General features: G+C 50.4%; 1 protein-coding gene across 2 annotated transcripts; it reads left to right on the forward strand.

The window, feature by feature from the left end:
- Nucleotides 1–14,371: 14,371 nt before the first annotated feature.
- Nucleotides 14,372–51,842, forward strand: JDP2 (Jun dimerization protein 2). Of its 2 annotated transcripts, none has more exons than XM_053224737.1 (4): nucleotides 14,372–14,597; nucleotides 23,486–23,709; nucleotides 44,302–44,406; nucleotides 50,683–51,842. In XM_053224737.1, exons 2-4 carry the CDS (start codon nucleotides 23,509–23,511, stop codon nucleotides 50,866–50,868), a joined length of 492 nt encoding a protein of 163 aa, XP_053080712.1. In that variant the 5' UTR covers nucleotides 14,372–14,597; nucleotides 23,486–23,508; the 3' UTR covers nucleotides 50,869–51,842. The 2 variants fall into 2 exon arrangements, with proteins under 2 accessions (XP_053080712.1, XP_026921988.1); XM_027066187.2 differs by lacking the exon at nucleotides 14,372–14,597 and adding an exon at nucleotides 14,704–14,938.
- The last annotated feature ends 18,925 nt before the right edge of the window (nucleotides 51,843–70,767 follow it).

The following is a 70,767-nucleotide window of genomic DNA, read 5'->3' on the forward strand; positions in this document are numbered from 1 at the left end:
TGCTCAGTTTTGCTGTGAACCTAAACCCATTCTAAAACATAAAGTCTGTAAGAAGTCAGAAACAAAACCAAATCGAATGCCAAATAGTGTATGGTTAAGATCACAGGTTTCAGAGCTCGATTATTGGAGTTTGAGTCCTGGCTCTGCCTAACTAGCTGTGGCCAACAGCAAGTTAGCCAAACATTCTGTGCCTCAGTTTCCTCATCTGTAAAATGGGGGTAATAGTGGGGCCTGCTTCATGGGTTTTTACGAGGATTACCTGAATTAATAAATCGAAAGCATTTAGCATGATGCTTGACATGGGGTAAGTTCTCAATCACTATTAGCTACTGTTAGAAAAGTGAACCAATCAATTGGTTAAAGAGCTGATTCCAATCAATTGATTGACGCTCACTACCTTTTGACTGTAGCAATCCCTTGCACTTAGGATAAACAATCAGATGCCTGGTGGGATGACTTCTCTCTGCTGTATATTGGGGTGGAAGATCTATTTCAGAGCCAGAACTTTCAAGCCCACACATGTTCTGAGGCCCAGAGAAAATGCCTCTTGATGGGACCATGCCACTGAATCCATCAGAAAAAGCAGTGATACATCTATGTCTCATTTGCCTAAGTGACCTGGCAGATCCTCCAGTCCCCATTCTTTCCTTCACCAGCCAGGCATTGTCGTTTCTGGTGTCACTCTGGGGAAGAAAGCTTCTGCTGGATTAAACTAAGATTGATGTTCAAGCTTCGGGTGATCTTACCCTTTTGCCTGTAGCACCCAGCCTTGAGCGCCATGGGCTGTGAGAAATGAGTTCCTCAACCAAAGATGAACTTGGACATTTTGTGGCATACTTAAAATGCATTCAATACTTATTGGACATTCTCCCAAATAGTTCTAATGGCATTATTGTGTTTTGAATTTATGCATATACACATCAATACGAGTAGTTTCCATTTCGATTTACGATTGTTTTTTAAAAAAGGACATATTCTTTTTAGGCCCTAACAGTCTTAAATGATATGAATTGCTTACAGATCTAGAATGACCCAGGTATTAATATAATTAAGAACAGTCATTATAGTTGACCTTGGCCAAAAAGGGTCACTTGGTCATGGCCTGTAGAGACCATGGAGTGGGGGTGCCTGGGTGGCTCAGTCGGTTGAGCGTCCGACTTCGGCTCAGGTCATGATCTCACAGTTCGTGAGTTCAAGCCCCGCGTCGGGCTCTGTGCTGACAGCTCAGAGCCTGGAACCTACTTTGGATTCTGTGTCTCCCTCTCTCTCTGCCCCTCCCCCACTCATGCTCTGTCTCTCTTTCTTAAAAATAAACGTTAAAAAAAAAAAGACCAAGGAGCTCACTCCCCCAATAGGCAACTACACTCTCCCCTCCCTAGAAGATTTATTCGTGTTACCCCACTTTCACTAACAATGATACCCATGATACAGGACATTCTACAGTGTTGGATGTTAAAGTCTACCAAGCGCTTACATGAACATTAAACTACCTTATTTGAGCTTCACAGCAGCCTCGTTAGGGGAATCTGAGGCTCTCAGAGGCTGAGTCCCACTTAAGGTTTTTCACTTGGTAAGAGGCTTAATTTGAGGCCCAGCTCTTCGGCTTCAAAGCCATATCCAGTCCTCTAAGTTTTAACATTTTCTCCCTTTGATGGATGTGAACAGGTGGCTGGAGTAGGAATCACCAGTTCCACCTCTAACAACCCACTTCCCTCATCCCCGGTGCGGGGCAGAGCCCCAATTTATTTTGTTGAGGTAATGAAGCCTTCTCCGAAGGACTAAGCCAATTGTGATCATCCCAGCACCCTGGCCGGAGATTGGTCTAGAAGTAGGCATGTGACTCAGTTTGGCCAATGGGATGTGAGGGGAGGTCTAAGAAACTGACTTGAGTAAACCTTACAAATTGAGTAGGGAAGAAACTATCTTCTTTCTCTGATGGGCAGAGCTCTATATTTCCACTGGACTCATTTTCTTTTGAGTCCTACTTTACTTGCTCATAGTCTCTTTTTAAAGAGCGCCTGGCTAACGTCTTTTGGGTCTGGGTCTGTGGGCCTTGGCTCTTCTCTGGATGGCACCAAGGCCGGGGCTGTCCTTTGATAGCCCTCAGCAGCAGTTGCACACTGGCCAGAGGCCGGGAGCCTCTCCACCCTGGGGGAGAAGGTGCAGGTCCGGGCTGGCTGTGCCTGAGTGGCTGGCCCGAGGGGAGCATTGTGGTCACCGCTGCTCTCAGAGGAGGCCGAGAGCCAAGCCCCCCGACCAAGCAGGCACATTACCCTGATGCTTCAGCAACAGCGGGGAAAAGGGGTGACAGGTAACGATGCCCGTTTTAAGCGAGCTTTCTCTGTGAGACCATGATTACTAAGCATCGTGGCTTGGAAAAACCCTTTCTTCTTTGAGAGGCCCCATCCCAAATAAGAAACTTCCAATAATCAGAAATTAAGTTTTTCCCCGTGGACATTAACCTCTTAGTTCCTGGTACCCTGGCCAGCTTCCCAAATGGGGCCGGGAATCTTAATTGGAGGGTAACATTGACAGCACAGAACGATCACACAGAATTTCGATTTCCAGAGTGAGTCATTTTGCTGTGCTTTATTCTTTTGTCCACCCAGGAAAGAAGGTAAGGAAAGAATTGCCAACAAGCCATGTGACCCTGGGAAATGCCCTTATGAGCACCTACCCAACCATAAGCAGACCACGGGTTGGGTGCCCCATTCGTGGCCTCCTTTAGCTCTTCCTCATGGTGACCCTACGCAGTAGAAATTCCTACCTCCACTTTACCTAAGAGTTTAATGAATCTCAGAAAACAGAGTAAATCTTGGGGCCGGGATTCAAATCTAGTCCCTGTTGCCCATGTCACATGATGTTTCTGGGTCTCAATTTCTTTAGATGGAAAATAAGGGGCTTAATAATATGGACTCTCTAAGGTCAGCTTTCCTTTCTTTCTTTCTTTCTTTCTTTCTTTCTTTCTTTCTTTCTTTCTTTCTTTCTTAATGTTTATTTATTTTTGAGGGGAGGAAGGGCCGAGAGAGAGGGAGACACAGAATCCAAAGCAGGCTCCAGGCTCTGAGCTGTCGGCACAGAGCCAACCACAGGGCTCGAACCCACAAACTATGAGATCATGACCTGAGCCGCCCAGGTGCCCCAGGTCAACTTTACTTCAAACTCCATGATTCTACAAATATTGTCCTCTGCCATAAAAAATGGAATGGAAGCATAGAAATTATCTTTGTCTAGGGCCATGTAAGAAGCTAGTAGGGTACGTGAGCCTTCCTCAAAACCAGATCTCTGGGTTTCCTTCTCCTGGCTCCCGCAATGAATGGTTGGAGTGGCTCCTGGTATTAGGGAATCGAGGTGAATGTATTGCACATCCAGTTGGCGTTAGCGCCCTTGTCTATTTAACTTCTGGGCAGTCTTCATTGCTGCCAATATCTTTTCTCTTTAAAAAAGTTCCAGCCTCTCCTCCCAGGCAAGCAGCAGCCTGAGACTCTGATCCAGGCTGGGTTCCAGGAGTCAAGACTGCATACCTTGTCAGGGGAGATCCAAACTCTAGCATTCAAGTGCTCTCTTCCTGAGTCCTTCCTTGTTTTAAGCACTGTTCCAAGAGCTTTCCCGGCAGTAACTCTTTGTATATTTATATATTTAAACCTTTATAATATCTTTATGAACTAGTCATTATTACATCCACCCTATCTTATTTATTTTATTTTATTTTTTATGTTTTATTTATTCTTGAGAGAGAGACAGAGCATGAGCGAAGGAGGGGCAGAGAGAGAGAGCGACACAGAATCCGAAGCAGGCTCCAGGCTCTGAGCTGTCAGCACAGAGCCCGACGCGGGGCTCGAACCCACAAGCAGCGAGATCATGACCGGAGCCAAAGTCAGACGCTCAAACGACTGAGCCACCCAGGCGCCCCACATCCACCCTATTTTAATGATGATGAAATTGAACACAGAGAGGTTAAGTAACTTGCCCAAGGCTCCACAGCTAGTATGCTTCAAAGACAGGATGCAAACAGGGAGAGTCCGGTTCTGGAGTCCACACTCTTTACCACTATGCTTTATTGCCTCGCACGATGCATTCAACTTTTTTTTTTTTTAAGTTTATTTTACTTATTTTGAGACAGAGAGAGAGAGAGAGAGAGAGAATGAGAGTGCACAGGAGGGGCAGAGAGAGTGGGAAAGAGAAAGAATCCCAAGCAGGCTCCAAGTTGTCAGCACAGAGCCTGACGTGGGGCTTGAACTCAGGAACCATGAGACCATGACCTGAGCCAAAATCAAGAGTAGAACGCTTAACCAACTAAGGCACCCAGGCACTCCGCATGATGCATTAACCTTCAAAGACAAGGTAAGTAGCTGAAAACCACACCTATGGCCATGGATGACAAATTGAGACAGTAAGACAGTGAACGCGTCTGAGAGAGTTGGGGCTGGGCAGTGGAGTCTGAGGACATCCCCTGGAGTACTGAATCTTTGGCCTACGGGAAGAAGTAACAAGTCTCCAGGAAGGCTTTTTAAAGGACACTTGCCCCTGTGCCAGTGAGTGGGGTAGGCTGGGGCCACCAACCTGATTGGGATGAATTGCTGACAAGTTGAGGAAAGTTGATTCTGATGTTTCTCTGTCTGTCTCATAACGCCCCTTAATTCCCCCTTGCATACTTGCAATCATTTAGTTAATTATCTAATTATTCATTCACCAAAGAATTGGGCCAGTCTTGTGCATAATTGTATTGCTACGGTCCTGGAGGTATCGATAACCCAGTATTTGTTGAATGAATGAATGAACGAATGAATGAATGGGTGAGTGAAAGTCGGGCCGTGTGGTCTGAAGTGTACTTTCAGCCAGAGCTCTTGGGGAAGGCTCTTGGAGGGGAGGGCACGAAACCAGCAAGCTGGCATTTTGAGGAAGTATTTGAAAGGAAAGGCAGGCTTTAAAAAAGAGGAAGGAGAAGATTAGGGAGGTGTATTTAAGAGATAGAGAAACACTGGTGGAGGCGAGGGGAGGGAAATGTGGGCATAAAACCTGAAAGGGAGCCTGTGAGCCTGGTCAGGGCTACCAAAGAAGCCCTTGTCCAGAGGCTTCCCTCTGCGGGGACACAGCTTGGCCTCCCTCAGAGCCTTGTCCTGAGGCCAGCCCAGAGATTTCTCCCGGTGCAGAAGTAAGTTCTCATTGGAAATGTTTTATCCTGGATGGCCCAAGGCCGGCAGATTCCCCCCTAGGTTCTCGGTGTGGGAAACTTTTTTGGTCCCTGGTGAGTTTCTGTGATTCTGGCCTGGGGACCCCCCCAGCTCAGTACCTGGGCTGGGGGCTTGCTGCTCTCTGGAAAGCACTTTTGGGCTAACTCAGGGCCCTGTGCTTCGAAAGCAGGCATCAAAACGTGGCCCGGATTACCTGGAGCTGGAAGAGCTTTCCTAGAAGTGAAAATCCCACCCCTCCCCCACTCGCTGGGCCCACACAGCAGCCCAGTCATTGGGCCCCCTTGGCTCCTTCCCACACCTCTCTCCACCACACCACCAAATTGTTGAGTGTAAGAGGAAACACCACCTCCTACAGAAAACCTAGGGGACTTTTTTTTTTTTTTGACTTTAATAAACATTTGCTAAAATAACTTTTTCTCGGTGGTTGTTTTAAAACACGTAGCATAAAAAGCGTCCTGAGAATTATTCCCACCATAACTTTTGTTCAGCTAGATCTGTGTCTTCGATGTGGGCCTCAGTTTCCTCACCCATAAAATATGGCTCCTCTGTCACTTTACTATTCTACTAGTGTGGGATGCACCAGGAGGGACTGGTCATTGAATTCTGCTCGGCAGGCACCTGTTCAATGACTTTTCTTTAAGGGCCAAGAGCCCTGACAACTTTTGACATTATTGGAGATACAAAAGAAATGATTTCCCAGCCCCTGCCCATCACTGAATGGAGTGCCAACCCATAAGCTCGGTATATGGTAGGTGCTACTGAAGTTTTAAAAATGTAAGGGGCACCTGGGTGACTCAGTCAGTTGAGAGTCCGACTTTGGCTCAGGTCATGATCTCACTGTTCCTGAGTTCAAGCCTCGTTTCGAGCCCCACATCGAGCCCCACATCGGGTTCCATGCTGACGGTGCAGAGCCTGCTTGAAATTCTCTCTCTCCCTCTCTCTCTGCCCCTCCCCTGTTCATGTTCTCTCTCTCTCTCTCTCAAAAATAAATAAACATTTAAAAATGTTAGGTGTTGTCGCTAGCTGTAAGGTGACTTCGAGCCCATTGGAATGACAATACATGTATGAAATAGAGAGAATAACTTAAAATAGCATATGATTAACGTTAGATGGGCAGCGAAGTGCTACTTAAGTTTCAAAGGCAGGGCTTGGGTTGGCTAAAATGTGATGGTGATGGTGATAATGGTGATGATGATGAATACAGGCACATTTATTAAACTCTTAGCATGTGGCCGGTATTGATATGGTGTTTTATAAGTATCACATTTCAAAAAAAATTTTTTTAATGTTTGTTTACTTTTGAGACAGAGAGTGAAGAGGGGAGGGGCAGAGAGAGAGAGAGGGAGACACAGAATCCGAAACAGGCTCCAGGATCTGAGCTGTCAGCACAGAGCCCGACGCCACAGGGCTCGAACTCACAAACCGCGAGATCATGACCTGAGCCAAAGTCGGCCGCTTAACCGACTGAGCCACCCAGGCGCCCCTGTAAGTATCACATTTAATCTCACACCAACCCTCTGATGTAGGCACCATTATGATCCCCACTTAACAGAGGAGGGAACTGAGGTCCAAATATTTTACTGAGGGTCTGACCAATCCATAGTAACACCTTCTGGGAGCAAAGGGGGCAGGGATTAAGAAGGAAGGAAAGAATGGAGAAGGGTCTTCAATCCTTCTCAAAGCAGTATTATGTGGGTGCTATGTGGAAACATCTTTGTAGCATGTTTACATTTTCAGGTTAAACTCCCTCTTCTATTTTTTTTAAATTTATTTATTTATTTTGAGAGAGATAGAGAGGCAGAGAGAGAATCCCAAGCAGTCTCCTCACTGTCCGTGCAGAGCCCGACGCGGGGCTCAAACCCACAAACCGTAAGATCATGATTTGAGCTGAAATCAAGAGTCAGATGCTTAGCCACCGAGTCACTGAGGTGCCCCGAAACTCCCCCTTTTATCTTATTTAAAAAAAAATTTTTTAATGTTTATTTATTATTGAGAGACAGAAAGAGATACAGAGCATGAGCAGGGAAGGGGCCGAGAGACGGAGAGACACAGAATCCGAAGCAGGCTCCAGGCTCCGAGCTGTCAGCACAGAGTCCAACGTGGGGCTCGAACTCACAAACTGTGAGATCATCACCTGAGCCGAAGCTGAATGCTTAACCGACTGAGCCACCCAGGCACCCTGAAACTCCCCCTTTTAAAAATGGCTTGAAGCTTCTTGAATATACATCTCTAAGGTTATAACGTACCTTTCAGATCTGAACAAATGCAACAGACTCATCTCAGATCTGATTTTTCTTTAAAAAAAAGAATTTTTAAAAAATTCTTTTAAAAATTTGACCATACTGACAACCCATTTTGGCTTCCCTGGCAGTGGGAAGCCCACCCCTGTTGTTAATGGAGAGGGAATTTGAGGAACCTTGAGGTTTTGTGACTCTATGTCTGTGCCTTCCTTTCTTCTATCTTCCGCAGCACTGTTTGCTAACTTTTTTGCTTCCTCTTATTTCTCTAGTGTGTTCATTATTAGCATCTCCTAAGATGGAGTCATCGGCCAGCTTGTGTTTACTCATTCATTGACTCAAAATTTGTTAATCACCCGCTATTTGAAATTTAATATTTCTAACAGTCATCTTTGATCTAAAGAAGTTTGGTGATTCCACCTACAGTCGTGGTGTTAATTTCAGGGAGCACCTAGGTATGAATGACTTTCACGTGACATCCCCCAGTTTGATCTTCCTGGGCCTCTAGCCTGTCATCCCTCTAGGCAGGGATGATACCTTCTTTTTGCTTTGCCTCCTCAAACAGAATGGCAAATGGTGTGTGGCTCATAGCAAACATTCAAACAAGGTTGTCTGACTAAATTATTTAAATGACTAACGGAATCCTGAGCTGTCAGAAGGCAGCTCAGTGCAGTTCTGTATTTAGTCTCAGACAGTTGAGTGGCATTTGATGGATGAGGCAGGAATAGTAAGCAGATAAAATTCCACAGTGTCAGTTCAGCTGTCCTTTACAAGCTTGACTTTGGCCTATTTTATTCACGTATTTTTCAGGTTTTTTTTGTTTGTTTTGTTTTGTTTTGTTTTGTTTTGTTTTGTTTTTAGTGGCAAGTGTCAGAAAATCCAACTTAAACTATCTTAGCAAGCAAGAGAAAGGAGATGTATTGATTCCATCACTGCACGGTCCAAAGACTAATTCAGCATGTTCTCATGGCATGTTAGGTTCAGGGACTCAAATGCTGATCTCATAGCTGTTTCTCTCTTTATATGTATTGGCTGTCTTTTCTTCTGTGTTGATTCTATTCTCAGTCAGGTTCTTCTCCCATGACAGGAAAAATGGCCACCAAGAGCCACAAACTACCTTCTCACACTGGTGTTTTAAAGGAAGGGAGTGCCCCTTTTCCTTAACGTTTGATATCAAATCTCAGGGAAGACTCTGATTGGCCCTGTTTGGATCATGTGCCCATCTCTGAACCAATCACCATAGCTTTGAAAATGGACTACTCTAATTGGCCAGCTCTGGTCACATACCCACACTTGGTGGGAGGGATGATAGGGCACCAGGATTGAGACCTTTCAAAGGGCCACAGGGAGAAGGACAGTAGTGGGTCTCATAAAATAAGAATGCTGAAGAGAACAGCATACATCCACTACACTTTTCTCCCTAATTCTACCTGGCCCAGCATTTTAACCAGAGAACTTACTATCTCTCCATCTTCCAAAGACTTATTGTGTTAGATTCAAGAGAAAGTTTCCCCGGAGATGGCTGCATTTCTGTGGGTGCCAATTTATTATTAAACCTTTAGACATACCTTTTGTTTTGTAAAATTCTCATTGGTAGTTATTGGAAGGAAAGCCTTCTCATTCTCAACTCAAGTTTTCTTCTCAAGTATTTCAGCCTTAAAAAAAAAAAAAAGGCAGGGGCACCTGGTTTAGTTGATTAAGCCTCCAGCTCTTGACTTTGGCTCAGGTCATGATCTCACGGGTTCATGATTTTGAGCCCCACATCAGGCTCTGCGCTGACAGCATGGAGCCTGCTTGGGATTCTCTCTCTCTCCCTCTCTCTCTTCCCCTTCCCTGCTCATGTGCTCTCTCTCTCTCTCTCAAAATAAGTAAATAAATTTAAAAAAAATTTTAAATACCTGAAAAAATATATATCACATTAAAAATGTCATATATATGATAATATATATTTTAATAATATATAGAAAATGTATATTTTCTATTTTATCATATGTCATATATTTTAATATATCATATGTATCTTTTAAAACTTTATTTTTTATTGTCTTAAATTCATTTATTTATTTTGAGAGAGACAGAGACAGTGCGAGTAGGGGAGGGGCAGAGAGACAGGAAGACAGAGAATCCTAAGCAGGCCCCATACTGTCAACACAGAGCCTGATGCGGGGCTCGAACTCACAAAACCGTAGGATCACAACCTGAGCTGAAATCAAGTCGCTTGACCAGGCTGAGCCACCCAGGTGCCCTTCTTTTAAAACTTTAAACCAAATCACTCCCCCAAATCACTACCATGTAATTTCTTCTCCAACCCTAGGAAGGAGAGTAAGAAGCTCATTCTTCCTGGTCTCTCCTGGTAGGTGTTTGATTAGACAAGGCAAGAGCAGTAGGAAAGAACCATCATAAATAGGTCTCTGTAATTTTCAGAATATACGAATTGTTTGATTTTATAATACCATCCTGCCCTTCACCTAAGAATTTTTGGTGGCATTTCTTTAAGATTAGCAAATTAAAAAAAAAAAAAAAACTTTTTGAAAAAATTGTGACAATTCCATGGATCACCAGGGACAAAGGAAGATTAATATTGAAATTGGCTTTGTCTATATCAGGAACTGCAAAATCAAATGCCCCTAGGAGCCCAGCAGGTCTTGTAAATGATCTGGCAGGCTGATTGGAGACTATGTCAAAGGAGGGTGTTTAAGTCCCATCTCAAAGGGGCAGCTTCCAGTGGGCTGCAACCCACCGTTGCCATTAAGGAGTGCACGTTGTGGCAGATGACAGATATTCACCAATTCATGGTTCCCTTCTCCATGGTACCTGGGAGGACTGAGCTTCCTTACCTCTTTGAAATTAAAAATGGTCATGTGACTTGCTTTGACCAATGTAAGCTACAGTGACCTATTTCACTCCAGGAGGAAAGGTTTAACCGCTGGTACATGGCTGGCCCTCTCTATCTCTCTCTCTCTTTCCCTGCCACTGTGGCCACGGATACACTTGTTGACATGGCGGTGTAATACTGAGCCATTACCTATGGGACTTCTGCCCTGGACAGTCACCTTGATCCACAGGTGTCTTGGGTGGGTAAAAAAGAAGCCTTTCTTGTGTGAAGCCACTGAGTTTTGGGGGATGTTTGTTACTGCCGCCTAACCTATTTCATCTTTACTATTAAATGATACGTCACTGGGGCACCTGGGTGGCTCAGTCGGTTAAGCCTCCGACTTCGGCTCAGGTCACGATCTCGCGGTTCATGAGTTCGAGCCCCGCGTCGGGCTCTGTGCTGACAGCTCAGAGCCTGGATCCTACTTCGGACTCTGGGTCTCCTTCTCTCTCTGCCCCTCCCCCACTTGTGCTCTGTCTCTGTCTATCAACAATAAGAAAATGTAAAAATAAATAAATGATGCCTAATTTTTTTCAAGAGAAGTTAAAAAATCTAGATTTTTGTGTGAAATCTTTGATAGGTTTAAAAAAAAAAAAGAATGTATGGTTGAGGCAGCAAAACCAAATTCAGCCTGCCAGGTACTAGTTTGCAATTTTTGGCATGCACAGTTTGAATGGAACAATTAGCGGATGATTTTTCTGTGGAGCAGCGATCCTGTGGGAACTCCTACAGCGCTTACGGCCCTTGTCACATACTGGTCCTTTGTTACTCTCAGTCTTGCTGTTTGTTAGTGTTGAAGACCTTTCTCCTAACTAGGTAGGAGGTGGGGACAAATGAGGAATCACGTCTTAAACTCACTAGTATAAGGAGGCTAGTTGATCGGTTGATTATTCAGAACTATCACATCCTTCTTTAATATTGGAGAAACCGGTCTGGGGAAATTCATGATTTTACCTTGCCAATTCACTTTTTCATGTTGGCAAAGAGCTTGGGAGTCATCGATGTCCATTAAGCTTTGAAATGTGGTTAGCTAAATAAGTCAGAGATGCAAAACTCAGGGTGTTAATCAGGATTTTTCTAGTTGCAACTACAGATCTTCGTTGACTTACAGTGGGCTTGCATCCCGAGAACGCCATCATAATTTGACAATTATCAAAAGTTGAAAATGCATTTGACACCCCTAACTCACTGAACAGCATGGCTTAGCCTAGCCTAGCTTAAACGTGTTCAGATCACCTACAGTTGGGCAAAGTTATCTAACACAAAGCCTACTTAATAATGAAGTATCGGATAGCTCAGGTAATCTGTTGAACCCTGTACTGAGAGTGAAAACCAGAATGGTCGTGTGGGTACAACAATGGCTGTCGGTGTATTGGCTGCTTACCCTCGTGATCGCGTCGCTGACTTGGAGCTGTTGTCACCTGTCACTGCCCAGCATCACCAAAGGGTACCGCATGCATATCCCTAGCCCCAGAAAAGATCAAAATTCAAACTACGGATTCTACTGAATACATATATTTGCGCCATTGTAACGCTGAAAAATCCTAAGTTGAACCACTGAAAGTTAAGGACCGTGGTAACAGGAAATGTAAATTCAAACTGCTTTAGGTAGGATGTAATTCACGGATTGCTACAGCTAAAAACTCCAGAGGGAGGGAAGGGATGGCATCAGGCATGGCTGGGAATGCCGTCTGAGCTTGATAGGTCTCTCCCTCTCTTGCTTGGCTATACTCTACTCTTCTTTGCATTAGCTTCACTCTCAGTAGACCCCCCCCCCCCCGGGCAGTTTCAAGTCAAGCTTCTGGCAACTTTTCTTCCCAGAAGGTCCTCAAAATTCCTAGCCTCATCAGACTCACTTTAAGATATGTGGCAATCTCAGTCAGCCTGTGTGCCAGGGCTGGGTGTATCAATCAGGCCTTTCTTAGTTGCAAGGGATAGGAAAGCTAAATTCAAACTCAAAATTCTGAGGCTGGGTCTCTTGTCTGTCCCTAAGAGCCAATGGCAGGGCAGGGAGAAGCAGGCCAACGTCTCCATAAATGAGCCAGTCTGTGGCCTCTGCCTCTAGCTCCTTCCAGAGGCAATGACTACGTAGACAGACCGGGGAGGGGGCAATGTGCTGGAAGGGAGGGCTTGAAGCTGTGCTTACATGGCATTCTATATACAGTTGAAAAAATCCAGATAATAATGGAGAGAACCTAATGGATATTAACGGGAGTTGGAGAGGGGCGAAAGACCCCCCTCAGTGCCACCCCTGTAGTATATTTAATTTGTGGGGGGAAGCAAAAGCCCAGCAGGACTGCCGGTGGCCTAGCCATGTCCAAAGCAGGCCCTGGAGAGGACTTGCTCTTACCACACACACTAATTATTAGTCCCCACTCATAGATCAGTTTAGGATTTTCCAAGTCCCAGGCGAAGACGCGTAAAGTAACATTGCCCCTGTTCAATGTTTTCTTCCATATAAACGTCCAGACCTCAGTCTCATGGGGGAAACATCATAAGGCAGTTTCATAGTACCCAGCTTTGATCTTTATGCCCTAGTAAAGGTGTAGTTGGCCTTACTGGGGCTCAGAGTCATGTTCTTCCACAAGACTATCAGATTACTACTCGTTTTCCGTTGTGTGTTCTTTTAGGACCTTACTTTGTTTTTTCTTGTTAACTTCAACGTTTTGAGGGAGGGAGCCGATGGTGGAGGTGAAAACTGAAAACGGTCAGTCAATGTCCTGGGCGCTTGATCCGTCTTTCCCTCTCACCCAGAAAGATTTTGCTGCACTGGGAAGTAAGGAGAATAAAATCTGACTGTACTCCTACTGAAGAGACTCGCTCATTGGGTTTTGCTCCTCTGCTCCCATCTGTCTCGAGTCTTGTTGTTTCTTTCACTCTGAGCATCTCCGCTCCAAGAAGGCATGAACTTTTTCTTTCACTTCCTTTCTTCTCTGGGTGATGGCCTGACATCACTCTGGGAAGGAGGCTGAAGGTTACTGAATATAAACACTGTCACTCCTATCTGGCTTAGGCAGAAAGGTAGGCTGGGCACCCAGGGGGTCTGGAGGTAGGAGACGCCAACCATGGTGCCAAGGCCTCAGGAGCCACACGTGCGCACGAGGGCTCTGTGTCTCTGTGCCTTTACATACTGGAGGGCACCGTGGAGGACGCATTTCCTCTGGAGTCGCCATTAACCATCTACCACTCTAGGAGGATGAAAGATGGGAGTAAGTTGGTAGTGGAAGTCGTTATGGGGGAGAGGCCATCTGGGGTCGGCAGAAGGCTGGGTCTGCTCACGGGAGTGGCCCTGAGCCGAAAGAAGCCCGCTGGAGTGGGCCGGAAAGCCCAGGGGTCAGCCGGTGCAGCCCCAGAGAAAGCGGTGGGCTCTCAGCCCCAGAGGAGGGCAGCCTCCCGCAGCGAGCCACGGGGGGGGGGGGGGGGGGGCCCGAAGGGCGCCTGCGGTGGTGGCCCGGTGGGCTAGTAGGTGGGGACGATCCTCTGCCCATCCTTCACCGCAAAATAAAAGCGGCTCGCGAGATCCTTCCCTCACGCCCCCAGTCGTGCAGTGTCCAAGGATGAAAACGTGCTGAAACCCCCCGTGGGTCTGGGGAAAAGCGCTGAGGACCGAGGAAGATGGTTCCACGCAGGCTGCGGGTGCCTCCAGGAGCTTGGGGGCCGGTCCCGCCGCGGCGCCTTCTCGCTTCCCTCTCCCGAGCGGCGGCGTGGGTCGCGGGGTGGAAGCGGCTGTGCACGGGGATGCTCTTACATAACCGCCCGCCGCGTCCTGCTTCCCCGCGGGGTGGGCGCCGGGGGACGCGCGGGAGCCCGGGCCGCCGCTGCCCCCGCGGGGAGAGGAGCGCGAGGAGCGGCGGGAGGAGGGCGCCCGGGGCGGCGGGGGAGGTGAAGGTCAGTGGGTGTGAGGCGCCGGATCCACACCCCCTCCTCCCTGTCCCCTCCTTCCCTTCCTCTCCGTCCCCCTCTGACGTCTGGAGCTGGCAGCTCGGCGGGTTCCGCATTCCCGACCCCTCCCCGCCGCCCAGGGGCCGCTATATAGCCGGGGCTGATGCAACCCGTCCCGCCGCCCGCCACAGCCTGCGGGAGGGACGCTCGGCGGCCGCGACGGGGGGCGCTGGCGGCGGCGGACGCTGCAGCGGCGGCGGGGCTGGCGCCGCGGCGGCTCCCGGGCCGGGACGGGCCTGGGCACCGGGCGGAGCTCGGCGGCCGGGCGGCAGCGGCGCTGCGTGGGCACGGCGCCTGCAGCCGGGCCCCGGCCCCGGGGGCGCCGCCTCCGCCCGCGGCTAGTGCACGGTGGGTGCGAGGGCGCGCGCCGGGGGCGCCGGGCCGGGCGGGGCGGGGCGGGAGGGGCGCGCCGGCCGCGGGCACCTGGGACGGCCGCCCCCACGCGCGGGCCGGGGCGGGGAGGCTCCCGCGGCCCCGGGCCCGCCAGCGGTCCCGGCGGGGGGTGCTGCAGCACGGGCCCCTCCCGCCCGGCGCCGGGGAGCCGGCGGCCGCCTTGTTGGTTCCCGCCCTGGGACGGGAGGCTCCGTCCGCTCCCGGGGCAGCCTGGGCGCTGCCTCCGCCTCCCTCCCGCGCGCTCCTTCCCGGTGCGTTTGCCGGGAGGTGCTCCCCTCGGGCGGCGGGGAACGCGGGTGAGTGGGGAGAGAAGTGCCCGGGGGAGACGGGAGGTGGGGGTGCAGATGGAGGCCGAAAGGCCAGGGAGGTGCAGGGTGCTGGTGGTGGAGGGATGACAGGGACCTGCTGGCAAGTCGTGCCGGCCCCCACCCCGCTCCCTGGGGGGAAGCGCGGCTCTCTGAGGGCCTGGACAGGGGCTGGGGCTCTCGATCCAATGAAGAGGGTTCTCTCGGGGCCACTGCTCCCGGGTTCTGGGTGGGGAGCGAGCCTGGGGGCGGCCCGGGGCCCCTTTGGGCTGCCCCTGGCTCCCAAGCCAGGTTACATAAGGAGGCAAGTCTGCTAGGTAACCTGCCCCTCCTCTCCTGCCCAGCCCAGAAGACTCTCTTCTGCCCCGCCCCTCAAAGGAGGTTGAGGGATTGGGCCACAGGGCCTGGATCCCCGGACCCCGGGGTGGAGAGACCCAGGCTTAGTGGGAGGGGCTGGGAAGGTGGGAGTCCTTGGCTTTTCTGCAGGGATGGATGGGCCATCCTAGCGATTGGAGATAGAGGTTGGTGGAAGAGGAACTCAACTGACCCCTTGGGTCAGCTCCCGTTACAAAGTTGCCTGACCCTTGCTCAGTGTAAGGCTCTCCCGACTGGCGTCCGGGGCCTGGTTCTATGACCTGAGCACATGTGCTCAGGGCAGATGTGCTCAGGTCTCTCCAAAAAGGGCTTGCAGACCGTGTGGGTGTGTGTACTCAGGTCTAAATCTTGGTGGTCTGTCCTCAGGGTCTTAGGTTGAGGAGCATCCGACCTGGAGCGTTAAAGCATGATTCGATGCCTGCTTGTCCTTTAAGCCCTTGCTCTGAACTGTGTTCCCAAATCATCTCCCTCCCTGCCCCCCCACCTCCCTCCCCTGAGGGTTTTTAAAAACACCTCCCATTGCTTTCATCTTTCCAGCAAATCTGGCTGCAGCTTGGATGGATGCCTTATCTTCCTTTGCAGGTTTCTAGGGGAGAGTTTAACCAGGTATCAGGTGTGAGTGAGCATGGCTCTGGCTTTATATAAACCTGAGGACCGGGGAGGAGAAGCAAGATCTATTCTCGTGCCTCTGGCTGGTGAAGGTTTTGCCTTGTTTAAAACAGGGGGGACAGATTTCTGAAAGACTCTTCTGTTCCTCTTCTTCTTTGGCCTTGGTTCAGAGCTACCAGCAGCTCCAGAATCTTCCTGAAGAGCTGGGTGCTGTGAGATTTGAAGGGCTGTTGGAAGGCACGGGCGTTGGGGCCTCTGACTTTCCTCCTAGGTTGGTGGCAGCCACCTCCAAGGAGATGTGTTGATAGGTGCCAACAGGGTCCACTAAGGCAGGATTTGGACAAGGATCTCTCTACTCACTCAATGCCTCGCAGCCCAGGGTCTGTTTTCTGCCCCACCTGTTTGCAAGACCTGTGGGCATCTTTTCCAACCTGCAGAATCCTTGCCAGGGTTCGAAGGGCTGGGCTCTCTGGGGCTCGTTTGTTTGTCGTGGGGCTGCTGGTGTTGCAGTGGGCTGCCTCTCTCCCCCGTGTCTCCGTTTCCAGCTCGGCCCTGGAAGAGAGGGGCCGGTGCCATTCCAGGTTGGCCTGCTCAGTATTCATTCTGCCCCAGCTCAACTTGAGCAGCCAGAGCCAGGGCTGAGGGCAAGCTACATTCTTTTCTGCTTTTCTGCTGCAGGATGCAGTTTGCTTTTTTCCATGTGAATGAATTATGTTTGAAACCGAAAGGAGAGGAAGAGAAAAATAGAGTGAGTGTGTACGGGTGTGTGTGTGTGCATACCTATATAGGCAGGGGGAGAGCAGCAGGCACATTATTTTTCCATTTTCCTTTAATTAAGGCTCTGTGGAGGTGTGTTTGAAAACAGAGGGTCTCCTATGCCTTTGAGGAGGGTGAGAACACTGTTTTGGCTGCGTCCCGGGCCATATGCAGCGTATGGTGGCCAATGAAACTGGGCCTGGCTCGTTCTGTTGCTTGTCTTGGCAGTCGGTTCCGTGGCTTGTGTTACCAGCTCTGGAACTTACGGGCTGCCAAGCTCTGTGTGCCTGTGTGTGTGTGTGTGTGTGTGTGTGTGTGTATGTGCGTGTGTGCACTCGTGTGTGTGTGTGTGTGTGTGTGTGTGTGTGTGTGTGTGGTTTGGCCTCTCGAAGCTCCGCAGAGACAAATGCCTTAGCGACCCAAGGTTGGAATTTTCAGTCTGTGTTTCTTTACACTCATTTGCCAGCTGTGGGAGGCCCAGCGAGAGCCCCCCATTCTGGGTTTTTGTTGTTGTTGGTTTTTTTTGTTTTTGTCTGTTTTCTTGCTGCAGCCCATAGGATTCCATTTGTGGAGCTCCATTTCCAAAACTTTAGTTGGCCAGTGGCATTTTTTTTAAGGGCCAAGAATTTGTCACCCGCCATGTGCGTGTCTGTGTTACGTATCATACTATGAACTACCGACACCAATGAACGCACATGGGGTGAGGCGGGAAGAGAGGATAGAAGGCTTGTCCAGTGGTAGTACCTTCCCAGCTCTTTGCTGTTTGGGATAAGGATCTTGGCAGAAATGCCTTACCGTGTATTTATTGAGCACCTACATTAGGCAGGGGAGAAAGCTGTGTTTACAGGCGGGGCCTCGTCGGAAGCATTTCTGTGGTCTCCAGGGAAGAACCTTTCCTGCGGGGAGAGGTTCCGGTTTCCTCTATGGGCCCGGGTGGCCTTGCGAGGATCGCTCATGCTAGTGTGTGCCATGCCGCTGGCTTCCTCTGATCGCTGCCTCCCCTCATTCTCTTCTTGTGAGGATCTAAGGTCTGTCCCTTTCTAAGCAGCGTAGGGATACCATAGATTGAAGGACACAGAAGATGCTGGCCCTCTGCTTCTGGGGGGAACACACTGGTCGTGCTTTGCCAGTGATCTAGGCAGCTGTGTTCTGGCCTCCGGAGGAAACTTTAGGAGAAGCCAAGGCAGAGAGCCATGTATTCTGCCTCATCTCTACCCCTCTGTACCCAGCATTGATCTGCCCTCCTCTGTTTCTCTGTTGCAGTAACGGCCTGGATGCAGGATGGTCTTGCCCCTTGGAGTTTACAGCTGGAAAGTGGGACAGCAGAGAATCCTCTGGGGAAGAATCTTTTTCACAGCCCTAGGAAAGGGAGATCAGCGCTAGGTGGGAAATGTGCGGAAGGGATGTCGACGGGTCACCCAACACTAGGGTTCCTCCAGGAAGGAAGGCCTTCATGGCTACGCTGACTTCACGCTCACTAGGTGCAGGCGTTGTTCCAGGTACTTTCCAAGTATTAACTAATTTAATCCTCTCCTCCGCCTTACAGGCGAAATAGCGTTATTTGTTATTCCCACTTTACAGCTGAGGAAAGCAAGATGTGGGTTAGGGAACTCTCCCAGAGTCACACAGCTAGTAAGGGGCAGACCTGGGATTCGCTCTCACATGTGCTCCCAAGTTCCTCTTCCGAACGTGCCTCGCTCTCCTGCCTGCAGAGCTGAGACAGTTGTGCGGAGACACTTGTGCGGCCACCCCATTCTTAGTCTTAGAGATTTCTCCATCCTTTCGTTCCTTGCCTTCTGGATCGGCTTATCTTTTGGAAGCTGATTTACCCACCTCGTTTCAGATTCCAGGAGACAGATCATTCCAGATGATTCCTTAGCTCCCAGCACAGGTCTAGTATTTAACTCTCCGAGATTCACGATAGTCAGTACTACGTTTTGTGACCACTGGCCTGGAACCTTTCCATCTGCAACCTCCCTCCCCTTCCTGGCCGTGAACTTCTGTCCTCCACATTTTCCTCCTGGGAATCTTCCCAGGCTCTGGCTCCCAAGACCTCTCACCCCCTCTTGCTGATTCTCAGGTGCTGGCTACCTGCTCTTGACTTCTAACCCCACTGGGGTTCCTGGGGCCTGACCCCTGAGCTCCCTTGCTCCTTGGCCTGCCCCCACTCATCTCCACTTTCTCTCGGTGCTGAGCCTTGCAGCCTCGGGTCCTCTGCACTCATTGTGTGCCCATCCCAGGCTCCCGATGCCAGCCCAGGCCAGCTGTTTGCCTGGAGGGGGGCTGCCCTTCTCAAAGAGGCCCAGGGACTTTAGAGCCTCCCTTAAACTTTTATTTCTGTGGACAGAGAGTCCACGGTGCAGATCCTAACTTTTTCTTAACTTACCCCCTACCGCCTTTCATCTGTCTTTGCCATTCTGGACAAAGATGAGGATGATTGGACACTTTTTAACAAGAATAGCCCATTATGAGCATGACCCTTCAAAGCAAGACTATTATTTACTTGTAGATGTTTCCATTAAATCAATGATATCTTACACATTTACATATAGGAAACAAGAGAAGAAGACAAGAGAGGAAAACTTAGGTTACCTCTGCTTTTCGTTCTTTTGGCTGAAATGACCCTCCATGTTAGCATCTTCCAACAGGGCCCATTTTCTGGAATTGAAGTGTGTTGTGGCTTTTCTTGGGCTTGTACAAGGCAACGCCCCACCCTGTGCTCCTACAAGACCCTGAGTAAGTCAGAACAGGGGGGTACAGCCGTCAGATCTTTGCTTTAGGTTCTTGCCTCTTGGACCCATCGGGTCCCTATTTCTTCCAAGCCCACTTTTAAGGGAGCTGCCTCACACCTCCCCAGATCTTAGGCTCCGTAGCAGCTTAGGGTCTACTGTGACTTCCTGGACACGTTCTGTCTTATTCATGCCTCCCTTGCCAGTCTCATCCCCGATCTGTGCATTACCCAGCTTTTCTTTATTGGCTAGTTTCCAAGTTGTTCCTGGTCAATGTCCCAAATTGCCAAAATCATTTGGGATTCTAGGCCCTGTCTTTTGAGGTCAAGCCCCATTTTCCCGTTTTGGTCTTCTGCAGACATGTAGAGCCTGCTCTTTATTTATGCATCCCAGTTACTAACAGACACTTGGAGGGTGTTTATCTTCCTTTCCGACCTCCGGGGCCCTGAAGGGAAAAAAACTCTGGGTTCTTCCCCCAAAGCTTTGAGTGCATAGTTCTCCTTTTCCTCCTAAATTGTTTCCGTATGGAACAAGCAGTTTGGGAGATGATTTCACCTCTTGTCATCTTTCCTATGTCTTCCTTGAAGTGGGTAAATTCCTCCTGGCTGTTGCTGGTTCCTTGCCACTGCCCCCCCCCCCCATTTTTATAGATCCCTAAATCACATCGAATTGTTTTATTTTTCAAATCGCCAAAGCTGCCTTTCAACCTTGGATCGTCAGCCGGCTCTTTCCAGTTAGTGAAGACTCGATTCTGAAAGGGAGCCCCTCCTGCTCCTGCGACCCCCACCCCCACCCCCAGAGCCCTGTAGGATGATTTCATGCTGGTGAATGTCAGCTGTTGTGATTGTCTCCTAGGAATGGCATGTGTTAAGGACTTTGTGGTTTGTATCTGAGCATTTAGGGGCACCCTTGTTGGGGGGGGAGAGAGAGGGGGGATGTTTGCTTCTGCAGAGGAAAGCCTGGTGTCTGAGCCTCAGAGTGAGGCTTGTCACTGGGATGGGTTCACAGGGGAGCAGGAATGGCAAGAATTTATGGGGCTGCTGCTCCCAGGGGGTGGTTGCTCCTCCGAGGGGGTTCCACAGTAGCAAAGAATCCATTATATTTTGGGATCATTTGTTAGTGTCTCATTTATACCATCTGTATGAAAATAAACAGAAGCTGCAAGCAGAGACTATCATTCCCAGAATAGAGTGGGGTCTGGCTTGCGTCTCTTCCCGAGATGGCTTAGGCAGGGAAACATACAGAAGCCTCTGGAGTATTTTTCTTGGGGTCTACTGTGGGAACAAATAATCTGGAGGTGGATAACGAACATCTCAACTCCCAGAGACAGATCCTTACCCCACTCACGGAAGTTTGCCCCGCCGTGAATTTTTTTTTTAATCATTTGTTCATTCATTCATTTTCATTTATTTATTAATTCAGTAAGTATTTGTTGATTAGCCTTTCTGTAATCAAGCATCCTTTTAGGAGCCACTGACTCCTTGTGGCATCAGTTCAGGTCTGGCAGAGGGGATTTTGTAAGGTCTGCTCCTCTCCTGAAAAGGAGATGTGAGTTTCTTTTGTCAGGCTGGCTCCAGTGGCCTGAAATCACTCCCCTCTGCCTGTGAGGTGTCCACATGGCTGGGCCCAGGCATCATTTTTGCCGCATAGGAATGAGTCCTTTCGTTGGCCGCTTTTGTATTTTCCCTGGAGGAGGCCCCGGGAGACATGCAAGCTGATCCACTCCACCCCAGAGCTGCCTCCTGGGGTAGGAAGCTGCCACCTTCTCTGCATTGCAGACCTGCCTCTGGGGGCGGGGGCGAGGGTGACTTCAGTCCGGCTCAGGTTTAGGGAAGGTCACAGTACACTGACACACCACAAGCAAGATGTCTGAGGGGCCATGTCCATGTCTGGGATCTCACCCAGGAGGGTGTTCAGGGAGCTTCCTAAACCTGGATCTGCACTGAAAACGGCAGAATAGAGGGTCTTCTATGCAAGAGAGCAATCCTCCACTAGGGGCTAGTGTCTCAAAACCCACCATTCAAATGTCATTCCTTCTGCATTAATCTCTCTTGAATGCCAGGAGGGGAAACAGAAAGGACGGGGTGAGAAAGCTTTGGTTCTAAAACCCAGGGACCAGGAGTCCAGCCCTGGCTTTTCCCCTGTGTGACCTTGGGCAAGTTGTTTAACTTCTCTGAGCCTTAATTTCCTCATCTGCAAAATGAGGATGTGGTTTAGATAAGCACAGGGCCTCTTCCAGCTCTAAGACTATAACTTGATGCGAATGAGTCTCAGATCCTTTTCTGAGATGGCCTGGGGGACCCTAGGTGCTAAGGAGGGCAGAAAGGTGTGGGATGGGAAGGCAGGGCTGAGGGCCCCCCGGTGTGGGAGGGTGTGGGAGGCAGAGCGGGTGGAACACAGATGTAGGGCCTGGGGCACCAAATGTGAACTTGGGTGCTAGGCAGGGAACTCTGTACAATCGGCCTTATAGGCAGATGTGGCTGGTGTGCCGAGGGCAAAATGGTAGGTCCCCTGTCCGCTTTAAAGAAAGTGATGTCCAGTGAAAGCCTTTGTGGTTAGAGGGTACAAATCCCTCACATGCTTTTCCCCTTCAGAGTGCAGAACCTATTGAGAAAGAGACACGGGGTTGGATAGGGAACCAAATTTCACCTTGAAAGCAAAACAGAGTTGGAGAATGTGGGGTGCACTTGTGGCCAGAAGGGGCTCCCTGGTGACCCCCTCTCCCACAGTTTAGACCCGGCAACCTGAACGGGAACAAGGGATCGTGGGTTATCCCCGAGGGCCACTCTTGCGGGAGGCAGAGAGCCCAAGGCAGCGTGGCCACGTGAGAATTGTGGCCAACAGAGAAGTGCGTGCAGTGGATGTCACATCTCCCGTCTCGAGAAATACCTCCTTCTTCATGGGAAGAGACTGATGGAGATGGAAAGATAGGTCAAAGCTCCCCCAGGATTTCCAGGACAGTCGAGGTTTTGATTTTACAGCCCTATGCAGAGGTTGGGAAGGGGGAGAGGTTCTTCCTGGAGTCTAGGAGCAGATTTGTGATTTATAAGGCTGTGCACATTTGATCTGCATATTCTCAGTGCCTCCTGGCTCCTAGGTGGTCAACAATTGGATGGGTGGATGGATGGATGGATGGATGGATGGATACGAGCCCTATGGGGGACCAGATGGGTCTGACTTTTTTGGCAGACATACTTTCTTCACTGCCATCCACACCCTGAAGTGACCGTTTCTTACTCGCAACCTTCTCCCAGCAGAGAGAAGGAAGAAATAAGAATTCCCTTGGTATTGACCTAAGTTATGTCTTTCTTTCATGCCTGAATCTTTCTTCCTGGCAGAGCCACAATATGTGTTTGCTTTGAGAACGAAGAGACCAGGGAGGACTTTTCTGGTCCCGGGTGCCACTGGGAAAGCACACGCTAATGAATTTCATCTCTTTGCCTCAGTATCTTCCTCATAGATGCCACACGCACACACTCACACACACACTTACCTTTAGCTCTGATTTGCTTCATTTCATATTCAGGGTGTCTTAACAAGTGTGCAGAATGGGATGTGTGATTTGAGGGGAGGCACCGTGCCAGACCAAAAATAGCTCCCTCTCAAACAGGTGCGAAGGTGCTTGAAATCTCACCGTTATAGTCCATTTTCCTTGGAGGCAGCATGCTGCGGTTTAAATCCCAGCTACCCCAGTTTTAACTGTGTACGGTCTTGAGCAAGTTATCTTTCTCAGCCTTGGCTTCTGCCTCTGCGTAATGGGTCTGACTGTGTCTCATGGGATTACCGCAGTGCCGAGCACATAGCATATACTGAATCAGTGTGACCTATGTCTGGGTTAAGCATTGCCTTCAGTGCCAAAAATAATGTTGCTGGGAGTTAACTGATCAGCGTTTCCCTATGTGACAGAATGAACTTAAGGGCAGGAGGAATGACTGGGTGGGGAAGGGGTTTAGAGGAACATTAGTGAAAGAAAGGAAGAGGGCCTGGCAAGGGATGGGGGCTTAAGCCCCTCATGGGACCTCTCACCTGGCTGACAGCACGTGTCCTGATCTTCTCGAACCCACTCCAGGCTGGGCTGCCGCTCCTCCTGCTATGATGCCTGGGCAGATTCCAGACCCTTCCGTGACTGCGGGCTCTCTGCCGGGGCTCGGCCCCCTGACCGGACTCCCCAGCTCGGCCCTGACAGCGGAGGAGCTGAAGTACGCCGACATCCGCAACATTGGGGCCATGATCGCCCCTTTGCACTTTCTGGAGGTGAAACTGGGCAAGAGGCCCCAACCCGTGAAAAGTGAGGTGAGCGAGCCTTGTAATCCCCCAGGCAGAATCCAAGGGTAGGGTGCCTGGGCCAGAGCCCCAGGTCTAGCCCCAACATTCGCTGAGTGACCGAAGCATTGCTGTTCGGTGTGGGCTCTGAGGACCAGTATGTCCTGTGTCCCCCTGCAGCTTGTTAGAGATGCAGCATCTCAGGCCCCACTCCAGAACTGCTACATCAGAATCTGTGTTTAAAACAAGCTTCCTGCCCCCGCCCCGGAGGATTCACGGACATGTTAAAATTTGGGAAGCTCTGGGCCAGGGCAGGATGCCGAACCTGCGTCTGTTTGTTGCAGGGGCAAAGGAAGGGCGATTGATAATAACAATAATAAATAATAATATATTGGCAATCTCTCTGGGATGTTGGGAGGGTCAGGGGAGATCGTGGAAACAGGCACATGCTTTGAAAAGGACACACGAGAATGCCAATCGTGGATTAGCTTTAAAAATTATTGTTGTCGGTCACATCATCGTCTCTACTCCTCTTGGCCCTAGGCTGGAGTTGAACATAGGCACTTGGGGAAGGGTGGTATGGTGGCCCTTCCCAAAGCAGCTGCCAGAGATGGGCATGGCCTCGGTCACTCAGCATCATGCACCTTAAATGGTGTTTGCAGAGGACCCGCGTGTGAAGCACTCCCTCCCCAGGTCCCTTGAGGCTGCAGCTCCCATGAGCCTTTCCTTGCAGAAGAGCAGCATTTCCCTGGGGACTGGTGAGAAGCAGAAGTCCCCAGCGTGGGTGAGCATCAGTGCTGTGCACGCCCCCAGCCACTTCCCCAGGGCTGGCAGTTTGTCCAAAGACCTGCCCCAGTGAGGTCCCCAGCCTGTGCCATTTCTGCAGAGAAATTGGACAGAATGGCTGCCAACCTGGAAGCGAGAAAGAGCGGGTGGCGGGAGGTGGAGAGGGGGTAGGGGCAGGGTGGGGTGGGCACGGAAGCTGCTAAGCATAGGTGCTCATTCGTAAGCAGAGGGGCCCCTGGATGTGATTCCATCCTGTAGCCTGGAGCTGAGGGCTGGCCTTTCCGGAGAGGGGGATTCTTGAGTGGGGAAAGGTGTCTGGGTACTGCCTTGGGTTTCTTATACAGCTACTGCTCTGCTCCCCCCGCCATCCCCACGAGTACCATAAAAATTGCAAAGAGGGGCTGCTGGGGGCTTGGTCAGCGGGGGCAAACTGGCCATTTGCGGGCTGTATCTGGCTCTCGGAGGTGTTTTATTTGGCCCGTGCAGTGTTTTAAAAGAAACTTGAACCAACATTTCACTTGAAAATTTGGATTTTAATCTTTGATTAAAAAATTGGGAGATCTGGTCACACTGTACCCCGTTCTGGCATGGCAACAGCTACATGGAATGGAAAGCCCTGCCTCACCCCTCCCCTCCCCTCCCCTCTCCTCCCCTCTCCTCCCCTCCGTTTGCCACAGACCCCCACACCTCCCTATTGTTCTTGATTTTGTTTACACTGTTGGTTTTGCTTTTGTTACCACCAGCTGCCTTCATTTACCTTAACTGCTTGGCCCCCCGCTGTGGACATTTGCACCGGAGACACCTGCATTTGGTGCATTGTAGGTGCCCATTAAACACTGTTAAGTACCAGATGAAAGTTGACGGTAATTATATTCTTCTGAGTCGATTTTGTAAATCAGCAGTGCTGTTAATAGCACTTCCTGGCTTATTTAGGTTCTGTTTTCTTTATGGGGGGCCCTTGTCTTTGGTCTTTTGCTATTCACTTTCCCAGTCTCATAACTTGAAAGCATCCGTTTCTGGGTCGTTCCACAGTATAAGTGCCATTTAAAACCAGCAGCTGAGCCGTTTCACTGGGGCGCTGAGGCCGGGGGACCAATGAAGAGCCAGGTGGCTTGGTTCAGGGGCTGGCCCAGCGGGGATTTGCCCCAAGGCCGTGTTACCGCCCCTTCCCTTTCTGCAAAGGGCGCTGGAGGAACTTTTCCTTTTCCTTTGGAAAAGGGCTTTATTTGGGTTGGGTATTTTTACATTTCACAGCCTCCCCCAGATTGGTGGCATATGCCCCGTACCTGACAGTGACGTGCGGTCTTCACAGGCATCACAGGCATCCACAAACGCGCACCACCCCGGCCGTGAAAATAACAAGCCGTTTTTAGGGCATATTTGCATGTCCCCTCCCCCGCTGTCAGACTGCAGCATCGTGGGGGCGAAGAGGCAGATGGAACAGAGCAGACTGAGCTGGCGCGGAGCGAGGTCAGCCCTGCACTGGGAACTGACCTCCAAACGCTTCCTAGGTCAGACCGAAGGTTGGGGGAGGGCCATTCTTAGAGCAACTAGAGAACAAAGCAGGTGGGGAGAGAAAGTCGCAGCTGGAGAACCTTTGGTCCCGCAGATTTATTTGCATATGGCAAACTGTCTTTGGTGGATTCTCACATTGGCATTTTAGACTGGTAGAAGTTTCTTGGCTAATAATAAGATACTAGCTCACCATTATTAAGCATTTAAGATGCACCAGGCCCTGTGCTAAGTGCTGAACGTACACGATCTTGTTTATTCCTCCTTACCCCATCCCGACCACCGGGTTAAAGAAGAGGAATTTGAGGTGCGGGAGGTGGGGGTGGGGGGAGGTCAAGTCATTCAGGGTCACGTGGTTACGTGGTAGTGACACTGCTGCTGACAGGGCACCGTCCCGGTTGCACTGAGACGTGCACCAGGCACAGTTCTGGGCGCTTTTTGCGAAGTATCTCATCAAACCTGCACAAGAACCCTTTGAAGTAATTACTGTTACTTTTGCGGTTTATGCCCGAAATATGGATGAGGTTGGCGAGACTCAGTGAGGTCCAAGGTCATGCATGCAGCTGGGAAATTAGCCCCAGCAGTCTGACGTTAGAGCCAGAGCCGTGTTGCCCCCCACCAGCTCTCTTCCTTACACACTTCTAATCAGCACACTGTCGGGCTGGGGAGGCCGGATGAACCTGGCCCCGGAACACTCGATCATTTTGATGACATGGCCCAATTATTGCTGAGCCCCGCACTTCTGCAGCCGCATCGTCTCCCAGCCCCCGGGGGGGAGAGGGCTGGCCTAGCTGCTCTGTGCAGATGGTTCTGTCTGAGCTGGCTCTCAGGCAATCCACCTTGCAGAGGCCACGTTCTCTTGGCCATGGCCAAACACACGACGCAGTTTGGTAAAAGAAAATTGGAGGAATTAAGTTAAAGGACAGGTTTTGTAAATGATAAAGTGCTTTGTGCCGAGGTTGTTATTATTATGTGGTTGACACTTAAAAGTTAAACTGTTTCGGTGCCAAGGGCTTGGCTGCTGCCGTCCATTTGTTGAGCAGATATTTGCTAAGCAACTACTATGTGCCAGGCACTAGGAACTGAACCATAAACAAAGCCCCTTCTCTTGGAGCTGTATAGCATAGTGGGGGGCATCCGGAAATGCACATAAGCAAAGTCATATATAATCCAAAAGGTCAGGTAGTGGTGAGTATTGTGAAGAGAAACTCAGCGGAGCAAGCAGATGGAGAGTGGCCAGAGGGCTCCTTCTGATGTCTGGCTGGGGGATCTGGGGATGTTGCCTTCTGGGTTATGGGATGTTTAGAACCGATGCTTCTTCCTCGCCTTTCCTTTCCTATGTTCCTTTTCAAGACAGTGTGCTCTCTAGCTTTCTCCAGAGTTTTCCTTCTTTTACTTTCCATTCTGTAGCCCCTCCCAGCCAAACTCTTCAACCCACCAGACCCTACTGGCCTGAAGATCTTGGCCCGTCCCAGGGCATCTCTGAGTGCGCTGCTGTGGCCACACCCTGCCTCTGCACCTGGAATGCATCTTTAGTAGGGAAGGCAGGGAGGCCAGAAACCCCACCCTTGTGCACGCGCACGTGCACACACACACACACACACACACACACACACACACACCAAGCACTCACTTAACCACCTGCCAGATGGGATCCCTTACCCTCTTTGCCTTTGTAGGGCTCTAGAGAGGACTCAAGTTCAAGGGAGGTTGGATTGGATAACCTTTTAGGAAAGAGTCTGCAAAGTGTCATTCCATGGGCAGGAGTCAGCCTACAGATGAATCTCGTTTGGCCCCTAACAGTGCGGTTTTCTTTCTGGCTTTTTTTTTTTTTTTTTTGAATTGAATGAGTTGCTATATTTAAAAGCCAGGAAATGTGGACTTTCTGGCTCCTTTAAAAAAACCAGAATATCTGGCCACTCTAGGCCCACACCCTTATATGCACCGAGAAGCTGGAGCTGAGTAGCAAGTGCTCACTGTATTTGCACATAGCCTTTAGCTTGCTGCAGTCCCCACCACTCCCTGTTGCCTCACACACAGCCTGCTTTTGCGTGCGTGTCCTGTGTTTAGGTCCCAAAGACAGAGAAGACATCTTATGTTTCCTTTTATTTCCACCAGACTGTGCAGTATGCCTTGCACAGATTGTATGGTTTTTTTTGATTTTTTTAATGTTTATTCACTATTTTTGAGAGAGAGAGAGAGAGAGAGAGAGAGCAAGTGGGGGAGGGGCACAGAGAGAGGGAGACACAGAATCCAAAGCAGGCTCCAGGCTCTGAGCTGTCAGCACAGAGCCCGACATGGGGCTCAAACTCCCAAACCGTGAGATCATGACCCAAGCCGAAGTCAGACGTTTAACCGACGGAGCCACCCAGGTGCCCCCAGACTGTATGTTTGATACATGCTTGTTGGTTTAAACACTAATCAGCTATGCCAACTTTGCAAGTCACTTAAACTTTCTGTCCCTTGATTTCTGCATCTCCTAATTCTTATCTCTGAGTGTCGTCCATTTGTTTTTCTATTTCTGAACTCAAGCAACTTCAGGCAGAAAAGAAAAAAATACAATGAACATCAAACCAACTATTCCACAAACTCGGTTAATCATCAAAACCGCATGGAAAACTTTTTATAAATACAGATTTCTAGACCCCACCCCCGGGGCCCATGCACTCAGAAACTGAGGGCGGAGTCCAGGGAATCTGTATATTTTGTAGGCTCAGAGATTCCTGGGCTGCATTTGGGAACCTGATTTTCACTGTTTAATACCTCTCCTCAAGCTCTGCCAATCCTTTTCAGGGAGCATTCCGAGGGCTTCACCTGGAGGAATCAGAGTGCATATCCCGTCACGGACTGCCTTTCCAGCACAGATTCCATGCTGACTGGGTCTGTGTCCTTGTCATCTTCAGAGCAGAAGAGGCTTAGGCATTTGTGACTTTCACACTGGTCATTTTTCAGCTTCTCCGGGGGCCCTAAAGAACATTTAGGGTTTTTCACCTTTGATGAACTGTGTTAAGAATTTTTTTTTTTTTACATTTATTTATTGTTGAGAGACAGAGTGAGACAAAGTGAGAGCAGGGGAGGGGCAGAGAAAGAGAGAGACACAGGATCGAAGCAGTCTCCAGGCTCTGAGCTGTCAGCACCTCGCCCGACACGGGGCTCGAACCCACAGACCTTGAGATCATGACCTGAGCTGAAGTCGGACGCTCAACCGACTGAGCCACCCAGGAGCCCCTTCCTTTGATGAACTGTGAGTTGGAGTCCGTGGACTGTAGGGTGGTCGTGGAAGGTGTGCTCATTCTCAGCCACGGGTGGTCGCCCCAGAGTTTGTTCACCAAAATGTTCGCCCATGTTTAGCCTGAGCATACAAAGTTGCCCCAAATCATCTGATGTGCTGGGTAAATGTTGGCGTAAGCATGCTTGTGTTTTTAGTGATTTAAAACATAAAGGCAGCCCACTGACATTTTTTAGCAAGCTTTGCATAATTGGTTTTTAATTTGTGACTCTTTGAAATAGCATTGGCCTTCTTCCCCCTGACTCAGACACTTTTTCTGTCTCATACTTGTTTGGCAGAGAGATCCAATCTGTCCCTTCTTGGAACAGAATCTCCCAGCTCATCTTTGAAAGACTGAGTTTCCACTTTAGTTCCGTCACTTTCTTAGCGCATTTTCAAAAGCTGTTAGCTTTTTTAAATTTCCTTTAATAGTTTAATTTGAGGGAGAGTGAGTGATCACTAAAGGCAGCTCTAGGTGTATTTAACCTTGGCCCCCGTGTTACTGAGTCTTACTTGATGTGGTACCCCCGAGCCTTCACAAGCCTTGTGACACTCTTATTTAACATCAGAGGCTGGTCACATCCACTCGTTCGAGGACAGGGCCCCTTAGAGACATGGTGGTGGGGACATGGCTGGATCTGTGTGTTCTTGGAAATCAGACGCCTCTACAAAGTTCAGGGAGTCCTGTGCTGCCTTCTTAGATTCTCTGTCTTAAGATGGGGATAATATTCGTACCTCTTAGGGCTGATGGGATGGTTAAATGAACTAATGCAGGCAAAAGGTCTTGCATAATGCCTGGCACTCAATGAGATACACAACAAATGTGAGACATGAATGTGGTTCACTTTTCCAACGTGACAGTTATTGAAGTTAGTTTTTACAGTTGATTCCAACACCGCTCCTTGGGCTTTCATTCCCTTGAGGGTATTTTGCCCGTGGAGGCGGTGAGTGGCCTGAATGTCTAGAGACCCCAGGTGTCAGGGGTGCAGGGCATCAACCTAGCTTCCTAACCAGAGGGGGTATGTCTGGGGCCTGGGAAGAGCTCTGGACTGGGGTTCAAGCTTCTGGGTTCAAAATCTGGGTTCTTCTTTGCTCACTCCCACCATGACCGTGGACAAGTAAGTCAGCTATCTTTCTGAGCGTCAGTTTCCTCATCTATCAAAGGAGGAAACTGACACTCATCGAGTTGCATCATGAAGATTAAGTGAGGCACTGTGTAAAAAGATGACCTTGACTCCAGCATGATATGATGGTAAATTGCCTTTTCTAGGGGCTGAGTTTGTGTGTTGTGAATCACACTGCAAATTCTGACAGCATTGGCCTTTCCAGTGTGTTGTGCCTTCGATCCGGGTTTCAGGGAAGCCAGCAGACCTGTTTCTGGTTGTGCGTGCAGCCAAATTTTAGTTACCATTGCCCTTCAACCCTCTGTTTTCCCCTAAGCTGCTTTGTGTGACCCCTTATCTTGTTTCCTGTGGTGTTAAGGTCATTGCTAGATTCCTGTGAACCATCAGTTTTTTAGCAGCCATACAAAGTGGCCTCTTCTGTCAATGCTGGCCATCTCCCTTTGGTGTCCCCAGGTCCCCGGCATGGACTCAGAGTTGGGAAACCGGGTCATCTCACTGGTGAGCTCCACTGGCTGAGCCACTCTGGCACCAGCCAAGCCTCTCTCCTTTCTGTGCCCCAAGGCAGAAGACAACTTGACCTGATGTTGGAGCTCTGAGACGTGGGGCTTACAGGCAGATTCTGGCCGGCTGTAGAGGTGCTGGGAGTCAAGTTGCGGGCCTCGTCTGGGTTTAGCAACCCCTTGAGGCTGGGGCCCGTTGTGCTTTGCTCCATGGCTGTGGCTGCAGGGTTCCCCTTTGCTAAGCACAGTGCCTGTGCATGTTCTGGGTGGGAAGCTCCTGCAGAGTTTACTTCCATGGCCTCCTTCCTGTCCCTCCCCCAGCCAATAAAAAACTTGGGCTCTTTGGAAGCATGTGGCAAAGCAGGAGTGCTCCATTGGAACACTTTGGCTCTGAAGGGTTTACTAGACATTTAAGCTTCTGTTTCCTCCCTTGTGAAAATGAGGGAAACAGACCCCCTGTCTCACACCATATACAAAAATTAACTCAAAATGGATCCAAAACTTGATATAAGAGCTAATATTATAAAACTCTTAGAAGAAAGCAGCTGATAATCTTCATGAGCAATGATTTCTTAGATAGGACACTAAAACCACAAGCCACAAAATAAAAAGTAGATAAATTTGACATCATCAAAATTAAAAACTTCTGTGCTTCAAAGGACACAAAGTCAAAATACAGCCCACAGAATGACAGCAAATTTTTGCACATTATAGATCTGATAAGGGACTCATAGAATATATAAAGAGCTATTACAAGTCAATAATAAAAATGGGCAATGCACATTTCTCCAGAGAAGATCTATGAATGGCTAAAAAGCATATGGAAAGATGCTCAACATCAGTAGCCATCAAAGAAACGCAAATCAAAACCACTGAGATACCCACTAGGATGACTGTTATAGAAAAGAAAAATAATAAGTATTGGTGACAATGTGGAGAAGTTGTAATCCTCATACACTCCTGGTGGAAATCTAAAATGGTGCAACCAGTTTAGAAAACAGTCCTCCAAAGGCTAATTCCACTCCCAGACATATACCCAATAGAAAGGAGCACATGTCCATGCAAAAACTTGTACACGAATGCTCACAGCAGTATTATTCATAATATCTCAAAAGTGGAAACAACCCAAATGTCTATCGATTGATGAATGGGTAAATGAAATATGATATATGTATACAGTGGAATATTATTTGGCCATAAAAAGGAATGAAATGCTGATACTTGACTACAACATGGATGAACCTTGAAAACATGTTTCATGAAAGAAGCCATTTACAAAGGAGGACATACTGCAGGATTCCATTGATATGAAATATCTAGAAAAGGCAAATTCATAGAGACGGGAAGGAGAACCACTTCCCTGGTGACTGGGGCTAGGGCAGATGGGAGAGGTGGAGGGGTCCACTAAGGGGCGTGGGCTTTCTTTTGGAGGTAGTGAAAATGCTCTAAAATTTATTGTGGTGATAGTCGCACAACTTTGTGAATATACTAAAAGCCACTGAGTTGTGTACTTTAAGAGGGCGAATTGTCTAGTATGTGTGAATTTTATCTCAATAAAGCTGTTTTTAAAACGGGGAAGAATAATATCTACATCACATAAGTATGGAGAGGATTCAAAGGCATAATCATGTAAATCACCCGGCATGTATCAGGGCTCCAGAATTAGTAGCTATAGTGATTAAAACCCCCTTTTAAGCCAGCGGTAATGAAAAAGTCAGGATCTGGTTAGGGACATTTTCTCCTCTTTCCTTTTTATTGCTAGTGGCCATCCAGAAGCAATGAGAGCAATCTGGCAGGATTTTGTATGGAACTCAGGAGGAAATATGGAGTAATCCTGGCTACTCATTAGAGTCCTCTGGAGAGTGTTTAAAAAAATATTGATGTGGAGCCCAGAGATTCTGATTCAGCTGGTCTGGGTGGGGCCAGCAGGTGTTTCTAGCTTTCAGCCATTGGTTGAAACCTTTGGTACCATCTAAACTGGCCCAGGTCTTTGAAGGACTGAGGACATCTGGGTTCAGGATAGAAGACTCATGCGAGCAATGCACTTTATAGTTTGCAAACTGTGTTTGTAGACATTATCTCTTGATCTGTTTAATAACCATACAGGTAGGTGTTATGAACGCTACTAGTTGTGAGACAACTGAGGCTCAGAGAGGCTAAGTCATGTTTCAAGTATAATTTTATTCTGTGTTTTTTTTTTAAAGCAAGATCCACACACATGCTCCTACCTATTAGTTATCAAATCTAACACCTTGGGGAGCACTTCCAGGGTGATGCCTATGGCCAGGTCATCTATTTTGGGTAGACTTCAGAATAAAGCCTTTTCTGCTACTTTTCTTTAACTGATAGACATCCTGAGAGTGCAGGGCAAGCTGATAAAATGTTATAGACATATGTACGTATTCACACACACACACACACACACACACACACACACACACACACACACCATTTGTAACTACTGTGTATGGGGAAAACACGAGATGGGAATAATTTGGATCCTGAGGCTGTCAGAAACTGTTCTCTATAACCTCTGAGTTGAAGGTTTAAACCAATCACAGCACGCCTATGGCTCTAATAAGGCTGTGATACCATGGGAGCCCCTTAATAACGTACCACCTTTATCTGTTTAGTATATTGTGGTATCATTTGAACAATAGACTCCTGCTGCTGAAACAGATCTGAAATCCACTGGTTTACTTTGGTGTATACCAAAGCGGGGTCTGCAGAGCAGTGGCAGCAGCATGTGGGAGCACCTTAGAAGGGCAAGGTCTTGGGTGTCACCCTGAGACTACTGAAGCGGATGCTCTAGAGGGCGCAGTCCAGAAATCTGGGATGTAACAAGCCCTCCAGGGTATTCCGATGCTCTCTGCAAGTCTGGATGATCTGCAAAGTCCCTTCCAGCCCTGACTGGCAATGATTCTCTCTGAGAATACCTATGAGGGGTCTAAACGCACGTTTTTTCCCAAACCTATCTCAAACTTTCTGGAGGGAGCTGCATGCCATGAGCTATTAAGTAACGTGTGTGGTACTTGCCTCTGTGTAAGGCAAGGTTGCAATCTGAGTCAGCAAACATTTCCAAACCAGTTATTTCCAGGTATTGAGATCCTCCCGGCTGCCAGCATTCACACCCTAAGGGACTTCCCAATTAATTAAGCTGCGGAGCTTGTCAATAGGCCGGTTCCTTTATAGTTTTTGAAGGGAGAATCAGATAAGCTATTCATCACCGTAGCTGGCTGGAGTTCTCAGCCGCCCTGGTCTGAGAATTTGGGTGGGGGGGAGCTCTCCACCTCCACCCCACCCCCACCCACACCTCCACCTGCCTGGGAGTTGCGAAGCCTTCCCTTCCCCATCTCTCAAATTTTATTGCTTCCATTTCATTACATAAATCACTCATGGTGAAACCCTTCCGTCCTCCAGGCCAGGTATCCCTGGCTGTGAATTCATCTGGCCGTGTCACCTGGGTGGGATTTTTATTAGTGGGAGTTCAGTACCCACGAAATAGAGGTCGCCGTTCTGCTCAGCGATTTGTCTGTTATCTGTGCCTTATGCCTGAAAGAAATTGGCTGAAATCTGTGTTTTAGCTGCACACCCGGCATACAGATTAAACTGAACTGCACTGGTGGAGAATAATTAAGCCAAAGACCTTGTTTTTCACCTTCATGATGAAAGACAAATGACTTTCAAGGCTTTAATGGGATGATGGCACTTGAAATGTTCTTCTACTTTGGCCAACTCGGGACTTTTAGAACAGCCCTGTTCATGAATATTCTTTGCAACAACTGCATTTTCATTTAGTTGTAGATAGTCATTTTGCAGGATCTCTTGTCTTTTGGTGTTTTGTTTTGTTTTGATTTTTTTTTCTTTTGCCCCGGTGTAATCAAGGCATATTACACTGCTATTGTTAAAGAATTATTAACTCTTTTTGAGAAAATTGATTTCCCTTCCCAGATATCTTCTGCTTCTTACCAGTCTTTTAGAGGTGGGGAGAGCCTTGTGGGGGCCACTATTCCTCTCCCTTTCTCATCTTTTGAATCAAATGTCAACTGGGCAAGAAAATTGACTGATTGCCTAGTGGGAAACTAAACCTCACCAAACCATAAATATGAAACAGGCCTGAAATAGACATATTTCAACAAAAGCCATCATTCTTCAAATAGCTCTTCTCCAGCAAAAGGATTTCCCGGCAATCATCAGCCCTTTTCTCTTCAACGTTAGACTTTCCGTCCTGGCCAAGGTGCTTTTTCCTACGTCTCCTGGCCTCGCTTTCGCAGTAACAGTGTTCACTCCTTCCTTAGCAGGACCATACAGAAATGGGTGTCACCCTGCCCAGCCGGCTTTTTCAGGCTTTGTTCCAAACACAATGCTGTCTTTTCTTAGCAGTGGAAACGGCTGTTCTCCACTGCTTTCTGAGAGAATGGCCCTTCCCTATTCTGCTCATATAAACCAGCCCTATGCCTCAGCAGCCTATTGTTTTATGGGTTCTCTTAACGCAGGAAAAGGTTCTTACTGAGGACAGGGGGGCTGGGAGGGCCAAGGTCACAGGAATGCTTTGTCTTGCTGAGATGTGTGGAGACAGAGAAGTTGGTTCAGATAGATTCCCGCCCTCCCCCCCCCCCCCCCCCCCCCCCCCCCCGTCCACCCGCCCTCCCCCACCGGCCCCCACCCACCCCGGGAGGTTCTGATGCCCGGCAATGGCAACTGCATCAAGCTTTCAGTTCATAAAGAACATGTCCCCTGCTTCTAGAAGGTGTTCCAGGAAGCAGTGGTATTCGGATTGGTCCTGCCACCATCTGACCAGGGACCAAGGCCGACTTACTCCTCTTCTCTGAACTTGAGCTTCCTGGCCTGTGGATGCCGCAAGGTGCTGGGATCTCTACGTCTTCTCAGTTCCGGAACCTCAGGATGGGGCTTGGCTTACCGCCCTACCACTCCCCACCATTTCCTGTAGATGCTGAGTGCACTGAGCAATTGCCCACCCACCTGTGCCCCCAGTCACCAGAGCTGAGTGAATCATCTTGGCAGGTGAAGCCATTGCCTCTGGCAGCTGTTGTTCAGAGCCTTCACCCGGTGGTTGGCGGGGCTGGTGTGATGCTTTGAGTGAGCATGGCTCCCACTATGTGGGTTTGTTCATAGGGGAATGTGTTTGATCATACCCTGGCCTTGGGGGGCATCTGGAGTGAAGTCAAAAGAGCACCAGGCTGGGAGTCAGGAGTCTTGCCCAGGTCACCAGCTCTGTGGATCAGGCCTCCCTTTAGCACACATTTATTGAGCACTCCGGGTGGCTGCAAACTCGGCAAAGGTACAGAACACACACAAAATCGCCAAGTCACAGGGGTGCCCGGGTGGCTCAGTTGGTTAAGTGTCCGACTTCAGCTCAGGTCATGATCTCATGGTTCGTGAGTTTGAGCCTGCATCAGGCTCTGGGCTGACAGCATGGAACCTGAAGCCTGCTTTGGATTCTGTCTCCCTCTCTCTCTGCCCTTATGGTCTCTCTCTCTCTCTCTCTCTCTCTCTCTCTCTCTCTCAAAAATAAATAAACATTAAAAACAATTTAAAAAATCAACAAGACACAGATTTCTGCTCTCATGGAACTCCCAGTTTAGTGGAGGGGGCAGAAACTGAGGACAGAATACAGCAATACAGCACAGTGGGGGCCAGGATAAGCTCAGAGTTCTATGGGAGCCCAGAGCAAAGGGACACCTCCCCAGCCTGGAAGCGATGAGAACCACGGAGGCCTTCCTGTAGGTGGTGATGCCTGAGCTGAATGCAGAGGGGGAGAGCAAGCCAAGGAAACAGCAGGGGCAAAGGCATGTGGCCAGGTAAGTGTGGGATATGAGAGGCTCAGGGTTGCAGGAACATGGAGTGTAGGGTTGGATGGACGGGAGCAAAGACCACAACACATGGGGCCAAGTCACAGGCACCCTCGCTTGACACATGAAGGAGCTTGAGCTCTCTCCTGAGGGTAATGAGGAGTAAGTAACTGGATCAGATTTGTGTTTTAGAAAGATCCCTTCGATGGCTGAGATGGAGGATGGTCATGTAGGGTCAGGAGGTAGAAAGAAGCCTGGAATGGGGATGGCGAGTGGGGAGCAGATATGAGGAGGATTTAGGATGTAGAATTGGATGGCCTGAAGAGTCAAAATAAGAGATAAAGAGAAGGACAGGTTGGGGGAGGGCTGCGTGTCTAAGTCCAGTGAACGGGTGGTGCCAGCCTGGGGTGGAGAATAGACAGGAAGTAGCCAGTTGAGGATAAAGACTTTGAAGGGCTGAGGGACATCCAGACTGAACATCCAGCTGGCAGCTGGATGTTTTGTCCTGATCATAAAGAACTGTTTGGCTTTCATATATAAATGGTAGTTGAAACCACATAGGTAGATGAAAATGATAAACCATAGGCAGTACCCATGGAGCGAGAAAAGCAGCAGGTCAAGGATAGGACCCCAGGAGACATTGGCCTGAAAGGGACAGGAAGAGGGTCCTGGGCAAGAGACAGAAAAGGAGAGGTCAGAGAAGTAGGAGGGGGACAGACGAGGTTAGTGCTGTTCATCCAGAGCATAGAAAATTCCAGAAAGAGGAAGTCAGGTGGAGCCCAAAGGCCCAGGGAGGCTGACTCAGCAGTGACCCAGGCCCTGCCCTCAAGTGTGAGCCTTGGAGCAATCCACTTCCTTCCCAGGACTCAGTTTCCTCATGTGTAAAATCCAGGAGTTGGCCTAGGGGCTTCTCCTTTCTGGCTCTAAGAGTCTGTGAAGTGACTATTTCTGAAACTCCTTAAAAGGGAAAAGATGTCCTTCCCACAACCCCCTCCCTCTCCCCTCAATCAAGCCAACATTGCTCTTGAAGTTTGGGTGAAAAGAAACCCAGGGATGTCAGAGCTAGACAGAACTTGGGGGAGAGTTTAGTCCAGCCCACTGTTGGAAGGCAGCATGATGTAATGGAGTCGAACCCCTGTCTGTTCTTGGCCTGGCAACTTCTGGCAGACACGGCACCTTGTTTCCTCAACTGTAAAATGAAGCCCACCTTGCAAGGGCGTTTGAAGGTTAGTGAGAAGTAGGAGCTATTGTGTTTATCAAAGATGAGCCACAAGACGGGAGAGATGAATTGATTGGCCCACGGTCACAGAATAGGGCATCTAGGTGACTAGAACTAGGTGTCTGATGACCAACCCCGCCAGGGTCTGTCGCTTGCTGGGGTCATAAATCAGCCGCCCGTAGGCTGGTGCAGCCCACAGATGTGTGGCCCACGAAGTGTCCTTTCCAAGATGGAATTTGTTGCCAAATTAAAAATTGGGAGATTTTACTTAAAACCCCGTATGTTCAGCTAGGCTTGAAAACTTGGAAGATTTGGCAATGCTGAGTCTGTGCTGCTCAAGTGAGGCCGGCTGGGGGGTCCTTTCTGCAGGCCACAGCCCCATCCAGCCCCCTTCCCTTGCTAACGTTACTTGCTTGGCCCCGGGAAGTGACTTGAGTTTGCAACTCGAGCCTTAGACTGACCATTTGGCTTGAATTTTGTCTTACAGCTCGGCCCGCTGCTCACTGAAACTGCCCCAGTATTTCACAGCTGAGGTCCAGGCCATGGTTGTTTAGAGAGGGGGGGCTTGCCGGAGAAGACAGGGCTAGAGGGGGAACGGCTGCCAACAGCTCAGCCCTAGGGAGATGCTGATGGGGACGCCTGGCCCCTGCAGGGTGCATGGGCGCAGGAGGGGTGTTGGACAGAGGCCCCTGGGGTTTCCTCCTTCTTCCCCTTGGGGTTGTAGGCCTGGCCCGGCTGGCTTGTGGACGTCTCGCCCCTGGACTGCCCTACTTTGCTGATGCGTGGCTGGACAGGGGAGTGGTGTGGAACCGCAGCCCCGGGGCTCAGCGCAGCCGTGTTTATGTGGGGGAATGTCTGGTATGTTTGGTATTTGGGTGTTTACTTCCCAGGGTGCTCATGGGTCCCTGGTGTTGAAATGTGGCTCCTCCGTGCAGTGTGGCTCCTGGGGGGGGGGGGGGCGGGGGGGGGGGACCCTGGTGGGCCTGGCCAGGGCTAAATTTTGAGGCTGCCAGGCTGCTGTTGCTCCGGGCCTGCTCATTGACAACTCGTGTGCCTTGAGGCACCCCCAGCCTGCCCTCCGGCCCAGGTCTCCTGTGCCAGATTCTGCCCTTGGGGGAGGCTGGGTGTGCCCCAAGCTTGCTTTCTGCCTCACCTGGGAAGGCGGGCCCAGGATCTGGCACTTACAGCACGCTTCCTATGTCCCAGGCTCGAGATTGGCACTTAGTCCTGTTACAGCCTTGTGTGGCAGGGCTCGGTGCCTTCCCCACGCAGGTGGGGAACAGAGGCTCAGAGAGGCCAAGTGACTTGCCCAGGAGCACACAGTCAGTGCTCCTCTCAGACCACATAGGCCTCTTAGACCCCTAAGTGCGTGCTGAGGACCCTGTTGCCACGTGTCTCAGCTGAGCCTGGTTCTCTGCGTCCCTGCTGCGGTCCTTAGTGCAAGATAAAGCCTTTCAGACCTTCTCTGCTCTGGTGAGTGCTGGGGGTTTGTTCTGGGTCCCCTCCCCCAACCTCTGCTTGTCACCAGCTTTATTGCTCTTGCCTTTATATTGCTTTGTCCATGTAAGAGTGTCCGTAGTTTCAGTGCCTCAGGTTAGCAAGTATCATTAGTCTTTCTCATCTTATCTCTTTGTGGGTCCCACAAGATATCTTGTTGGAAATGCTTGTGAAATATCAGAATTCAAAATCAAATCTGGGAGGAGGTTGCCACCATGTGAAAGCCACGTGGCCTGCAGGAGAGGTGTGGAGGAGGCCCCTCCCGTAAACCAGTCAGCTTTTTTTTTTAAGCGTTTATTTTTGAGAGAGAGAGAGAGAGAGAGAGAGTACATACACATGATCAGGGGAGGGGCAGAGAGAGAGGGAGAGACAGAATCCCAAGCAGGCTCCGCACTGTCAGTGCAGAGCCCAATGCGGGGCTCGATCCCACAAACCGTGAGATCGTGACCTGAGCCAAAACCAAGAGTCGGATGCTTAACCGACAGAGCCACCCAGGCGCCCCCTCCCCCGTCCCCGTAAACCAGTCAGCTTTAATGTTACACATTCAGTGTTACTTGGGCAATAAATTGTTTTTATTTTAAAAGACCCGAATAGGGAAAAACAACACGGTCATTGTCGTCAGAGTCAGAAGCTTCTGTTGCTACTTACAATCCCATCACCAGGCCAGAGCTGAAAGGACAGGGGGCGTATTACCATATGTGTGTGGGGCACACATAGGCCAGCAGCCCTTCAAAGAGCAGGAGGCTCTTGGGCCCTGGGGCCAAAAGGCCCGGATTTCAAGCTGCCACTGACCTTCTGCGCAGCCTTGATATCTTTAGTTTTGTCATGTGTAAAAGTGGGGAGGGTAATAGGACTGTCCTCGGCTCACTGAAGCCATTTAACCTGCTGAGACCCCTAGTCCAGAGGACTGGATACGTACCAAGACCAACCACCTCTGTTTGCTCAAGCTCTTTGTGAGACACGGGCATCTTTCAGTTGCAAGAGGCGGAAAGCTCAAACTCCCTCCAGGCCAGAGGAGGAATTTTTCAGGATAGACTCAAGGGTATGCATCACGGACTCAAGGCGCAGGAATCCTAGGCCCCTCCAGTGGTGGAATCAGGAGGACTGAGACCGTTTCTTCCTCGGTGTGTGCTTTCAGTCTGTTCACTTGGCCTGTCTTAACCACTGACCTCTGTTCATGCCTCTGTGTGTTTCTCTTTCTAATGGCACCGCCTCTATGTCTCTCTCCACCCATCTTTGTCTCTCTCTGCTCTCTCTTTCCTCTCTGTCTCCACCTTCACCTTCTCAACCTGGAGCTCCCTCTGTTTTTCAGGGCCTGGACCAGGGTGAGGTGAGCCAGACGCCCAGCGCACAGCATTTAAGGAGGCAGTCGGTCTTGGGTGCCGACCCTGCTCCTGCGTGAGCTCTGGAGTGAGTGTCTCCTTAGGTTCGTGTCCTGGGCACCTCACTGGCGGCACCCTGGCCCAGGCCCTGCTTTTCTCTCTGTCTGCCATTCCTTCTTTTTGTCTCTCTGAGTCCCCTCCGTAGCCGAGGGTTTGTTTCCTTCCTGCCATACCATCTTTGGTTTCTTCTGCCCATCTGCAAGCATCGCAGCCTGATTGCTCTGCTTCTCTGGACACGTGGCTGAAGCCGCTGGTCCCTCAGTCCAGCAGTCCAAGTTCAGTGAATACAGCCCCTCCTGGTCAGCAGTTCGCACCTGCTCCAGTCAGCTGTGGCCGGGGGCTCACAAGCAGGGCCTTGGGAACGGGCCATCTGAGGAGGGACTGCTCTACCGGAGGCCCCCCTTGGCCATGAGTCCGCTAGCCTGTCCCTCCAATGTGAAGTGTGGCACAGGGCTCCCCCTCACTCCTCACCCCGGTGCACGGCCAGCTTTGCCCCAGGGCTTCCTGGGAACTGGGGGAAAACAGAGCCAGAGCTATGTTTGAGAGCAGGCCTTCATCTCATGGGTCTTTAAATGTATTGGGCGTCAAGCAGCCTCCTCCTCAAACATTCTTGTTCTTCCAACTGCGTCTGCAGCAACAAATCATCATGCCCCATTTTGGGGTTCCGGTTTTAGACGTCCCCGCTGTGTGTGGCGACAACACTCTGCCATCTCACCCCCTCATGGCCAAATGTTTTAGAGACTCGGGAACGTCAAGGAGCGGGGGCAGCAGCCTTGGGACTGTGGTGAGAGAAGGAACTGGAGGAGGCTAGTGGTGGTGGGAGGCGGGGGGGCCGGGGGGGCCCCAGGCAGGGGACACAGAACGCCCAGGCCTGGGCCACAGTTGGCCCGTGGGGATGAGAGGGCTGAAGGGCACTGCCCAGCCCCCCTCTTCTTTCTGGCGGGACTCCAGCAGCTGGTTTCCAGAACTCCTCAGGCGGCTCTTACGTGGCGGAGGGAGGATTTGGGGAACATGTAGCACAGTGTCAGTGGGGAAGGTGTGGTAATGGGGCTTTGGGGCCATTTCTTGCCTTATTGGGAGATGTCAGCTGAGGTGGAGCGTGGGGGCAGGAGAGGCCTGGGGACGGGCGTGGAAGCCGCTGGTGGCTGTGGAACTTTAGGGGGTGTTTAGGCTTCAGTGCACAGCCTGGAGTGTGTCTGTGCCTGTTCGAGATTCGTGCGGACCTGTCACAGCCACCGGGGGGCCTGCCCCCGGCCGCGACTCTGTCTTTGGTCATTGTGCTTCTGGGGAAGACAGGATGCAGCCCCCACGCTTTGCTGGGCTCCTGCAGACAGACAGAAGAGACCATCCCTGGCAGCAAAGGCCCCTTATTGGCACTGGGGAAAAGCTTATGCAGAGGCAAACATAGGCAATAGCTTGCTTTTATAATCACAGAATCCAAGCCTGTGCCACCTTTCCCTGGAATCGTTTATTTCACTCATTCGTGTGGCTGACATTTGCTGAGCCCCCTATTAAGTGCTATCCAGGTGTTGGCGATGCTCGGGTCCCCCGTCCTTCAGCAGGGAACACAGATACCTGCATACACAGAGAACTATGATGGGATACGATAGCGACCCTGAAAGCAGGGGACTCAAAGTCCTGTAGCAGCACAGGAAAAGCAGCCGATTCTGTCTGGGGGGTCAAAAGTGCCTTCCTGGAGGAGGTGACATTTGCTCTCGAAGGTTGAATAAGAGTCTCCCAAGGAGGAGAGGAAGGTTATCTCAGGAGGGCCCAGCTGGCTCGGAGAAGGGGGAGCTATGTGGGGAGAAGGCGATGGCTGGAGGGGACGGATAAGGCTGGACAGGGGGGCTGGAAAGCCCCCAGCGCGGCCATCGGCCTGGCCCAGTTGAGCCTCTTCGCATCCGCGGCCGGATGGCGCAGCTTCCGTTTGCCCGCGGCTTTGTGCAGGGCTGGGGCGGGGAGCTGGGTCTCGGAGGACAGAGGTGGCGTCTCCCAGGAAACGGCTGCTCTGCCAGAAGCCGGGGTTGCTCCGGGCCCCGTGAGCCCGGCAGTGCCCAGGTTGCACACATCACCTTGGCAGTTTGTGGGCAAACCCTCCTGGCCGAGGGGAGATTGCACTGCCGGCCACTTCCTCCAGTTCCTTCCCTCTGCCTGTCGTCACGGTTACCTCGGCCCTGGTGGGGGTGAGGTTGAGGTTGGGTGGAATCAATTTTGTCCAGGTTTCTATTTTCCCAGATACGGGTCAGCCAGAGGTGCTGTCACTTCTGGTTCTATTTCAAGGGAGGCCAAGGGGCCGGGAGGTGCTTGGGTGTGGCCGTGTTGACAAGCTGCCTCTCCAGCCAGCCTCCCCGGAGGGGTGGGGCAGGTCAGGGAGAAACTCAGAGGTGGTGGAGAAGGAGAAGGTTGTGTTACCAGGACCTGTGCCGATGGCCGTGGGTGCTGGTATCCGGCCAGGCCCTCGGTCCTAAGCTCCTAGAGCATGCTGGGAGTGCACAGAGAGGGTGTTTATTTTCCTGGCCTGGAGCCCTCTCAGCTGAGACCTCGTTCCAGGCCTCAGGCTGCCAGATTCACCCCCACTGGCTCAAGAAGTGAGAGAGTTGGCAAGGCCAGGGCAATCCAGTGACTTCTCTAGTGGCCTCTGACTCCAGGCTGTCCCCCGCCCCAGCTGGTCCTGTGTGTCCTCCGGATTCTCCTGGTAGCTAACAGACAGCAAGAGGCACCACCGCAAAGTGATCCTGCTGGGGTCAGGGCTGGTGGGCAGTGAGTTTCTCCCTTCCCGCTTAATGGGCCCTATTTTATGCGTGGTGAATTTTCTAATGTATCCTGGGGGAGAAGCAAGCAAACCCGGAGACTCGGGAGGCCCCTCTGCTTGTGTCTGTGCAGGGCACTTGGGGGAGCCCTGGCACCCTGGGATACAGGAGGGGGTATCGTGGGGGACAACCTGCAGAAGCAGCGAAAAGGACCAAACCCGGGTGAGGAGAGATAGGGAGGCGGGGGGGGGGGGGCTGTTTACTAGCACCAGGAGGTAGATCAGAGCGTCTGGAAGGACCAAGAGGCAGGGCGAAGGTACCCCCGGGGAGGCGGAAGTGTGTGGGGGTAGAATGTGAAATCTATGTCCATGCCCAAGGCATTTTTTAAAGGAGTGCCTGGGAACCACTGGCCTGGAAAATAGTGCCCAGAAGGCTTGGGCTGGGCAAGAGAACAGGGCCGTCACCACCCGCTGGGTGTCACCTCCGTGTGAATAGACTTGCCGGGCTTGGTGCCTCCTGAACTCTGGCAGAACCCAGGCGGCCCGGCCCTCCTGGGACACCGACCCCTCCCAGGTTTGCCCACCTGCTCTAAGAGGATCCGTGGGCTGGCTGGGAAGCGTTTCCGACCCACCAGCAGGGAAGCCAGTGGGCTGGCAGACAGGGATGGCTCCCTCACTGCGGGGGACATTGTCCATCTGCCGTCTGTGTCAGGAGGGAAGCGGTGCTCCAGGCCCGCCTGGATGTCTAATCCGCGGCTCTGTGCCCTCACAGCTAGATGAAGAAGAGGAGCGAAGGAAAAGGCGCCGGGAGAAGAACAAAGTGGCGGCAGCCCGATGCCGGAACAAGAAGAAGGAGCGGACGGAGTTCCTGCAGCGGGTGAGCAGGGCAGCTGGCCAGGGCGGGGCACCTGTCTCGTCCTTCGGAGCGGGCTTGTGCACTCGTGGGCCAGGAGACGTGTGTCGTCACCAAAGCCCGCGGAATCAGTGTGCGCCTGCTGGCCGTCTGCCCAAGCAGCCGCAACCCCCTGTCTGGCCTGCCTTCCATCCAGTGCCCTTTCCCTGAACCAAGATAACCAAGGGCAGCGGGGAGCAGGTCCGGCCCACCCAGATCCCTGACTGCCAGAGAAGGTGGGAGGAGCTGGCTCCCCTCTACCAGGTCAGACGCTGGTGCTTATTGGCCCAGATGGCCCAGGACTGCGAAGTGGTCCCCGCTTCAAAGGCCTGGTGGCTGCCAAAGTTGTCTAGGGTGGATGCTAACGACGTAGGTGACGGCGCCATACCCCGCGTGTGAGCGGTGGACAGAGGCTCTTCCAGCCCTGCATCCCATCTGGCTGGCCTCAGCCCCACTGAACATGACCCCCGAGCTGCTGCCTCCAGGGACCAGAGGTCAGCTCTGCACCCAAAGGCCAGCAGAGCCTACCCCCCACCCCCACCCCCGCCCTCAGAGCACGTCCCCGACCTTCCATTTGGAAGGTGCCAAGCAGGGTGTTTGTTCTTTCTCCCCTGAGTCGCATCTCTTAGGCCTTTGCTGCTTCTCAAAAATGGTTGCTGGCAGTGAAGGGACATGATCAGAAAGCTAATCAGTCCAGGCTGGTAGTCTCCAGCCTCCGCATTCCGGATCACTTGTTCATTACTAAATAATAACTGTAACCATATATAACAATAATAATACGGGGGGTGGGGGTGGGGGAGGGGGCCCATTCTGTTCTATAGCATGCAACAGTTAACGGCGTTGCTAACATTTGTAAAGTTGGGCAGGGTGTGGAGTGCTGTATGTTATCTCTGTGTCGGCACGGTAACTGTATGAGGTAGGTACCCTCATTATTTTCTTTCTACAGATGGGGAAACTAAGGCATGGTGAGGTTAAGTTACTTGCCCAGGTCCCTCAGCAACTAAGTGGTGGAGCTGAGATTCCAACCCGAGGCTAACTTCAAAGCATTTGTTCTTAACACTGCTCTATGCTAGCTCGAGTTCATTTGTTCATTCATTTGTTCATTCTTTCACTCGTTGATTTGTTGACAAGCATTTTCATGCAGGTACTAAATGCCCAGCACTGTGCTAGGAGCACTGGGGGACACACAGGAAGGAGCAGACACAGTCTCTCTGGTGGGAGCTGAAGACTAGCTAACTCTGCCCTGGTTTTCTCTGATGCTGGGGTATATACGGGTCTCTTCTCACGCTTGCAGCAAGCAGAGAGAAAATCTGGGGTCACAGGTGTAGACAGCGTGGGGCTGTGTGTCCACCTGGGGGCTCTGATCATCTAAGGCAGGGGGATGGCCATTCCAGGTGGGAGTCAGACTCCTAGAGCTGAGAGCCTCCTCGGAAGAGATGGTAGACCGACGCTGGGCTGTAAGTTTTCAAGAAGTTTCTAAGACACGGGTCTCACACGGGCATTTAAGATGGATGGCGTGTCCCACACCTCATTTCCAGCCCAGAGTGCCTGCAGAGCTGGGTGAGGCATGGCAGGGAACAGACAAGTTCCCTGCCTCCAAGGGATTGTCAGCCAGTTAGCAGGCAAGATATATGCCCAGCAAACACACACCGCGGCAGTGAAAGTGCCAAATGAATGGTGCTAGCTGCTCGTCACATTCCAGAAGCATTTGCTGAGCACCAACTGTATGCAGGATTGCCACATGCCTCATTTAATCTTATAACATTTCAGGGAGATAAACATCGGCTAGCCCCATTTTATTTATTTTTTATTTTTTTAAACATTTCTTTATTTTTGAGAGACAGAGAGAGACAGAGCATGAGCATGGGAAGGGCAGAGAGAGAGGGAAACCCAGAATCCAAAGCAGGCTCCAGGCCCCGAGCTGTCAGCACAGAGCCTGACGAGGGGCTCGAACTCACGAACCGTGAGATCATGACCTGAGCCGAAGTCGGACGCTGAACCGACTGAGCCACCCGGGTGCCCCGTCTACCCCCATTTTAGAGACTGACCTATAGCTCAGAAGAGGTCAAGTTATCTGTCCAAGGTCACACTGCCAACAAGTAGTAGACCTGGGATTTATTCATTCCTTTGACCATCCATCCGTCCGTCCATCCATCTGGCCATCCATCCATCCATCCCATAAGTGTTTAGTGAGTACCCGCTGCACAGCAGGCAGGAGGACAGCAGATAGAAAACGGGGAATGGTAATGCACCCTGTGCCTTATGTTGGGCAAGCCTGGTGTGAGAGCACACCGAGAGGCCCTATCCTAGTCTAGGCTGAGGGAAGACTGCTCATTGAGACAGAGGAATAGGAGCTAACCAGATGGACAGGGTGGAGGGGTTAGCAGGAACAGGGCAAGCAAAGGCCAGAGGCAAGAGGTGTTTAAGGATGTGATTAAGGAATTGAAAAGAATGTCAGTGTGGCTGGAGTTTAGAGTACACGGGGGAGAATGGACAGGCAGGCAGACCCCAGGTCCTAGCCATGTAAGCTGATCCTGATCGGGGCAGCGGGAAGACCAGTTACATGGCTGTCATGCTGTCCCTGGTGGCCTCGGGGTCTAGGAGGGGGGTTTAGGCAGCTCAGTCTGGGCTCAAGCCCAGTCTCCCTCTCTGCCCGTGCTCCTCTCTTCCCCTCTGGCCTTGGTAACAGAGGTTTAGGACATGGATGCAGATGGCCGTGTTGATAGCCAGTGCCCACAGACGTGAAGGGCTCCCTTATAATTTATTTTTGAACAGGTGAAATATTTATAAGGCTCAGAGGTACGAAAGGATATGTGTGTGCACACACACACACGTATATGTGATGTAAAAAGTCACTCTCCCATCCTTGACCCCTGGACATCTAGATGCACCCTGGGAGACTCTTAGAGCATCTCCGAGTTCACCTGCCTGGACCAGCCGAATTCCTGAGGCAGCCAGGGCTACCTCAGCAGCTCCTCTCTCTGCAGTCAGGAGCAGCGTCCCTATGCTTCTCCCTTCTGTAACGCCGGCCTCTGTACCTGCCGCACCTGCCGTGCCTAACGCGGGTTCATTCTCTGGGCTTTGGTAGCAGGAAGCCCATCTCACACTCCCATGGCACTCTGCACTCTTCATGGCCATTCCCTCCTTGATGGTCACAAGGAGATGGTGACCCTGGAGGGGAGGCGAAGCAGCCCCACTCCCCTGACGAGGATTCTGAGACTCAGAGGGATGAACGTTTGCTCAAGATGCTGCAGCAGCTGAGGCAGGACTAGAACCCAGGGCTTCCTCTACCGCCCAGCACGCTGTTCAGGTTGCCCAGGCTCAGGGACATGGGGAATCTGGTTCACAGTGACATAGCTAAAGTGGCAGAGGTAGGATTTTAGTTCAGACAGGCCTTTTGGGCTCAGAAGAGGCCACCAGCCTTCTTCCCAATACTTACAAAAAACATTGGGAAATAGAACTCTATTTTAAGTGTATTAGGGTAACTTTTTTTTTTTTTTAATTGTTGAGAGAGAGAGAACTCAAGTGAGCACAGCGGGGGGAGGGGCAGAGCGAGAAGGAGACACAGAATCTGAAGCAGGCTCCAGGCTCCCAGTTGTCAGCAGAGCCTGACGCGGGGCTCGAACTCACAAACCACAAGATCATGACTTGAGCCGAGGTCGGACACTTAACCGACTGAGCCACCCAGGTGCCCCTAGGGTAACTTTTTTAAAGATAAAATCAGAGAATCTTTTTTTTTTTTTTATGTTTTTATTTTATTTTTGAAAGAGAGAGACAGAGTGTGAGTGGGGGACCCGTAGAGAGAGAGGGAGACAGAACCTGAAGTAGGCTCCAGGCTTTGAGCTGTCAGCGCAGAGCCTGACGTGGGGCTTGAACTCACAGACTGCGAGATCATGACCTGAGCCAAAGGGATGCCCAACCGACAGAGCCCCCCAGGCACCCCTAAAATCAGAGAATCTTAATGCTTAAAGTCCTCTAGGCCAATCATATTCTCTGGGAGGAGACTGAGGCCCTGAGAAAGGAATTGACTTGGCCAAGGTCACACAGCCAGGATGAAATACCAGGACACCCAGCCCCTCACCCGGTATTTTTTCTCCTGCCTTTGGTGAGCCTAGTGGAAGAGACAGAATGTTCACTCGCTTGCAATCTATTGTGAAACAACAAATGGTTTCATTTTCTCTAGGGCAAGAAATATCTACCAGAAGGCAAAACTATAAACAAAAATGCAAGCAGAGTTATTTACTTCATAATTAACATGTGAAGATCCTAGCCCACATTTCTCAATTAATTAGCAAAGCAGATCAGGTAACTGCTGTTATAAAACCACAGGCAACTTCTATAATCATGGTTCTTCTGAAGTCAACTTCTACTTACACGATAAATAAACATGTAGCACCACCCAATAAAACAGAAGGAAATAAAACTAAAAAGCAGTCACTTACCTTCTGACAGCCAGCCGGTCCGAGTGCAGGATATTCCATGATATACTTCAACATTTTAATAACTTTTTAAAATGTCTATCATTTTGAGGGGGGGGGGGCGGCGGCACGAGCAGGGGAGGGGCAGAGAGAGAGGGAGAGAAAGAATCCCAGGCAGGCTCCGCCCTGTCAGAGCAGAGCCCAACTCGGGGCTTGAACTCCTGACCTGTGAGACCGTGACCTGAGCTGAAATCGAGTCAGGTGCTTAACTGACTGAGCCACCCATTCCTATGATGAATGAGTGTGAATCCACACACCTCCTTGGGTCCAAACCACCATAGCTGCTTTTTAATGTTTTCCCCCAGATCGCTGTTTTCCTTTTTTGGGGGCCGTTCTCCTTCAGTGTCTGGTCCCGAGGACTGCCCATCTTAGCAGTTCTGAGCTCCCCAGGCGCTCGTGCTGTTACCCCCGAGACAGACCAAGTGGCAGTTCAGTCGGGTCAGCCAGTATGAGGAGGACGGCGGCCTGGGGTGCCTCCCCGCAGGAGGCTGCCCAGCCTGGCCCCGCCGGCGGAGGGGCAAGCCCACAGACCCAAGCCAGTGTCACCCAGCTCCTTTGTCACATGCGCGATTGCAACCGCAGCTTGTTCTTGGCCTGGTACGGGTTGTCCAACCGCGGCCCTGTTGACATTTTGCCTAGAGAGTTCTTGTTGCGGGGCCGCCCTGGGCATTGCAAGAGGTTTAGAAGCATACCTAGCCTCTACCCACTGGACACCGTAGCACCCACCCTCCCCGGGGGGGGGGGGGGGACAACCAAAATTGTCTCTGAACGTTGTCAAATGTCTCCTGGCAGGCGAAATCGCTCTGAGTCGAGAGAGCCACTGGGTCCGAAACTTTGCTGGCCCTTGAGTAAACCCCAACTCTCGACCGGGTTGTAAGTTCTCAGACACAGTCCGGCGAAGCCTTCCTGTCTTACCACTTTGACCCCTAAGCCCTGAATTGGTCTGCTCGTTGCCTATCCATCCACACTCTGAACCCACAACCCCGCCCCCCCCCCCCCCCCCCACCGCCCTCCCCAAGAGCGAATCACCAGCATTCGTTCCTTCTTTTCCCTGGAGTCTCTCCAACTGAGCTGGAAGTTCATTGGGAATCTCACTTGAGGTCTATTGGAAACTTTCTTTTGGATCCAGAAGGGTGACAGTTGATCGCCTCCCAGTGGGCAAAGCTTCTAGATAACAGGAGATAACGAAGAGGCTGTTTCAATGATTATGGACTGATAGGAAATACTCGTTTGGGGAGGAATGAATGACATGAGCACACTGGGCTTAGTGATCCCGCAGGCCAGCATAGCCCCAATGTACATTTACACATCACACATCAAAGCACTTTGCTGCTGCACTGCCAGCCGCGGGCCCCCCCTCCCACCCCCTGTGGACCCTGCATGCACCTGCTCTAGTTCCACTGGGTCCCTATTCCTCTCCCACCCTTTGTTTCCTGGGCAAGAGCCCAGAGGCAGGAGAGTGTTGGCATATTTGAGCGACTACAAGGGAGTCGCCGTGGCTGGAGTGGATTGAGAGGAGGGAGGTGGGACATGAGCCAGGCTGGCCCCAGAATATAACCTGGGTCCTTCCCGCTTTGACACAGGCCAGTGTCACAGGGGTGACGGCGACTGCTGCAGAAAGTCAGGGACCCTGGGGGCTCAATAGCAGGTCCTGTGCCTCTTCCAGTGGGAAGCTGGCAGGCAGAAAACAGGCAAATGCCAGCTGGGAGTGCCTTGTACTTCCCCAGAGGCAGTGCTGGTCCCCAAGGAGAGCTTGCAGCCCTGTCCCTGTTTTTGTGCACAGGAATCTGAGCGGCTGGAACTCATGAATGCGGAGCTGAAGACCCAGATCGAGGAGCTGAAGCAGGAGCGACAGCAGCTCATTCTGATGCTGAACCGGCATCGCCCCACCTGCATCGTCCGGACGGACAGCGTCAAGACCCCCGAATCAGAAGGGAACCCGCTGTTGGAGCAGCTAGAGAAGAAGTGACCATGGGCTGGGAGAAGGAAGAGGAGGAAGAGGAGGAGGAGGAGGAGGAGGATTTGGGAAGAGGGGGGAGGACGAGGGGTCCCAGAGGGCCCTTCCTTGCTGCATGACAAACTTTACAATGAGGCTCAGCACAGCCAGCGCTGGCCGGGCTTTTTTGTGAAACTCACATCAGCCACACAAGGGGAAGAACGGGCTGACGAAACCTAGAAGGACCAAGCGCTGAGACCAAAGTAGACCCACGGTGGGGCTGTCCTGCCTGGGGCCCAGCTGGAAGGAGGCAGGACAGAGGCCCCCGGCCAGAGAGACACCCAACCAAATGGCCTCTCCACCAGGGCACCCGCCGAGGGACCTCGGAGCAGCCAGGAAAAGCCATGAGTTGCAAACAAACATGCGGCTGGGGATGGAACTGAGTGGGACCACAGCCTGCCTGCCCCCAGCCCTGCCCCCCCTGACCCTGATGCCAGGCTGGAGCGGGCGCCACGTGGGGCCCAGCCGTACCTGCCCCCGTGGGTCCAGCGCGGCCTTGCCCGGGAGCGGCAGCCGGGGCGCGCCCTCAACGGCCCCGCTGGAGTCTGCTGTGGGCACGAGGCGCGGGCGCCCTTCCAAAGCACATACTCACTGAATGTTTACAGACTGGCTGTCCTGGCAGGGCTTTTCAACTGCACATGTTTTTTTATACTTTCTTTCTTTTTTTTTTTTTTTTTAATATTTTTTACAAAAAAAAAGATTTTATACAAGCAATATATATATGGATTTCTATAATCACTCGATGTGATATAGTATAAATATGCTATGGTTTGTTTGTTACGAACAGATATCCAGCAGTTATGGCCATCGTGTGTAACTCCTAAGTACTGTAGTAGTCTCTGGGTGTCGGGGTGGCAGGGGCGGGCATGGGGTGCGTTTCCATCCTGGTAAATCCTTCACAGTACTCAGTCCTGTATCGCTCAGTAAACGTTACTCTTACTTACTCAGCCGCCTCCTGTGGTGTCTGCCCAGGGAAGGGGGTGCGAGGCCCGCTCGGCGGGCCTCCCGCTGTGCGGTGTCCGAGGATGTTTCGCACATCGGCTGGCGGCTCTTGGTTCTCACGACAGCCCTCCCAGGTGAGTGTTTATATGCCCATTTTACAGATGAGGAAGTTCAGGCTCGGAGGGGTTCAAGAAGTCCGCGGTACTCCCTTTGTTCACTCACTCACTCCCCAAGTGGATTGAGTGCCCGTCCTGCGTGCGCCAGGCGCTCTACAAGGCGCCAAGTGGTCACCAGGCATAAAACAAATCTAGGTAGGCCCTGTGCTCGTGGAGCTAACAGTCATGTGTTAAATCCTTGCAGCCCCCATTCGTTGACCTCCTATGTGACAAGCACGTATAGTTTCATTCACTCTTGACAGCGTGACGTAGGCGTCTTTGCCCCCATTGTATAAACGACTTAACTGAGGCTCAGAGAGGGTAAGTGGCTTGTCCAAGATTACCCAGCTAGGGAGGGGCAGAGCTGGCGTTTAAACTTGGCCTCCAAGAGCCATGACTCTCCACCCGTCGCCAGCTTGCTGTGTGATTGTTGATTATCGGCTGGGGTTGGATGTCTCATCTGATTAGAAGAGGGAGCCTGTGGGGCCATGGGTAACATTTAGTTCTAGGGGGGCCTGGCTAGAGTTCCAGGCTGTGCTGTGATCCCGGAGCAGACCAGTGATCCCGGCAGATGCGGGCTTGACCCAGCAGAGAGGGTGTGGCTAACTCGACTTGCCCTCACCTGCACGGCTGAGCACTGAACCCACGCAGCAGGAACAGCTCAGTGTGATACACCATAACTGCCATTTATGTGGAACACAGCATGTCCCAGGTCCTTTGGTGCACGCCGTCTCACTTGGTATTACAGCTCTATGAGGTGGGTGGGGCAGGTGTTCTTAGCTCCACCGCAGAGCCGTGCAAGCCGAGGCTTCTGAAGATTCAAGTTCACCTAGCAAAACAGAGGCGCAACTAGGAACTGAACGCTGTTCTTCTGCCTTCTAATCTTGTGTCCTCTGTCCCATCACTGGGGCTAAATCACTAGTTGTCGATGATGAGACTTCGGGTCAAGGACAGCAGTGACCTTGGGTTGCTTCCCAAACCGTGGACGAGGACTGCTGAAACGGACAGAAATGAGAACAGGTCACGGACACGACTTTGGCCCCTTACCTACCCATCTCAGGTCCCCTCCACCCGACACGCTTGGTGTGGACCCCCTGAGCTCTGCCTCAGAAGCAGGGATGGTCGGCTCATAGGCAGCCATGACAGCACACGGTAAACCCTCGGGCCATAATCCTTTGATATTTTTCAAGCCAAGAGAAAACAGAGACGTGGGCTTCCAAGGGCCCCTCAAATGACCCCGCAGCCTCCCTGCAGGACAACCACATGCCGCTGGCCATGGTGCCTTTGGTCCCGTGCTTGGGTGCCGCGAGCCTGTACCTCCAGAAGAGTCCTCCTTAGCCTCTGCGGATGGGCTGTCTCCCAGAATCAGTGACTTGTGCTGTGCTGAGCCTGCCCTTGGAGTTTCTTCTTCGGGACCACTGCTACCTCCTGTGGGCAGCAAGAAGTCACCATCACAGCCTTCCTCATGACAGCTAACGTTTGCATGTTTTCTTTGTGCCTGGCACTTCAGACGTGTGTCTGCGGCCAGTCCATATGACCTTGCCAGGAGGTAGGTGCCACCATCCCCATGGTATAGACAAGAAAACTGAGGCACCAAGAAGATGTAACTTGCCCAAGGCCACAGTCAAGTAGGGTGTCAGGGCCAAGATGTTGGCTGGGCCTCCCCCTGAGGGGAAATGCTCCGTGTTTGTGGTGTGGCTTCAGTCGCCAGAACTCGTGCAGGGGCTGGACGAGACGGCACACAATGAGTATCCCTAAGCCCCAGACACCGGCTCCAAGTGTACATACAGAAGACATACTTAGAAGGCAAATAGGTTCAAGATTCAATCTTCTACTGCCTAGCCAGGAGCCGGTTTGCGTTCTGGCCTTGTATTCAGTTCCCATAGGGGCGAATGCTGGAATCCGAGGTTCCTAGGTTCATTAGGCTTCTGCATGGCCACAGTCATCTATGTTGGGTTCAGCATCCCCTCCCTGGGGCTCCCTATGCCTTTCTGCCAGGGGGTCACAAGGAAGGCCTGCGCCACCTCTGCCCCAGGGTGGCTATGAGCATCCGCTGTGCAACCTACAAGAAGAACAAGACCCATTTGCAATGAGATGGGCAGAAACTAGTACGCGTTGGTCAGGACACAAAGGGAACTTGCATTTGCCACTAGTGGGAAATCAGTGTGACTCCTGTGTAAAGCAATTTGGCAATTACCGGTGATTCTAAGGCTGAACACAAGCTTGGACCCAGCAGTTTCCCTCCTAAGTATACACCTTGGAGGGACTCTTGCACAGGGGCCCGAAGAAATGGACCAGAATGTTCACTGCATCTCTGTTGGTAATAAAGAGAAACTGGAAACAACCTAAATACTTATGACCAGAAAAGCAGATGAACAGAAATGTATGTTTAGGAAATCAAATATTATTCAGCAGCTTCAAAGAATGAACCAGGGCTACAGGTACTGCTGTGGATAAATCTCAGGAACGCGGTGCTGAGCTGGAGGAGAGGAGGGCAAGTTGCAGAAGGATATATGCAGTGTACCATTTATAGAATCTTTCTTGATATGTGAGCTGATATTTCAGTGTTTACGGGTATGCACAGAATTGGATAATAGAGGTATCAAAGCCTGCACAGGACTGCTATCAAAATCAAATATCAAAATCAGTAATGGGGAAAGCTCCTGGGGATGGGGGGTGGGGTGGGGAAGGGAGTCGAAGGCAGCATCTGCAAGGCTAAGAAGGACATTGGGTTTCAACTGTATGTGTAACATTTCGTTTCCTTTTAAAAATCCGAATCCAGTGTGGAAGAACGATGTTGCAATTTGCCAGAGGTGGGTGATACTCCTCACGCTCTTCTGTATGTTTGTTATATTTCATAATAAAAAAAGAGCAAGCCACAGCACAAATAAGTTTTCTTTTTTCATTCTTTCCTTAGCAAACTCAGGAAATAGGAACAAAATCTGAAATTGCAATGGAGTTACAGCATATGCTCTTTGAATTGGTGCAAATTTAATTAAATGCCTGGAGGGAGAGAAAGAGACAATTCAAAGGGTGTGATTTGTTTAGCTGGCCCTTGTGATCAGTAGGCCCAAGCCCTGGGGTGAGGGCGCCTAAGGGTGAGGGCACCTTGGGGAATGTTGATCGGCTCTTTGCAGTGGGTCCTGGCCCCTTCTCTCCACAAAATGAGCAATTACAGGCATTTTCAAGGTTAATATGGACTCCATATTTTCTCCTTAAATGCTGACTTCACAAGCCAACCCCTACATCAAATGCAATCCACTGCACCTTTAACTAAGACTAGAAGCAAAGCAAAGGGGGAGCATTTGTTACCGTAACAAGTTACCATAGTTTTAGTGGCTTAAAGCAACACAAATTTGGATATCTTGAAGTTCTAGAGATCAGAAGTCCGAAATGGGTCTCGCTGGGTTAAATAGAGGTGTCGGCAGGCTCTGATAGGGGAAAATCTATTTTCTAGCCCTAGGTTATGAAGGCTGCCCACATTCCTTGGCTCGTGGCTCCTTCCATCTTTAAAGCCAGCAGTGGCTGCTTGAGTCTTTCTCACATCACTTCACTCTGACACCAACTCTTCTGCCTCCTCCCTTTCATTTTTTAAGGACCCTTGTGATTATATTGGGCCCACCGGGCTAAGAAGGATAATCTTATTTTAAGGTCAGCCGATTAGCAACTTAAGTTCCATATGCAAGCTCAATTCCCCCTTGCCGTGTGACATAAAATATTCACAGGTTCCATCTTTGGGAGGCCATTACTCCACCTACTTCAAGAGGAGTTTAAGAGTTGGAGGTTCTTGCGGCTTCCTCACTCCCTAGCCAGGTAGGCTGTTTTCCACGGAAGCGTCGCGAGGACAGAGTCTCCGCTCGGGGCATTCTCTGTGGTCGGCACAGAGCAGATGGTCAACACGCGCAACACACACACACGCATACACACACACACAAAGTCACAGATATACTCACAGATATGTGATGCAACATAGACACAGACGAACACAACTACACACACAGCACACAGATACACACGAAGATACACAGACACACACACGTATGCGTATAAGGTGGGACTAAGCCTGAAGTAATGAGATCGATGCCGGTCCTACTCCTTTGTGCTACATTTCTGTAATTTTGGCAAGAGCTTCTTCTCCGAACTGGCAAATCATCTTTCTTGGGAGCAGCTAAATCATGGTTAATGACAATGTTAATTAAGCTGGGCATACTGTTTTGGCTTAAAAGTTTAAATATGTAAGACACTGAGTTTCTTTCTTTCTTTCTTTCTTTCTTTCTTTCTTTCTTTCTTTCTTTTTTCTTTTAAGTAGGCTCTATGCCAATGTGGGCTTGAACTCATGACCCTGAGAGGAAGAGTCACGTGCTCCACCAACTATGCCAGCCAGGTGTCCCTCTTGATTGGTTTCTGTACTGTTCTGAGGGTAATTCCTGAAGAAATGAGTAGTAATGCTTTGGACCACTTGCAGGGAAGCTAACATTTAAGTATCAGCCTCTGCTGCTCTGAAGGACGGTACTCACCCAGGTGGATGGTACTGGGCACCTGTTTTGGGCCCCATTTAATATCCTCAAACTCCAAGGTGCCCGACTGGCTCAGTTGGTTACATGTCCAACTTCAGCTCAGGTCATGATCTCGTGGTTTGTGAGTTCGAGCCCCGTGTCGGGCTTGCTGCTATCAGCGCAGAGCCGGCTTTGGATCCTCTGTGTCCCTCCCTCTCTGCCCCTTCCCTGCTCTCTCTCTCTCTCAAGAGTAAAGAAACATTCAAAAAATTTTTTTTAAAAAGTAAATGTTTAAAAATAAATAAATAAAATCCTTAGACTCCAGTTCTATCGCATGACCAGGACTGAACAGGTGTGAACAACCTCACACAGGTACAAACCGATGCTTCCCCCTCTCCCTGACAGTCACATCCTATATCTTCCCACTTCCTGTCCTGGGAGACATCCCTGGTGATCCCCTCGGCACTCACATATGCAACGTGGAAACTTAGGGGAGTCGATGCCTGTAGGGTCTCCATTGACTAGTTGGGGGGAGGGGACAATGGATAGATGCTTTCTCCTCTCATCCTTCAGGTGGAGAGTTCTAGGATGTTTCCTGAGGTTCCTCAAAAGGTCTTGCAGGATGAAGCAAGACCTGTAGAAGTGACCTGCAGACGGGTGCCTGGGTGACTCAGTTGGCTAAGTGTCCTGCTGTTGATTTCGGCTCAGGTCATGATCTTATGGTTCCTGAGGTCAAGCCCCGCCCGAGTCGGGCTCTGCATTCACAGTGCAGAGCCTTCTTGGGATTCTCTCTCTGCCCCTCCCACGCTCTCTCTCTGTCTCAAAATAAATAAATAAACTTAAGAAAATAAAATAAAGTCAGGGGCGCCCGGGTGGCTCAGTCGGTTAAGCGTCCGACTTTGGCTTAGGTCATGATCTCGTGGTTCACAAGTGTGAGCCCCATGTCAGGCTCTGTGCTGACAGCTCGGAGCCTGGAGCCTGCTTCGGATCCTATGTCTCCCTCTCTCTCTCTGCCTTTCCCCCACTCTCACACCCTGTCTCTCTGTCTGTCTGTCTCTCTCTCTCAAAAATAAAGAAGCATTAAATTAAAAAAATAATAATAATAAATAAATAATAAAAAACAAAGTCAGTGTCCTAAAGGGGAGAAGGATCTGGAATGGGCGCATTTGGGTACACGAGACCCTTGAAGCCCCTCCTAGAGTGGAGCAGCCTCCCTGTGCTTGGAGACCCTGTGAGGTTGCACCCGAAGCAGGGACCCTGTAGCACGATGTTTAGCATCAGGATCCCCCTCTGCCACAGTCGATACCACCAGGCAGAGAGACAGGATCCCGTATCAGGACAGTCTGAGTAGAACTACAGTCACTACTCTGCAAAGAAATTACTTACTTATTTGCGGAAAGAACTACAGGACCTGGCTGATAATGGATTCACAGGCACCAGCGGACGTGTATGGGAATGATTGCGCCCTGAGGGTGGTGGACCAACCCTGGGTGTAGGTCTGGAAAGGGGAGCATTTTCCGGGGGAGCACTTGCTTGTGACTCCGGGCTCAAAGCCATGACACCGACACCCGGAGTTTTCCTTAGGACACTGCCGGTCATGCTCCTTGAAGCTTCCTCACGGCCTGAACCCGCAGTAAGCAAGGTAGAGATGCTGAAATGGCCTTGGCAGAGAGTTAAGGAAGGGCTCAGAAGGTCCGGGGAGGAGGCCATGTTCAAATGGGTTTGTTAGGTGAGGCTGGAGGCCCCATCACCTGACCATGCTCCTCAGGAGGGCCAGAGGAATGTTCACCTGAGCCACGAGGCCACTAACATCCTGGGGAAGCTGTGAATGGGTCAGGGTTGACGGGACGAGATCCTGCCATCGAACCGGGGCTCCCTAGTATCCGTGGGGATTATGGAGTTCCAGAATGGTAGAAGCCAGAAGGCTAGTAACTGGCATCATGGACGGCAAGGCCCCTCATCCACTTTCTAGATCTCAGTCAGTTCACAGAGCTGGAATCCACTGACTGAAGGGCAGGTGTGTTTCCTTGTAGAGAAACCTACATCACCATAACCCATACTCAGTGAAACATTCGGGAACCCTCCTAAAGGGTAACGAGTCAGTAGGGAAAAGGGAATTCTCACGTCTTTCGAGGCCCGTTGCATCCAATTTCCCCATTAGAACTCCGGGTATGTGGTGACAGTGATGCTGGAGCATCTGCAATGCTAGATGCTCCTCTGGCTAGAGATGGGCTCAGTCAGGCCAGGAGATCGAAGGTATTCTGGCCAGGGTCTGCCTGTCAGTGGGTTCAGTGGGCCCACAGACATTCCCTGTAGCTCTTTACCCAGCGTCTGATGGATAAGAGCATTTTGATAGGAAAAGCTGAGTGAAAGTGCCTAAAACTGTCCCACCCCCCTCCAAGTTAGTGAATCAGAAATGACACTATGTCCTAGGAGCCACTGCAGGGAATCGCGCCATCTTTGAAGACGTAAAGGGCGAAAGGTGGTGGCCGAGGCCCCTAGCCTATTCCTGTGGGATTTACTCATTTCTCTGGTCCCTGTGAAGACCAGACAGATTGTGTGGGACAGTGGGAGGCTACTGCAAACTTAACTGATACTCTGTGCCACGTTTGATGTGTTAGCGTTGTTAGAGTAGATGACACAGCCCCCTGACGTTTGGTAAGCAGTTATTAACTGGTAGATGCATTCTTCTGAATTCCCATCACTAAGGAGAATGAAAAGCAGCTCGCTTTTACCAAGAGGGAGGCAGAGAGAGCATTCGCTGTCTGTCCAGGGGGCGTATCAACTCTCCAGCTCCCCATCAGAAGATGATCTTCAAGAGCTTTGATCTTTCTGCCTCCCCATAGAACCCAACTGCTCGCATGATGCTGATGGCATGAGGCTCATAAGACCTGCAGGGCAGGAAGCGGCCGAGCTCTGGATGCCCTAGGGAGGCGCATGAGCACCAGAAAAACACCATGAGGGTTCACGTGCCTGCCGCATGGGTGGAGTTTGTAGGGGTCCTGTGCTCTGGGGCATTCCAAAGCAGCCCCTTCCAGACAAAGGACAGGTAATTGCACCTTGCACCCCACCACTGAGAAAGAGGCCCCGGACCTAGGGAACCTCTTTGGATCTTGGAGGAAACCTCTATATCTCACTTAGGAATATTTGCTCCAACGCATTTCTCAGTGACTCAGAAAGCTGCCAGTCTCGAGTGGGTACAGACTCGGCACAAACTGGTCTGCCTCTAGAACCGTGTCAACATATGCTCTGCCACCATATCACCCGGTGGAGCTAGAGGTTTCCACCGTGCGTAAGGTGTTGGCTGTTTTGTGGTTGTTGTTTTTCACGTTTATTTGTTTTTGAGAGAGAGACAGACAGAGCGCCAGCTGGGGAGGGGCAGAGAGAGAGAGAGGGAGACACAGAATCTGAAGCAGGCTCCAGGCTCCGAGCCGTCAGCCCGACGTGGGGCTCGAACCCGTGAACCGTGAGATCATGACCTGAGCCGAAGTCGGACGCTCAGCCACCCAGGAGCCCGGGTGCTGGTTATTTTGAATGCACAGCCCATGTGCATTTAATAAATTAAAATATAATTTTAGGTGTTATCTCCCACGGTCCCTGTGAAATGTAACCCAGTGAGGATCACCTTGCCTTGCCTTCTAGCAGACCTGGGACCCTTCTGTTCCCTCTCTGGTAAGAGATGGCCCTGTGTCCTTCTAAGTCTCCATCTGTTAATTAGGAGGTCCAGTCTAAGATAAACCAAAACCCCAAAGTTTTGATGTTCACATCTTCTCCCGTCGCCAGCACAGGCCTGCTACAGGCTGACCGCCTGCAGCCAGAGGGAGAACTGGGTGTCTCTTCTCTCTTCCTCTACCCTGAGCTGACTGGCCAGTCTCTGGCCCCTCCTGGGGATGGAACAGGAGGTTAGGAACAGTGCTGAAGGGGGTAGGAATGGCCTAATGCCCTTGGACCGTTAGAGTTCTAAGCTGGCTTTGGGCATGCCAGTCCTAGCAAATTTTAAAGCTGATTCTTACGTTAGTTCTTTTCTGGGTCCTTCTGAGGTGTCTGTCTCCAGGGACCTCTCCCCGGCATGACCATCCACCTGGACAGATGTTTCTGTAGGAAGCACTCTCCTCAGGCCCAGAAGACTGTCTTACCTCTAGCTTCTTTCTGGTACATCCCAGCGTTTTCTAGATGGCCTTACCTGGCAGACCCAGGCAAGCTACACCAGCCCACACCGGTCTTGGGAAGCTCCCGGTCATGCCCTGCCCCAGAGACGCTCAGGGCATATAGACCTGGCCTAACACGGCTCCTTCTTCATGGGGTCCCATGGCGGCTTCCCCTCACTTGGTTCTAGGGAACGGGGCAGCGTCCCCTCCTTCCTGCCTGGCAGAGGGCGAGGAACTTCACACCCCAACACCTCTAGCCAAAGAAATGGTGCCATAAATGCTCTCCCCAGCTCTCCACATCTGGAACCCTTTTCATGCCCTCCAGCTGGAGAAGGGTTCAGTCATCACGGAACCCACTCTTGAAAACTTCTAAAGCCTGCACTTGCTGATGTGGCTTCACATCTCTTGTGCTTTGGTGTTTCAGTCAAAACTTTAATTTTAATATCCTGGTACAGTTTTTTGTTTTTTGTTTTTTTAGTTAAAGCTCAGGTAATGATTATAAAGGCTCACAGACTCATGTGACTTGGCTGTAGAACAGACATTGCTGGGATGCCTGGGTAGCTCAGTTGGTTGAGTGTCCGACTCCTGATTTCAGCTCAGGTCATGATCCCAGGGTCGTGGGATCGAGTCCTGCGTCAGGCTCCACGCTGAGTGTGGAACCTGCTTAAGATTCTCTCTCCTTCTCCCTCTGCCCCCTTGCCCTCCATGCTCTCTCTCTCAAAAAAAAGATAAAAATAAATAAATAAATAGACAGCTCTCCACCCTTGTAGCAGATGGCATGGCTCACCAATGGACGAAAGGAGAGATGCTAAAGTTTATTGAGTATCTCCCACGTGCTCTCATGGGTGTTACAGCTTTAAGTCCCGTTTTATTGATGAGGAGACTGAGGCAGTTAGCACCACGGGGTTCAATCCGCGTAACATTTACCAAGCCAGGCTGGAAGACAAATATAGACCTCACACAAAAGCCCGGCCTGTAAAGAGGCCCAGTTCCTTGGGGAGACAGAATAACAGCTCGAGAGAGTCCATCTCAGTCTGGATGACCCTCGAGCTGCGCCCTTTCCTCCTGAGGGAAAATAAAACCCCATTTTGGCTGGGCATACAAAGGTTCAATGGCCGTCTTATCATTTTCCTCCCCCAAAGTAGCTCTCAGGTCAGTATTTTGATCTCTGACAGCTACCCTGACCCTCAAGCTGAGGGTCCATGAGCACTTTCTTCTCAGCCATCTTTTTTTTAAATTTTTTTAAATGTTTTATTCTTTTTTAAATTTTTTAATGTTTACTTATTTTTGAGAGAGAGAGAGAGAGAGAGACAGAGCACCAGCAGCACAGGGGCAGAGAGAGAGGGAGACACAGAACCCGAAGCAGGCTCCAGGCTCCGAGCTGTCAGCACAGAGCCTGACTCAGAGATCAAACTCATGAACCCTGAGATCATGACCTGAGCGGAAGTCTGACGCTTAACTGACTGAGCCACCCAGGCAGCCCTCTTCTCAGCCGTCTTGTCATTGCCTGTCTTAGGTGGCCAACGGGCTGCCCTGCGGCGGTGGCTGTGTCCTCGGAGGCTTTTCTAATTGGTGCCCATTAAGTGCACTCAATTCCAGCTTCCATGGTTCTTCCCGTGAGAAGAAACCCCGACGAACCCTGACAAATACAGCAGATTCAAGCTCCCTGCAGGCCCTACATCCTTCCCTTCCAGCCTTATTACTGTGGTATTTATAGCCCAAATATGAAGGGTATTATTATTCTCCTTCCTCTGCCTTTCTTTGCTTGAAATAAAGACTCAGTCCACCCTTCCATTAAGCCGGATTTGCATGACACCGCCTGGGAAGAAGCCTCCTCAGGGCCCGGGGACCAGAGCTTCTGAACTCAGCCTTTATACAGGGTTTCTGAAAAAGCTCTGCTCCTCTTTGAAGGCACAGGAGAGACTTCCCTCAAACGCATTCCCTTCAAGTAGTTGAACCTTTGCATTTCTAAAGCAGCTCCTGGCCCATGCTCTAGAGACTTCCCTTCCCTCATTAGAAAGGGAAGGGGGGGAGGAGGGAAGTCCAAGGTCACCGCTGTGGGTCTCATGAAATAAGGTCTCGTAAAACGTTCACCTTCTGGGGGCACAGATCTGCGGCGCCGGTCAGGTACCCCACTCTGCATCAGGTAGATGGGGGTCCCGCAGCCCCCTGCGGTTGGCCTCCATCACTGACTGGGCTCCCCACCGAGGAGCAGATGGCCCACGCGGGTCCCCTGGAGTCCACAGTTTCTACCCCTGCTCCATACTGGACTGCTGTCCTTTCACTAGGCCTTACAAAAATGGCGTTTTCTTTCATCATAAACTATAAACAATTCATGGGATTTAATAATTGAGTTACATTGGTACGAAAACTGTTTACAAGTACGGCAAGACCTTGGATTATGAGTCACTTGTTCTGTGAGTGCTCCGCAAGACGAGGAAACATTTCTAACAAATTTCAACTTGAGAAACGAGTGATGCCTTGTGATAGGAGTAGTACAAGATGCCGAATGTCACATGATCACAACTGAGCCAATGGTTCTTCTCTCTCCCTCTCTCTCTCTCTCTCTCTCTCTCTCTCAGAGATTGTGGGTGATGGCCTCCCATGCTCGGATGCTCGGTCTCAGGCCATGGTGTCTGGCAGAAATCAGTGACTTTTCAGAACGTTGGAACTGGCACTAGTGTATTTTTGGTCACTTCAAAGCACCCAGGGACAGTCCTTTGCTTTTCCATACAAGAGTGAGCTTAGGAAGGCCCTGCTTCATTCTAGGTCAAGTTGCTTGCAGATCTAGACCCTTTGCTGCCTTACTGCCAGTTACATCGAATACAGTATACAAGAGTTTATTTATACTGTACTGTAATCACTATCCGTGTGAGCGTAAAAATGGTCCCATGCAGCGGCACCTGGGTGGCTCAGTTGGCTAAGCGTCCGACTTCGGCTCAGGTCATGATCTCCCTGCTTGTGAGTTCAAGCCCCACGTCGGACTCTGTGCTGACAGCTCGGAGCCTGGAGCCTGTTTCGGATTCTGTGTCCCTTTCTTGCTCTGCCTCTCCCCTGCTCATGCCCCCCCCCCCCCGCCTCAAGGATAAATAAAACATTAAAAAATTTTTTTTTAAATGGACAAAAGATTTGAACTGACACCTCGTCCAAGAAGATATACAGATAGCAAACAACCATAGAAGATGCCAACATCGTATGTCACTGGGGAATCCCAGTTTAAAACACTGAGATACCACTACACGTCTATTAGATGCCGAAATCCAAAATACTGATCCCACCAAATCCTGACGGGGATATGGAGCAAGAACTGTCATTCACTGCTGGTGGGAGTGCAGACCGGTGAGTCTCTGGAAGAGAGTTTGATGGTTTCTTACAAAGCTGAACATACCCCACAACCCAGCAACTGCACTCCTTAATATCTACCCAAACGAGTTGAAAACTGATGTCCACCCCAAAGTTTATAGCGGCTTTCTTCACGACTGCCAAAAATGGAAAGTAACCAAGATGTCCTTCAACGGGGAAGTGGATAAGCAAATTGTGGTCCATCCGGCTGATGGGATATTATTTCACAACACAAAGCAATGAGCTGTGAAGCCATGAAAAGACCTGGAGGAACTTTGAATGCATGTCACTGAGTGAAAGAAGCCAGTGTGCAAGGGTTGCATCGCATATTGTTTCAGTTATATGACATTCTGGAAAAGGCAAAAGTATAGGAAAAGTAAAAAATTAGTGGTTGCCTGGGTGGGGGGAGGGGAGGGGGGAGGGAGGGATGAAGAGGTGGGGGCACAGAGGGTTATTAGGGTGGGGAACTATCCTCATGATGCTGAAACGGTGGAAAATGGTGCATAGATAACATTGCACATTTGTCAAAACCCATAGCTCTGTACAACACAGGGCGAACTCTCATGTAAGTGACAGACTTTAATTAATAATAAGGTTGGTTTATCAATTGTAATAGATGCACTAAACTAATGCGAGAGATTAATAATGGTGGAAACTGTTGGGGAGGAGGTATGGCGTGGGGGGAAGAGGGAATATAGTCTGTACCTTCTGCTCAACTTTTCTGCATACTTGAAAGTTTTTTTTAAAGGTCTATTCATTTTAAAAAATGTATAATTCTACCTTTAAAGAAAATCACATAAAGTAAGAAGTAGACATTACGGCTCATTTCATTCCCCACTCTACACATCCCCAATAAGGAACCATTGTTTAATAAATTAATGTATTATTTTAGAGAGAGAGAGAGAGAGAGGGACGGTGTGAGCAGGGGAGAGGAGCAGAGGGAGAGAGAGAGAGAGAGAGAGAGAGAGAGAGAGAGAGAGAATTTCAAGCAGGCTCCATATTCAGCATGGAGCCCGACGCAGGGCTCGATCCCATGACCCTGGGATCATGACCTGAGCTGAAACCAAGAGTCAGACACTCAACCAACGGAGCCACCCGGGTGCCCAGCCATTGTTTATTATCTGGTGCGCATGCTTCCTGATTTTCCTCCCTCAATTTCTACGTGTTTTGGTATGTAGCTAGCTACAGCATCACACATTAAAAAAATAAAAATGAAGTCACGTTTTACATCCTATATTAGTTTGCAACTTGCGTATTTCACTTTACGTTACGGGCCTCTCTCCAGGCCGTAGATCTAGCCCTTTCTTGGAAACCGTGGCTGTTTACCATCACGTCCTATGGGCACTACCAGTGACCCTCGGGTAGAGTTTGATTGCAAAGAAGATTCACAAGAACCCAACTGACGATGCTTGCAAATCAGCAGTTTATTGCAGGAAAATCCTTGCAAGCAGTAAAGCAAAACCGCAGGGGTCCCCGGACAGGCCAGGTATGCCCGTCAATTGCCCTCCCCTGTAAGAGCCACACGGATGCTCCTTCTCTTTTGGGTCACAGATGTGTCACAGAACACCTTAGAGCTAGGAAGCCCCACCTGGCGTTTCCACATGGGCTTCTCATTCTCTGCCAGCCGTACGGACATATTTCTTTCTGTGTTACCAGCCCCAGCTGCAGAGACCTCCAGGGGTCTCTCCGACACCAGGTACTGATCATTAATTTCACCGTTATCAGTAAATGATGTCGAAAAAAGTAAAAATAAAAACAAGCACAGCTGACAAGCTGATAAAAACCATCCCGAAACTCCTCGGGCCCATGGTAGTAAAATTACACTATTGATCAGCGCCCGTAATGCCTTGACCAGGGGTCTGCACTACGTATGAACATCTTTTCTTTCGGTAAATCAGCTCGTGCCAAATCCAGGCCTGCTAGAATGAACCCGCACAACGCACCATGGTACGTACTCTCTTCAGCCATTCCCCTACTCATGGGTATTTAAGTCCCCCGCCCCCCTACCGCCGTCCCTCACCTGCTATTATAAACCTGGCCACAGTGAACAACCTCATATATACGTGCCTTTGTGTATTCGTGTATTTACTTCCATAGCATACGTTCTCTCAAATGAGGATGTGGACAAATCACTTCCCTTTGTTCTTGATCTGTCTCTCCTGCCTTCTTTTTTATGTATTTTAGGAGGATGGGGACGTGCTCCGTGGTAACGCTGTGCTCAGACACTCACATTCCTATTAGGGTTTTGCTGTACTCACTGCAGACCTCCTCAAGTGTCTTTCTCTTCATTTCTCTGCACCTGCTCTGGTACCCGACTGTCCTCTGGGTTTCTGTGCCTTGGGTCTCTTACCGTGTCTCTCCAAGCCACAAAGGATGCGATTACTACTCTCTGGGATCAGGGCTCTCTGCACAGTGAAAGGGATCATTTCTCCAAGGTGATTCTATTTTTTTGAAAGAAGACCGTTACCTCGTTGAACATACACCTACAGGCAAAGCCTAAGGAAACGAAACAAATCTCCTCCATTAGGTGCTACTTAGGTGCTCAAACAGATTATGTCCACATCTCAAAGGCTAAATTTAGGAAGAGTTCAATTTTCGTCTTTCGTATTTTTTTTTAATGTTTATTTATTTGTTTTGGGAGAGAGAGAACGCTAGTGGGACAGGGGCAGAGAGAGAGAGAGGGAGAGAGAGAGAGAATCCCAAGCAGGCTCCACACCGTCAGCGCAGAGCCTGCTGCAGGGCTCAAACCCACAAGCCGTGAGATCATGACCTGAGCTGAAGTCGGACGCTTAACCGACTGAGCCACCCGGGCGCCCCCAGTTCTCCTCTTTTAAAACCCTAGTGGCCGCAGAGTCTGGAGCTCTCCTCTGTGTCCTCACTTAGGGATCCAGGTCCCTTCTTTTTTTGTGGCCCTCTCCTCCTCTAGGACTTTAGAGTCCTTCCCATTCAGCCAGCAGATGGGGAAAGAGAGAGAGGGGAGCACCACACAGGGGTTTTGATGCCACGAGTGATGTGTAGCAGATTATGGTGGTTTTGAGAGATATCCACAGATTCTTTGGTATCAATATGTAGAGCCTTGGGGCACCAGGGTGGCTCAGTTGGTTGAGCATCCCCCTTCGGCTCAGGATCATGATCTCACAGTTCTTGGGTTCAAGCCCCACATCAGGCTCTGTCCTGACAGCTCAGAGCCTGGAGCCTGCTTCAGACGCTGTGTCTTCCTCTCTCTGCCCACTCCCCCCCCCCCAAAAAAAAATAGAGCCTAATTCTCTTCCTTTTGAGCGTGGGCTGGACTTAGTTACTCACTTCTGACAAATAGAATGTAGAAGCGATGGGCAGATGCACCATTCGGTTGTAAAAAGTCTACACAGCTTCTGTCTAGGTGCTGTCTCTCTCTCTCTGTGTCTCTCTGTCTCTCTGATCCTTCAGTCTGAGGGAAGCCATGTCTTCAGCAGGCCTGTGAAGGAGCCCAAGTGGTGACCAACCAGAGCACCCTGCCAGCAGTCACTGGAGAATCTCCAGGTCAGTCAGATCTTCAGGGACCGTAGCCCCAGCAATAGACTGACTGCAACCTTGTAAGAGAGAGACCCTGAGCCGGAACCATCTAGGGAAGCCCCTCCTGGGTTCCTGACTCTCAGAAGCTGTGTGAGATAATAATTGTTCGTGGTTTTAAACTGTTAACGTTTGGGATCATTTGTTACACGGCAGTAGATACTTAATACACCTTTCCACCTACATTTCACTGGCCAGAATTCGGTCACGTGGTCACATTAATCATGGAGAGGCTGGGAAATAGAGTCGAGTTATGGCAGAAGGAAAGGGAAAAGGGTGTGCTGAGCAGCCAACTTGTGTCTGCTACACCATGGAACTTCTGGGATTCTCCTCGCACGTGGCAGCAACAAAGATCAAGTCTGTAAATTCCTGAGACACAATAAGAGCCAAAGGTCTCACTTTGGACAACCTGTTGCCTGTTTCACGTGCACGACGACAGCCGTGGATATCTAGAAGGAAGTAAGGAACGCTAACCCCAAATTTACATTTTGTTTCACATGTTTTAATTATAGTAACAATCGTTGTAATTATTTTGTTGATTATCTTTCTTAAAGCTTTTACCAAAATGTTTACAAAACATGCATTATATATGATATCAATATTGCAGGGGGAAATACGCATTCATACGCAACGAAAAAAAGACCAGGAAGAAATATATCGAAATATTTTTTTAATGTTTATTTATTTTGAGAGAAAGAGAGAGAGAGTGTGAGCGCAAGAGGGTCGGGGGTTGGGGGGGGGGGAGAGAGAATCCCAAGCAGGCTCCACGTTGTCCGCACAGAGCCCAACATGGGGCTCGATCTCACGAACTGTGAGATCGTGACCTGAGCCAAAACCAAGAGTCAGACGCTTGGCCGACTGAGCCACCCAGATGCCCCAAATAGGTCGAAATATGAAACAAGATTATTCCTGTGTTGTGAGGTGATCAGTGCCTTTCACTTATTTTGTGTGCCTATGAATTAGAATTTTCCAATTTTTCTGAGATGAAGACATGTTTTTTATTTTGTCATCAGAAAAGATAAATATTATAAAAATAAAAGTAATCATTATGAGGATAATACAAACATTGTTATAAAAACCCGATTCCTCTGTATGCGCGAGAGCTGCACAGAGCAAGCAGGCAGGGAGTTGAGAAGCGTCTGTTCCATTCGGCAAGAGGCTGGACAAAGCTTGAACTCTGGGGAGCCCTCTCTGGGCTTGTTTTCCCTACTTTAGAGAGAACGGAGCTGACTTGACCGGACTTCCCAGGGTGACTGAGCCTTTGATCAGTTGTGGGGGAGAATCACTGTTGTGCTTGATGTGGTCAGATTATCCACCTTAACTTTCCCCCCTTCACGAATGGGAAATGTTTGCCTGCTGGGAAGACTTCTCCCTAATGACCCTCGCCTCCTCAATTTCACAGCCACCTACTCAGACATAAATCTTCATTTCGGTTTATCAGAACCACAGTGAAGGGCGTCTTCCTCGGGGCCTGGTGTACAAATCCTGACACCTGCCCCCACAACATACGCACACACTTCCTACTGTGTGATTTGGGGCCACTCACTTAACCGCTTTGCCTTAGTTTCTTCATCTGTGAAATGGGGCTAACACCCTTCACACCCTTCATAACTGATGTCGCACACTGAAAGCATTTAGAACAACGGAGGGCACACAGTTAAAACATCGTAGAGGTTATGTGTGGGAACCTCGAAGTTAGACACAATTCCTGCCCTTGTGGAACGGACAGCTTAGTGGGAAAAGACAGGCATTGAATACCTAATTAGAGATGTAGTGAGTGATTAAAAACAGGGAGGGGAGGGTGGAATTCAATGACCTAGGAGGTAGGATTTATCAGATAGCCCTTTCTTCAGATGGAGAAGTCAGGCTCAGGGAAATGAAGTACCTTTCTCTAGGCCAAGATCTTAGCCGAGTGGTGCGGCCGAAACTCACACCGGATCTGCCTCACTTCCAGCCCCTGTGCTCAGGGCCGCGTGGAGACTCAGCAGGGCCCGAAGCATTTTGCCTTTGTGGTTCCTTCTCCCATTACAAATATAGATTCAAAATTTAGGGGCGCCTGGGTGGCTCAGTTAAGCATCCAATTTCAGCTCAGGTCATGATCTCATGGTTCATGAGTTCGAGCCCCAAGTCGGGCTCTGTGCTGACAGCTTGGAGCCTGGAGCCTGCTTCCGATTCTGTGTGTCCCTCTCTCTCTGTTCCTCTCCTGCTTGCGCTCGGTCTCTCTCTCTCTCTGAAAAATAAAGATTAAAAAAAATTTTTTAATTATATTTTTACAAGTGTATTGATATAAAGACAACTATAACCCAGGCTGGGTTATGTTCAGTTTGTCCTTCAGATCTTCAAAGAAATTAAAATATTTTCATGGCCTCCAAAAAGTATCATGAACCCCAGGCACTGTCCATGTGCTTATCATAGGATGTGGAATATGATAGAATTCTGGTCCCCTAAGGAATCCAGTGGAAGAGATATAAAGGGAAACAATTATTATTAGTAACAGTAATTCGAGCTTGGCTGTAGGAAATGCTTGTTTATCTCATTTAAGTCTCTTAATGAACTAAGGATTAGTAAATAAGATTATTTTCACTTCCAGGCAAGGCCACTGAGACCCAGAATGTTGACATCGCTTGCCCACCGTGATGAACTGGCTGGGGACGGGGGCAGGATTCAGTCTGCAACCCACATGTCGTGCGTGCTGTCTCCCAACTGTAGCACAGAAGCCAGATGGACCATCCACTGCGGCAGAGGCGTGAGCAAAACGCTCCAGCTCAGTGGTCAACGTGGACCGAGCAGGTGAGTGTCCGGGTGCACTGAGGTCAGGGGAGATTTGGCCTCTGACCACTGTCTCCCTACTCAGCACCGGGATGTCCCCACCTTCCGGGACGAAGGCCATCTTTCCTTTCTTCCTACTGGTCTATCTTCTGCACCCCACCCCAGCGTGGCTGTTCTTAGGCGCGCCAGAAAGAGGTTAAGAAACACCTTTGAGGGGCACCTGGGTGGCTCAGTGGTTAAGCGTCCGACTTGGGCTCAGGTCATGATCTCCCGGTTTGTGGGTTCAAGCCTCGCGTCGGGCTCTGTTCGGACAGCTCGGAGCCTGGAGCCGGCTTCTCATTCTGTGTCTCCCTCTCTCTCTCTGCCCCTCCCCTGCTCATGCTCTGTCTCTGTCTCTCAAAAATAAATGCTAAAAAGAAAAAATAAAAAAAAAAAAAGAAACACCCTTTGAGCTGCGAGCGTGACCACAGT

This window comes from Acinonyx jubatus, chromosome B3 (assembly GCF_027475565.1).
Source record: "Acinonyx jubatus isolate Ajub_Pintada_27869175 chromosome B3, VMU_Ajub_asm_v1.0, whole genome shotgun sequence".
NCBI classification, from domain to species: domain Eukaryota; kingdom Metazoa; phylum Chordata; class Mammalia; order Carnivora; family Felidae; genus Acinonyx; species Acinonyx jubatus.

Bases quoted from the DNA above. Each gene is read 5' to 3' on its own strand.
- JDP2 (XM_053224737.1), top strand. From the start codon at position 23,509: ATGATGCCTGGGCAGATTCCAGACCCTTCCGTGACTGCGGGCTCTCTG. The intron at 23,710-44,301 runs GTGAGCGAGCCT...GTGCCCTCACAG, and splicing joins CCCAACCCGTGAAAAGTGAG to CTAGATGAAGAAGAGGAGCG. The intron at 44,407-50,682 runs GTGAGCAGGGCA...TTTTGTGCACAG, and splicing joins GGACGGAGTTCCTGCAGCGG to GAATCTGAGCGGCTGGAACT.